This window comes from Eschscholzia californica, unplaced genomic scaffold (genome assembly GCF_041429995.1).
Source record: "Eschscholzia californica isolate CP2 unplaced genomic scaffold, dmEscCali1.0.p SCAF_1, whole genome shotgun sequence".
Classification (NCBI taxonomy): domain Eukaryota; kingdom Viridiplantae; phylum Streptophyta; class Magnoliopsida; order Ranunculales; family Papaveraceae; genus Eschscholzia; species Eschscholzia californica.
This window is the reverse complement of record NW_028238198.1, coordinates 23361832-23433920: the sequence shown is the minus strand read 5'-3', so window position 1 is coordinate 23433920 and position 72089 is coordinate 23361832. Positions and strand designations below refer to the sequence as shown.

Here is a 72089-nt window from a genome sequence, read left to right as displayed (position 1 = left end):
GATACATGAAATTAAGAAATTGATTGGGGACCCTCCTCATCCAAGATAAAACACCACCGGGTGGCTTGGTCCAAACTAAGTCTGACCAAGAAACTTGGAGGTTTAGGGGTTAAGAATATGGAGCTTATGAACAAAGCATTGATAGGAAAATGGATTTGGAGGTACGGTCAAGAACCTAACAACTTTTGGAGAAGAGTAACAGATGAAAAATGCAGAGGCTACCCTTCGTTATAGTTCCCCACAGATCAAACAACATCAAAGCACTCATGCCCCTGGAAATCAATCACCAAAATGATGCCAAGTATCCAAAACCATACCAAGTTAGAGATTAACAGAGGTAAGCACCTAAGCTTCAAACTCAACAAAAAGAAAACAACTAAGCTTCCGGCTAGACGATTGGAACAAGAAGGGGTCTTTCAAAAGTCGATTCCCAACTCTTTAGAAGGCTACCAAGAAGAAATATGCAACTATTGAAGAACACTTGGATGGTGACTTCAGTGATCACTCTTGGAACCTCCATCTCTCAAGACCCATTCGAAGTAACGAAATTGAAAATCACTCAACTCTTCTTAGTGAGACAACTCAAGCTTCAAGTTCGTTATACTCCAATATAGATAATCGAGTATGGATGCCCTCTCAACATGGTTTCTCTGTCAACTCTTTCTATAGAGAGCTCCAACAACATTCCATGGCTCACTAAAGGTTAATTCCAAAATGGATTTGGAATAAATTCAGCCCATCAAAAGTATCATTTCTTCTCTGGGTTATTGTGTTAGATTTTGTCCGAACCATGGTAAGGATGATAAATAGAGGATTCACTATGCCAAACAGATGTTCTCTTTGTAAGTTAAACTGTGAAACTTCTTCTCATCTTTTTCTCCTCTGCCCATTCACATCTAATGTTTGGGAATCAATATATCCTAATCACCCATTCTGCATTAATATCCTTACTATTTCTCAAGTTCTTAATAATTGAAAAGTTAAAGAGATTACAGATAGAAAGTCTTTTATTTAGTTGTGTATCCCTCCAGCCATCATATTGACAATTTGGTTAGCGAGAAATCATCGAGTTATGGAGGAACAAGAAGATACTAATCAATCAGTAGAGAATATGTCGTAAAGGTGCAGAGCTTAATTTACTATTAGGCCTCGAATCAGAATTGGACTAGCAATACTCACTTCAGTCAATTTGTTAGTAATTGGGATGTCATGATTAGGCTCTAAGCCATTTCGATTGTGATATTTTGTTTTCTTTGTTGTTTCAGGGATGGCTAGCCTCCTTAGCTACCACCTTGCTTTTCTTTGATTAATGAAATTATTTTATTAATGAAACTATTTGCCTTGTCTGAAATATATATATATATATATATATATATATATATATATATATATATCTGTGCGTGTGTGTGTTTAGTCCGGACATTCTAGACAATGTGAAAAGTGGACAACACCAAAGCACTCTATTGTAAGAAATATAGCTTTAGACACAAGATAACGAACTTAAATGTGTTTTTGGTCTTTAGCCTAGACGGGTACTTATGTATTATGTATATAAAAGAGAACCCTCTGAACCCTAATCTACTTCTCTCAATCTATGAAGCCCAACAATTAAATAGATTTAGTAGTAAACCAACAACGATTAAATAAATTAAGATTAAAAATATGATATTGCCCTCTTAAAAATATTTATGACATTGACATCGAGCAAAGTTCATTGTAATAACTTTACTCACAATATACAAAATGCATTTCTAGTACCCGAAATAATAACATCAAGACTACCTTCCTATAAAAAAAGCACCCTCTTGAGTCTTGAGTCTTAACCCTAAAATCATTTGTACATCTCTTATTGATCTCACATTTACGTCGCCTTTCTATCTAGAGAATCAAGTCAATTAGGGTTCTTTGAAAACATCTAAATCACTAGATTACCTGTCTAACGACAATCGTCTTTAATATTTGATCCATCCTCAATTTCTCTCTGAGAAATTCATGGTTCATTGTAATAAAACGGCACACACTATGGCTACCCTCGCTTTTTATCTGTGAATAAGGAAGGCCAATGGCCAATGAAAAATATCTAATCAAGACTGGTAGAATGTATCAATTCAGATTTAACAAGGGTAAAAGTGGTACTCAGGTCAACAATTCCTACCCAAGATATAAATCAGGGAAATATTCTCATATATATCTCCAAGATATAGATACACTAGAATTAGGATTATTTCTATGTTTACATTATTTATTTCCAACCATTGTAATTCTCTTCCATTATAAATAAACATGGAGGTATATGGTTTTCCTCATCCAAAACCTAAATCTTTCATGGTTTCAGAGCTACAAAACTCTAAAGAGTACAATTTAGATCCTATTTTGCTTCCGCTTATACGGCGCCGGTAGCCTCTTCCATGACTACCGTCCGCCGGAATCATAATTTTTTTTTTCTCTTTTATTTTCTTTTCTAGTTTTTTAATTAGTTTAGTTTATACTTCACAATAAATTTAGTGAAGGTTTACAATTGAATTTTTCTTTTTTTATGTTTTTTTTCAATAAGGTTTCAATGGTGGAGATTCTAGTTATCAAAAGTATCGGTTATGGGTTTGGGAGGTTTTTGTTATCAATGATGGACGAATTATTTATAAAGGAAAGGGGATCTTCAATCTTAATGAGTTTTGTGGATGAACTTAAATTGGTGTTCAAGAAAGTGTAGGGTTAATTCATTATTGGTGCAAGACGGTAAGAAAAACAAAGTGGTGGTTTTCTTTTTTTGCCGATCGATAATATCGGCCGTCGTGATTTGGAGTGCAAAGTTGCTGCCTCCTCGTCGATGTTTTGTCAGTTTGTCTTCACAAGGCAGACATCTCATGTTGTTGCCATGAGCCTCTGAACCTAGAATGGTTATGCTCACTAAGTGCAACCTTTCTCGTTGTTACTATGTCATGTTTGTTCGTTGTTACTATGTCATGTTTGTTCGTTGTTACTGCCGTAATATTTCTATCGATCTTCACCAAGATATAAATCAGGGAAATATTCTCATATATATCTCGAAGATATAGATACACTAGAATTAGGATTATTTCTATGTTTACATTATTTATTTCCAACTATTGTAATTCTCTTCCATTATAAATAAACATGGAGGTATATGGTTTTCCTCATCCAAAACCTAAATCTTTCAAGATTGTTAATAAGATACGTTTTGTTGTCAACAAAAACAAAATTGCAACTATTAATGTCAATATATTAGATACTTACATTTTGATAAACTTTTTATGTGAAGTATTAGAGTCCATTCATTTACCTTCATTAGACCTTAAATATAACAATCTCCCTTGAGTGAAAAATCCAATAGGTTTGCCTCATTTTGGCGGCATTCCATTGACCATTAAATATCTCATGGGGATCATTAAATATCTAATGACTTGGATAATTGCCGTTGAGCTCTTATAATACGGTCTAGTTACACGGAGTGTCAAAATATTTATGATTTCAATATTAAGTTTCCTAATGATAACATGTTTGGAATCAAAACATCTTCCCCCTGGCCGCTGCAGTACTTTATCTTGTTGTTTTATTTATTAGTTGTCCTTTTCATCTTATAACGTTTCAAAACAGCCTACATACCTTTTCTCTACCGAAAAAGTTCTATAATTAAAATAGTCAGAACTCAATTTGACTGTTAGTCTCATATTCTCATGTAATCATTTATGTTAGTTGTCAATAAAAGAATATATTAATGTCTTAAGAAATTGTAGTGATAATTGTGGATACATGGTACATTGATACAACTCATTGTAGAATTAACATCATTTCAGCTCACTATTAACCATGTGACAAGGGAAGAATTTGAAACAAGATCTTCTTACCAAATCGCGCACTTTTTCTCTTACAATGACATGCAGGTACTTACGCGGTTTTTCTCTTACAATGACATGCAGGTACTTACGCGGTTTTTCTCTTACAATGACATGCAGGTACTTACGCGGAGGGTGACCGATATTGTCGTATTCTTATAATAATTTTCTAACAAGTTTGGACCTTCTCTCGTTACTCTTAATCTTTGTCCTTTTTACTCATCAAGCATTTTTTAATTGAGAAAATTAGAACATAGGTATATTTGTAAGTTTTTAAACGAAAAGAGTAAGATTTGTTTTCATAAAGTCTATGAGCGAACCTAAAGAGCACCTCCTTAACCCTAAAATCATTTCGACTATCTTATTCTCACATTTCTGTTACATTTATGTGCCTATCAGTAGCTATAAGTGTAAACATAGTGTATGAGGGGGTGTAAGTTGAGTGTTAATTTAATGGGTTAAGTACAGATGTGTTGTAATATATTTGGTGTGGCCTGTCACACTTGATTATAAGTCCCTAACAACCCAACTAACTCCTAACCAACTCTAACAAGATCTCTAACTGATCTCTAACAAATACCTCTATATAAATGTAACTTCTGATCATTAATAAACAAGTTCTCATTTTTCTCACTATGGTATCAGAGCATTTTTCGCTCTTTATCTTCATCGTCTTCCTCTCTCTTCTTCTTTAATTTTCAAGTTTCAAATCTTCAAAGTCTTCATCTATTACTTTCTCTCACTACCTTTTTCACAGAAATTCAAAATCAAAGGCAAATGGATCATCCAAAAGTAACATCAATTTTGATAAATTCAATGAAAAATGCCATTCCTATCAAACTTCAATTACATCACCTGGAAATCTCTTTTTCTACCTGTTTTCAGAAAATGTAAAGTTCTTGATCAAGAAGTTGGAACCATAAATCAATAATATATTGATTGGCAAGAAGAGGATCAATCACTTCTCATATGGCCTAGTGGAAATTAGTAATCCATTCACTAGGTGATTGGAGGGACAAGTATGACATATATCTAGGTGCTGTTAGGGTCTTGGCCTAGTGGAAATTAAATGTCCTCAATGAGGAGAGAAACAGTCTGACAGTTTAGGATTGACCGCATTTTTCTTTCCATCATCAACCCCATAACAAAAATAATCCAATTGTTTATAACATTAGTTTTATATTTTCACGTAAACATTTATGTTCATTGCCATAGAGTAAATATTCTAGAATTTTGTGAGACAACGAGAAAATAGGACTCAATACTAAAATAAACCCACTCAAACTAATAATAATATCAGAGGCTCAATTTCAAAAATTAGTAGGAAACATGTCCAATTGCAGATCTCTATGCTCGAAATCCCATCTCGAGGCTTACCCTTTATATTTTAATTCCGTTTATGCCCTTCCATACAAACCCTTCTATTAAATCAACAACCTCCACTCATTCAGTTCAACAAAAAAAAAAACAACCTCTACTCGTTTCTCACTTGTTTGAGAAACACAAATATATTCTCTTTCCTCACCAAAGTTGTTGTTGGGTTTGGAGAAATATTAGCCGGAGCTGCTCTTCGGATTGGGTAAGATTTTGGTCGTCTTCAAGCTTCATCTTCTTCAACATAGTCATCATCGTGGTCAACAACCTTGTTATCATCTTCATCACATTTTGATCATCTTTACTTCCTTAATCTTCAACTCATTTGCAACAACCAAGGAAGAATCATCTTCATCTTTAATTTTTTGTTGTCGCAATTGTATTATTCATCATCTGCCTTATTTATTTATCTCTTTTCAAGCTTCATTCTTCAAACTTTGATATAATCATTTTAGTTTTGTTTTTGGCATATGATTTGTTCTTCAAACTTTGATATGTTTTTAAATATGTTCTTCCATCAAAAGTACAATTTTAGATCTGTTTTTAGTTTCTCTCTCTAGAAATTACCTTTTTGCATATTTTGATTTTTAATAAACAAATTGACAGGTGTATTAAGCATTTAAAAATATGTTGTTAGTACGATTGTAATACAACGAGCAAACTTTAAAATATTTTATTTATTTTTATAAATGCTACAGCCAAATCCCAGATTTTGTGACTTACAAAAATTGATTGGTGTTTTAAGCATTTTAAATTTGTTGTAGAAACGATGTTGATGCAACGAGTAAACTCGAAATTGTTTTATTTATTTCGTCATTTATATTGACATTTCTTGTTATGTTCAAACATAACATCAATTTTTTGGTAAGAAAAGAGAACAGAAACCATTGTTTACATAATGTAACTTTAACAACCATATTAATCTTTTTATTAATGTTTATATAACGTCTAATGCTTCGAGCATACCTTCTTTGTTCACTAAATAAATGTTTACTTCCACAGCAAACAGTTTTTGTGTTTGCATAAATCATTACAGATATGGCATATTCGTAAATGTTTATAGTAGTACTATAGACTCCTCCCTGCACGTACTTGTTTTGAATACACACTTAAATATATATCTTCACTGTATTCTTAGTTCTCTGTGCATAGAATAAATTGTGATCGAAGTTAATATAGTTTTTTTTCTGATTTTTTTAAGAAATGCAGATGGAGGTTGATAGAACAACTGTTGACTCACAAAAAATGGACCGCCAACTAGTATCGGAGTTTTGAGGCCCCGTACTTACTCACGTAGGTCAAATATTTTCAGGAAGAGGTGAAATGTTTCCGAGAGGCTCTTGGGGCGATATACAATAGCTGCAAAGAAAACACTATCGAAGTTAATACTTGAATTATTTTTTGTTCTCGCCAATTTTTTTTTTTTGGATAACTAGTACAAAGTTTTTGAAGTTAATACTTGAGTTTCTGTTGTTTACTCAACTCATCCATGTTTTCAACACTATCGAAGTTGTATGAAACATCAAATGAGATGATACGGGAAAACACTGAAGTTGTACAAAACACTGAAGTTAGACTATAATATTTCTTAAACTGTTCACAATAAAACAAACATTACTGAAACCAATGCTGAATATGCAACCGAATATGTCTCAATGTTGTGAAAAGTTATCAACATTGAGGTCATATTTGGCGCGGAATGAAATGTGATTCCTGCGGATCGCATTCCTATAATGCGATTCCTAGAATCAGATTATTTTAGTTTAATGTTTGGTTCGACCAGGAATAGGAATTTCATTCTGATAGATTCCTAACTTGTTGTTTGGTTTGTATAGAAATAAAAGTGTAAATTTTTACAAAAGTCATGTTATATCCTTTAACTTAAACTACGTTATAAGTCAACTTTGTTATATATATATTTTAATTAGTATTAACTATTCAAATTTGTTGTGATGCTAGTACCGCGATACACTAATTTAAGCTATATTTAAAGATTTATTTAAAATAAATAAAGGTCTCGATTAAAAAATAGTAAATTTTTTTTATGAAACCGATTTTGAATGAACAGATAATGAGAGAGAAGGAAAAAAACTAAAGATACAGAGAGGAGTATGTATGTGTCTGTAGCTATGACAGTGGTTGAAACCTAGGTTTTTAATTTTTTTAGTTAAAATATTATGAGACTGACGATTTTAATATTAGTCATTCTAATATTTTATGAAGGAGTATTTTGTCCAGAAATATTAAATCAAATCATTCCCGGAACCCCCCTAGGTTTGCTACTGCCCCGTTTTGGGGGAATCTCATTCCTCTAGGAATAGGATCCCCCCTGCATTCCCGCGAGCCAAACAGTAGTCGGGAGTGTGATTCTTGGATATCACATTCCATTCCCATGCGATTTCCGCGTGCCAAACATTGCCTAAGAGTCATCATGAATTTAAAAGGTGGCTTTCGGTCGTTCCACAAGTCATTAACAATTTTAACAGTTTTCTTGTGATCGAGGTAACTTATTCAGTAAGTAATTCACCGACAATATTGCCTCCCCCTACAAATTCTGAGGTGATACGGGACAAAGTAATAAAGCATTCACCATTTCTCAGAGTTCGATTATTTTGGTCTACTACACCGTTATGTTGAGGTGTATAAGGAGCAGTAGTCTGATGAATGATGTCACTTTCAGCTCACATTTTCAACGAAAAAAATTCATACTCTCCGCCTCTATCGCTTCTCAAAATATTATTTTTTTATTAAGTTCATTTTCAACTTCACTTTTATACATTTTGAATTTCTCTACTGCATCATTTTTACTTCGCGCAAGTAGACATAACAATACCTTGTACTATCGTATCTGAAGTTGATAAGATACTCTTCCCCACTCTAGTTTGAATTATGTTTAAACTTTCCTTTGAGTTAACACTAATGATTATGTATCTTCTCTTTCAACATAATTTATAATTAAAAGAAGCCTATGTCAATTTAGACTTTATGCACGTTTTACATATTTTCATAGAATCAAATTATTTATATATATATACTAGAGCATAGCCCGTGCCTCCGATACGGAAACCCATGGAACACTTAATGCGTTTGAACCTGTATATTTGATGAATATACAAAAATGAAGTGTGGATTTATTTAAGGACTAAAATATGATACATTTAAAAATGAAGATAATCTTTCAATATAACAAAAAAAAAAGTCAGTTGTTGTGTTTTCAGTTTCTTTCCCATAGTATAACACTATATAAATTAAAATTATCATACCAAAAGTTAAATTACATTAGACGGAACCAGAAAGCATCTAAAAAGTTCTTAGAACATTAAGAAACTTAAACATCAAAATTTTGAAAAATCAAATGTAATTAAGGAGGGAAGTGTTGGGTCTAATATAAAGCTATGACCTATTTAATAAGATAGAGAGGGGAATAATGATCTTTGTGTTTTGTAATTAAGAAATTAGACTCGACTTCATAATCAAGAGTAGTTGATGTAGACGCAGCTGAAATATAAAAACGATAAATAAAGTAAAGGAAGAAGGGTAAAATAACTGAATAAACTTAATAAACTATAAACTTTGATTTGGTTTTCTCTTCAATCTCCATAATAAAATAGATTAGACCTCCTTTTATAGGATAACAAACTTTCCTAGATAGACTCAAACTAGGATTCCTAAAATAATAAAATACTCAAAACATAGAAACTTCAAAATAAAGAAATATCAAATTAAAGTAACTTCCTAATCCTATACTAACTAGGACTACTATTATGGTCGAATAGGATGTGGGCACGCGTGGACGTGGGCCCACATGTTATGCGCCTGCATCAGCACCCTATTCGCCAGAAGGTTCGTCCCGAACCTTTTCAATGAAGAAAACCTTTTGATGCACCCGCATATGATGAACTTCGCCATACCTGTCCTTAATTCCCACTTTCACGAAAGTTGCTGAAAATCCGTAGAAGACAAATCTGGACCAAAGTACCAACTATAATCTGAATCATAGGATACAAAGATTCACTCCAAAGCAAGAATAGTGAATAACCATCCAATAAATTTCGACATCTCCCATCATCTTTTAAGTGGCTGACGAAGATTGCAAATACTAACTTCCTCGTTCGCGGAAAATCAATGAAGAATATTATCGTCCAATCCAATATGTATTCAACCTTGTTTCTGTTAAGAACAACATGAAATACCAAATCGAAGTTTCGACCGAATTGTAGATAATGAATAAAAACAAACGAATCACCAGGTTCCCAAGTAAAAGTATGAAAATTTTCAGAACTTGCCATAATCCGAGTATTGTTAGGAGTATCCGCTTGTAATATTGTAGAGTACTCAACCAAGCCTTTCATCTTGTTCTGAGTAGCTGCTTTATGTTGAATTTGGTGTAGGTAAGAAAAGTATGCATGTCCTTGAGAATCATCACAAAGAGAAATTGGACTAACATAACCACGATCAAACGCACCAATAACAAAAGCAGAATCAATTCCAGGAGAAAACTCAACAGAAACACTTTCATCGACGATGAATAACTTTTGTACTTCGGATGGTAAGTTATCATCATGATTGAAAGCAACTGGACTAGGGAGTAAAGAGGAGTTCTGGGGTTCACCAACATCATCAATGTGTGTCAAAGAATTCATATCATTTTCAAACGTGTTGCCAAATACCGTAGCAGTGTCATTCAACAGAAGAGACGGGGTAGTTAGCTTTGATGGTTGGGGAATCGCGGTTTGGCTTGTGGGCGGGTGATAGTTCAGTTTTTGTGGAAGGATTCGGTGAAAGAGAATTTCGGATTCGTGGATTCGGTGAGAGGGGTGGTTGTCAATGGGTCGGTAGTAGGTGGGTTGGGTACGGATTCGTTGAACCAGGGAAGTTATTGTGGGAGCTGGATACAGTTGAGTGGGTTGTTGGGTTTCAATCTCTAAGGTTGGGATGGGATCAAGAAACGGTTGGTTAAGTTGTTGTGGAATTTGTTGATTGGGTAGGAAGACTGTGGTGTTAGGTATGATTGTGAGGTGATAGCTGTTGGGAGGAATTGGAATTTGGGTGGTGCTTGTAGTTGGGATTGAAAAATTAGTAGTGGAGAAACTAGGAGTGCTTGTAAAATTCAGGTTGTAGTCTAAATAACTATGGTTTAGCAAAGAGTTGGATTGAGAGCCCTTGAAGTTGGTGGTGGAGAAAGGTGGGGGTGGTTCAGGGAGATTGGATGTACTTTGGTATCCATTATAGGTGTTGGTGGAAGTGGGGGAATTATGATAGTTGGATTGGTAGCCATGAAAGTTGGCGGTAGAAGTGGGGGAAGTATAAGAGTTTGATTGGTAGCCATTATATGTGTTGGTGCTGGAAGAAGGGGATGAATACGGTGGTGGAGGTTCGGTGGTTGTAGGGTGTAGAAAACCTATGATAAGGTTTAATGAGTCGGTGAAGGTGATGTGGGTTGGTGGTGAATACGTTGTTGAATATGGTGGTGTTGTATAACAAGAGTACGGAGGTGGTGGTGGTGGATATGGTGGAGGAGAATATGGTGGTGTTGTGGGGCTTATGTAAGTGAGTGGGAAAACCGGTGATAGTGGTGATGTAGGGTTGATGTGAATCGGGATTGGGGTCGTGTTAGGTTGTCCAAGTATGGAATTTGAAGTTGGTGTTGTGGTTGGAAGTGATAATGATGCTTGAATGGAAGTAGTAGAAGAAGGAGTAGTGGTAAAAGAGGGAGACTTACATATGCCTTCGAGTTGTTTAGATAGCTTCATGTTCGAATCATTGACTTGATCGAATTTTTCCATAGTTTCCTTCTTGTGATTTTCGAAATTTTCCATAGTTTCCTTCTTGTAATTTTCGAAAGCTTCTTCCAATTTTGTAACCGAGGATAACTTCTTGTTGATGTTGTCCCATTCGGAGGCAAAAGTTGGTGTCTTCTCTTTGATTGTTGGAGTAGGAACGGTAGGATTAACCATTGTGATTGGTTAAAAAAATTTGGCTCTGAATACCACTTGATGTAGACGCAGCGGAAATATAAAAACGATAAATAAAGTAAAGGAAGAACGGTAAAATAACTGAATAAACTTAATAAACTATAAACTTTGATTTGGTTTTCTCTTCAATCTCCATAATAAAATAGACTAGACCTCCTTTTATAGGATAACAAACTTTCCTAGATAGACTCAAACTAGGATTCCTAAAATAATAAAATACTCAAAACATAGAAACTTCAAAATAAAGAAATATCAAATTAAAGTAACTTCCTAATCCTATACTAACTAGGACTACTATTATGGCCGAATAGGATGTGGGCACGCGTGGACGTGGGCCCACATGTTATGCGCCTGCATCAGTAGTGTTAGAAGACACTAGAAGACAAAACTTACTCCAGACTTATATGAAATCAATGGTCTTTATTTTCGAGTCAATTTTCTTTTTCTCTTTCGATGAACATTTTCACTTCGAATGGACGTTTGATTCTTATTTAGATCTGAGATAGGTCTACTTTTATAGTCTCTTCTATCATCTTTCTTAAAACAATAGTAATATTTGTGATGTGGTTTGGAAAGTCATGTAGTTGAAAAAGTCTCACATAAATTAGAGGGGAAGCGTGGTGTCTTCTTTCTATATTACAAGTGAGATAGAAGATGAAAAGACGTTTATCGCTGTCATCAAATCACATGCTAAGAGAGTAACTGATGGTTGATAGGAGATCACTTATATGTCTCTTTTATTTTTATATTTTTGTTGAAAACACTTATACGAGTCAGTAGGAAGTCTATTGTGCTAATTAATTTAATTTTGATAACTATACGCCTACATTTTTTCTAATATCGTATTAGTGGATTTAATAACATAAGGCACTTTTTAAACGTATCACTTGTACTATGCTTAACGACATTGTTTATAACAAAAAGGCCCCAAGCGTGGATTTCTCCAAATGTTTCATGGTGTGATGATACACCTTTGTATCATATCAGTCTCTGTTACGGTGTTAAATATATAGGTAATAAGTATAACTTAAACCCAACGTCACGACATTTTCCAGTAACCATAATCTTATATGATCTCTCTGGATTCAATAGCTCCCTATTTTCTTCTTTTGTTTTCTTTCCAGTGAAACAACAAACTAAAGAACAACATATATATATAGTGGCGGATTCAAAATTTCTTCTTTGTGGAAGCACATTTAATTATATTAAATAGTAAAAAACGAATACCATCACAAATGACGAATATTCGAGCTTCATTACGAAATTCTACCAAAACGAGTTAGAAGTGTGAATTGTAAACAAAATAAATTACGGGTCATTCAAGCCAATGATCTCTCTATGTCATGCCAACACTCATCGAATTCGATTACGACTAACCTTGAGTTGTTTTGATTACAATCTAATTACAAATAAATAGTATGCACAATTAATTTATATAAAAACCAATAAGTACAAATTATATGTTAAAAGAATAAGATGACATTTTGTCTTGAAAAGAATTCTCATAATCTATATTTCGTAAAGAAATTAAAGAAAGGGAGGAAGAGAGATGAGAGTAATTTTAAAATAATATTGTTAAAAAATATACATAAAAATGAATGGTGAAGAGGACATGAAGGTAATATGAAGATGTAAATAACTCTACCGGAAATTGGATTAATTTTAGCGCAAGAAAAAATCGATCTCGAATTTGCAAAAAAAATAAAAGATTAAAAGTACAAAAAATCTGATCGGAAAGAAGAGTTAAAAAGAGTATTCAACGTGCCAGAAACTAACTTCAAAGAAAGTTGGGACAAAAACAAATTACCCAAAAAATATAATAGTGATTGTTGTAGTATTCAAAGTGCCAAAAGCTAATTCAAAGAGGATCTCTAGAGAATATCCTTTATTGAAAAAAGGATGTTTGCCCCATCATCGTTTTCCCTTCTTTTTTATTATATATATATATATATATATATATATATATATATATATATATAATGGTCATTAAATCTGGAGTTGTGCCTATAGTGCCGCCATGCTAGACTTTTTTTTAATGATATGACCCAAATTACCCGATTGTAAGAATTATAAGTTTAGTTACAAGATACTAAATCAAATGCATTTTTAGTCCTGGACTTGAGATAATATCATCAAGACAACTCTAGATTATATCTCTCGACAAATAGTCATCATCTTAAAATATTTTTTTGAAGCAAAATAATATTATTCATTTAGGAAAATCAAAGCAAGTGTGGAAGCGAAGATAGCTAACCAGCCCCTGCAGACAACAAACCAAGAACAATTATAATCTACAAAAGGCTCAAAGCCTACATATAGCATCCCAATCTTTAATTATTTCTAGATCCATCCATGATCCATCCATGATCCATCCCAAGTTTCTCTCTACAGGGTTCATTGTAATAACTAATAAAAGGGCACACACAATGGCTACCCTAATTTTATCTTTGAATAGACTAGGGAAGGCGTTTGGCAAACAAAAAATATCCTACCAGAACTGATAGAATGTATTTAATCAGATTGTTAATCATATATGTTTCATTCTCAAAAAAAAAAATTTGCAACGATCAATGTCCATGAGTTGCTTCATTTACCATTTAATATTTCATGGAGATCATTCCATATTTCCATATATTAGCCTTTACAACTACTGATATCGAGTAGAACTTTGGCTAATCATTTCAGGAAGATGTTACTTATTAGGTGTCGTTGATCTCTTTGAAGATTTCACTAGTATATAGGAACATTAATTGTGTTTGACTAGTGTTAAAAGATAAAGTTTCCAAGGCAGCTTAGATAATATATTTCCCTTATCCAGACCAAATTTGATTGTTCTACCATTGAAAACACTAAAACTAGACACTACACGTACGTGGGAGTTTCGAAAAAGAACATGCAGAACGAATAAAAGAAACACGTAAAAATATACTTGGAATATTATATATCGTTCACTCTTCAGGCATTTTGAATTAAGGGAAATGCTAAAATCTTAAAACTTATGATAATGAAGAAAGTTAAAAACCTTAAGCCAAAGATTTGAAAACTAAATTTATAAATTCTATCACTTAACTACCGAAAGAAAAAAATCAACATAACCCAACAATCAATAGGTGGTACGAGAAAACAGTGGTTTCATTTTCTTACGATCGCAGGTATGTCACCACGTATAAAATTCTGCTTTTTTCTATTATTTCTTGGTATTTGTCTTGAATAATCGAGCCCAAAGGTCTCTGCCATTAACTTGGAATTGCACTCGTTCTTTGCCATTTAAATTTAGAGAGATGCTAGAATCACAAAAGATTTTGACAAAAAAAAGTTCCCAGCTGATGTGGCGGTTGTGATTTTCATCTCTCAACGGCCTAGATTTGGTCAAAGTTTGAAACCACACCCGCCACATCAGCTGTGAACCTTTTTTTGTCAAAATCTTTTGTAACTATATCATTTCTCTTAAAATTAACGGTATTGTAGAGGAATTGTTGAACACGATACGCCCAAATGTCGGCTCACTACCTCTCTCTAGAGTCACTTCCTCCATAACTTGACCCCAGTTCCTGCCATCACAAGACAAAAATCAAGTCTATCAAAATTACACCATCTCAGTAATATTTATGGAGTAGTAATCAAATTTTCACCACATTGCATAATATTTTTTTGAATTGTTCAGGGTGCCTCGAACCCTTGAACTCACCACATTGCATAATAACATTATGGAAGATTAACATATTTTATTTTTTTTCAAAAATGTAAATGAAGATTGTAACACATACTCTGCGAAGAAGACCATTATTTCATCTCGGCGTAAAGGTGCGCCTCTAGAAAAAGTAAGGAACAACGACCTTTGATCTTTAGATATTCGCTCCAACATAAATGGAGTAGCATTCGGGTTCAAATTTGAATTTTGTGGGTTGGACACGATTAGATTCTTCGATACAATCCAAACAAGAAACTGACTCGTAATAGACTGGTTCAACTATCTCCTTCTCCGAAAAATTATTTCGGAGCAGACCGCTCGCCCCGCATCGCTCGAGTACGATCCATAATGCTATCACCCTACGAACAATATCAACTGGTTTTTCATAGTTAGGACCAGGAAACTAAACAATTGTATAGTCTGTGTGTGCATCTTGTGTAATGGAAGAAAGACAAGTAAACTTGTATGAACCTTGTTGAAATATGATAAAAGAAAGACTACTGACGATTGGTTTCAATAACCTAAGTTTGTATATGAAAAAGTGAGAAGTTCTTTTCGTGTTTTATAGTGTTTTTTCTGATTTCTTTTGGATTTTGTGCATTCAAATCATAAATGTTATATTTGTTCGAATCGACTTTCCAGCAGGACCGTTTTTTGCCCTTTTGACAAGGTTTGCTTTGTCGAAATAACTCAAATAACGTACTGTTGCGTTCTTCTCGTCGAGGGCTTGAATTTCAAGCTTTGTTTTGCTCAAAACCGATTCCGTATGAATAAGATATTAATTTTCGAAGTTTGGGTTTAAATATGGAAATATGTGAAATATTTAAGGAAAGTCCCATATCGGGTAAGTTAAAGGAATATGTAGGGTTTATAATAAGCTGCTCTCCCATACTATAGTATGAATGAAATAAAGGTACAACGATTTGCGTGGTTTGCACCACGCAAACCACGCACGCGCACGCGCGTGGGCGTTTAGGGGCGCACGCACTTTGCACTTCGCTAGGAGCATAGAAGCCTTTGTTTTATTTTAAATACCAAAGACAATCCGACGGACAAGATTAAATCTACATCCGACGGACAAGATTAAATCTACATCCGACGGACAAGATTAAATCTACATCCGACGGACCAGATTAAACCTGTGGATCAGTACCTCCTTTCTTCAAGAGGGTTGTGACTTTTTCCTCCAAATGTGACTGTTAACAAACAGTCACCTCTCACCTTTAAATAAGCCATGAAACCAGACTTCAAAATTCACTTCGAATTAAGAGAGTTTAAGGCATTCAAGAGTTTTCAATACTTACTGACGTTCGAAAGAGTTTTCAGATCTAAGTACCTCCGATCCGAAAAGGTAATCCGTTGTATCCTGGGAGACAAATCGCCTATACTGTTGGTACAATAAACAGGGCGAGTTATTGTCTTAAGGAAAGAGATCACTCGCTTCGGTTCTAACTAATATAATTTCTGTTCTTTATCCTCTTTCTTATTTTATTAGTTAAAGATACAATTTGTATCTGAAATTTAAAAACTGAGTACTAACCTTCTGTTTTTCATTTAAGGAATTTTAGTTAAAAGACTGACTGTTTATCTCTGAAAAATTTCAGAAGGATATTATCATTGTTTAAAAGAAACAAGACGATAATATAGCATACAGATTAAACAACAATATTTCCTTTAAAGTATCCATGACTCCAAACAAAATCAACCTAATCATTTCAGAGAACACATTTGTTTGAATCCTACACAACGACATCGTTAATGTTGTTCCATGATATAAATTAACGAAATCTGTAGCAAAAGTAAAGAAATACTAAGATACTATTGTGACTAGCGTGGAATTATGTTGTCTCGTCATTACTTATTATTACTTCCCGAATTTGAGAGATAGTATATCCAAAAAATTTAAATAATTTTGTCTTACGAGGACTTCGTGGATTTGTTGTTCAATTGTACGGAAAAAGATCGATCTTTCTGGATTTGTTGTTCATATATTTTAAATTATATGGATCCTGACCTAACCGAAATTACTAATCCATTCACAAGCCGGTTGGAGGAGAAGTCTGACTTTCCCTATATCAATTGTAATACAAAAATATCCAATGGCCCAACTTCTTGGCCGACTACAGACCAAAAGGTTACCTGACCAGCCCTAATTGCTTATGCCGTGAGAAGAGAGAAATAGTCTGACCATTTACGATTTGTGACATCTTGTTTCAGCACATGGTCAGCCACATAATCTAATCCTTTAACACTACTCACTGTAATAATGTATTATCTGCAGATATAAATTATAAGTGTATTTTAAATTTTTCCGATATTTTAAAAGATCTTATGTATAAAATAAGCAGTAATGAATCTTAATTAATAATTAATGGTTTTTATTCTATCTACGGATGGTAGAGTAAGTGTTAGTAATCTTAAGCTCATTGCGTCGATTTAATGTGAAGTTATTACATGTAAACAAGTTGTGCATAAAAGTCCTAGTTACATCCTGTGTCAAAATATTTTTATATAGTATTAGGTTTTCTTAATTTAAAAAAGTTTGGAATCAAAGCATTTTTCTGTGAATCGCCAAATTTTATGATTACCCTAAGCTAGATTCTGGTCTCGCATACAACTTTTTATAGTTATATTTGTTGGGTGTTTTTTTTATTTTATATGGTTTTTGAATCAGGTCACATACTTTTTCTCAAAGGAGAATGTGGTATAGTTCTACAAGCAATATATTTTTCACACAATCATTTATGTTAACTATCATTGAAATTAATCTTATCATTAAAATTAATCTATTAGTGTCCTAAGTAACCATGATTGTTGTTACGTGGTGATTAATAAACTCTAAAGATACTCAATTTGGTAGAGCGTGAGATTATTCCATATCAATATTAACTAACACATACTTCTCCTCATTTTTATAGATAGAACAACGCTTATATGACAAATATTCGTCGATGAGGTGCCCTTAAATTCGAGGTCCATTCGCTTTTGTAAGGATAAAATCCGCGAAGCCCAATAGTGGGTTGAGTATCCATCGAGTGGGCAAGACCCATAACTAGCTCGACAGGGGTCCAAATTATTATCCACATACCCAACCTCTAACTGTTAAATTCGTATCTACATAGACGTAACGCGTACACAGCATGTGTCATGCGATTACTACCTACGCCACGAGGCCATCACACGGCTAGGAAGTTAGTGCACAATCTGCGATCATCAAAACGCCACATGTTTTGTATAAACACCATGAATATGTGGGTTACTAGCCATTAGGCTATCGTTCACACGCGGTAACATCCTAGCCATTCCTAGGAACACGTTAGCGCATATAAGATCAAATCTCTTATCCTTATCTCTTGATCACCTCCCACGAACAATCTTTACGGAATAAATACCTCCATTACCAGCTAGTCGCCATCAAGTCGACCCCCTCTCTAACAGTATAAATAGAGGAGGCCACACACAAACTAGATTATCCAACACTCGTCAGTAGTACTCTAGCTGCTCATCTTCTTACTTCTCACTTGTTCTCTGATAATCATCTCACAAGAGCTTCCCACTCTCCCAAAGTCTCTGAACTATCGTCTTAGAAGTTGGAAGACAAGAGCTTTACACTCTGATATCTAGCAATAAAAAGCTAGACGCACCAACACCATCTATTTACGGTCACCATCTTATCACATCACAACTCTACACCCAGATCGTTACTGCGAGGTTTATTTACAGTTAGACCCTTATCGCGAGATCTTCCTATATAAGGAGCACCCTCTTAACCCTCAAACCATTTCTACCTCTCTTATTCTCACATTTATGTCGCGGTTCTATCCATACAGAACAGGTCAGTTAGGGTTCATAGAAGATCATCTTAATCACCGGCTTATCTCTCTCGAAATAAAATTATCGTTACTTGATCCATCTCTAGTTTCTCTCTACAGGGTTCATTGTAATAAAACGGCTAACACTATGGCTACTCTAGTTGTATCTTCGAATAGGCCAGCAAATGAAAATATCCTATCAAAACATTATAATGTATTGACTCAGCCACTCAGGGTTCATTAATTATAATAGAACGGCCCACACTACGGTTGCCCTAGTTTTATCTTCGATTAGGGAAGGCGGAAGGCCAATGGAAAATATCCTATCCGAACTGATAGAATGTATTAAATGTCAATATATTGGACACTTATACTTTGATAGACAGATAGAGGTTACGATTTGTATCCATTAATTGAACTTCATTAGACCTCATTCGAGGCTAAATATAACCAACTCCGTCCATCTTCTTCGATATCTACTTCTTTCAGTGAAAAATCCAATAGGTTTGCTTCATTTTTGTGGCATTAATTCCATTTACCATTAAATATTTCATGGAGATCATTTCATACATAAGCATTTAACACTATTAATATCAAGTAAATTTTTGGCTAATCTCTTGATGTTTGTTTTAACTTTTCAGCAAGATCATACTAATTAGGCGTCTAACAGTATCATCACCTAATTACCAAGAGACTTCTCACAATTCAAAAAAGAAAGACAAGAGTCCATAAAATCTGGACTTGTACTTTTCAGCAAGATCGTACGTACGTGATATTTTCGAAAAAGAACATCCATAACAAATGATAAATGAAGAAAACTACAAAGCTTAAGCCAGAGACCTCAAAACTAAATTTATAAATTCATCAATTATTCAATAGTATTATCACCTAATTACCAAAAGAACATAAACAAACAATCAATAAAAGGATATTGGAAATCAAAGCCTACAAATAGGTGGTTTTATTTTCATAAGAAGGTAGGTCACCAAGTATAAAATTCTACATTTTTCCAGTATTCTTAACTAATTTAGCCCAAAGGTTCCTGCCGTTAACTTGGAACCGCACTTTTTCTTCGCCGTTTAATATTAATGGTATTGTAGAGGAATCATTGAATACGATACGCGCGTACTTTGGTACACGGTGTATGTCCAGTATCACTTTCTCCACAACTTGCCCCCAGTTCCTGCCATCACAAAACAAAAATCAAGTTCTTAAAACTACATCATTTCCAATTTTCCATAATAGTTTTTGGAGTGGTAATTAAATTTTCACCACCTGAATGCGTAATAATATTATTGAAGATTAACATATTTTATTTTTTGAAAAAAATGCAAATGAAGATTGTAACACTTACTCGACGAAGAAACCCATTATTTCCTCCTGGCTGAAATATGCTCCTATAGAAAAAACAAGGAACAAAGTCCTTTCATTTTCAGATATTGGCTCCATGATAAAGGGAGCAGCATTCGGGTTCAACTGTGTATGCATCTTCTGAATGGAAGAAGGCAAGTAAACTTGTAGCAACCTTGTTGAAATATGATAAAAGAAAGACAAGAGTCTATTGGTTTTCAATGACCAAACTTTGTATATGAAATTGTGAGAAGTCTCTTGGTGTTTTATAGTGTTTTTTGGGATTTCTTTTGAGATTCTGTGCTTTCAAATCATAAATGTTATATATCCTTCAAATCATAAATGTTATTTATCCTTCAAAGTATTCATGATCCAAACGAAATCAACATAATCAATTATTATTACTTCAGAGAATATATCTGTATGACTCCTACACAACGATATCATTAATGTTGTTCCATGATTTAAATTAATGAAATCTATAGTGAAAGTAAAGAAATAAGAAGATACTATTTTGACTAGCGCGAAATTATGTTGTCTCATCATTAATCATTATTTACTTCTCGAATTTAGGAGATAATACACCCAGAAATTTTAAATAATATGTACGAGAACTTTCTGGATTTGTTGTTCATCTTATGGAAACATCTAGGTATTATATTGTGTAATTATGATTTCTCATTTTGGCAAAGAGAATCAATCCTATGAAGAAACATCTAGGTATTATTACATGGATCCTCGCCTAATGACCTAATCCAAATTACTAATTCATTTACAAGTCTGACTTTTGCTATGTCAATTGTAATACAAAAATGTTCAATGGCCCGACTTCTTGGTTGATCACGGACAAAAAGGTGACTTGACCGGCTCCAATTGGTTATGTCGTGAAAAGAGAGGAATGCTTTGACCACTTAGGATCTGTCGCATCATCTTTCGGCACATGGCGACCACAAAAATCTAATCGTTTAACTCTACTACTTACTGTAATAATGTATCATCTGGATATATAACTTACGACTTGTATTTTAAATTTTACCTATATTTTAAGAGATCTTACGTATAAAATAAGCTAGTTTGACGTTTCCATACGGAGCCTGAGGCACTATAGGTGAAACTCATAAAAGTGAATTCTTAAAATTACAAACTTTTGGACGTGTGCATCAAAGTCACCCATGACTTTTACTTGGAAAAGTATGTTAGAAATGAGACATGTTATGAAAGAAGGCATGTGTTTCTCGGTTGGTGACGGGACAAGTATTCGAATTTGGGAGGATCCATGGGGTTCAAACCTGGTCCAAAACATGAAGAATAGGAGGCTTCGGATTTGAAGATGGTGAATGAGCTTATTGATGAGGATTGTAGGTGGAAGAAGTACTTGATTCAAACTATATTTGATGAACTTTCAGTTCGGACCATTATGCAGATTCCATTGAATGGATTAGATACTAAAGATAAATTGTTGTGGATACATACGAAAAATGGGTCTTTCTCATCAAAATCACTTTACAAGTTTATTGAGAAGGGTTGGCCCTCATCATCGCAGACTTCCGTATTACCTAATGGTCTAACTTGGCATAGATTTTGGAAGAAGTGAAATTGAAAGTGGCTCCACGTGTAAAATTATTCCTTTGGCGATTGTTACATAACGCTCTGCCCACAAAATTAAGGGCCCTTTGATTTAATGATGAAGCCTCAAAGGTATGCTCTACTTGTAATGAAGAAGTAGAAGATATTGAGTACCTCTTTAGGAATTGCAAGTCGGCTAAGGAGGTCTGGAGTTGCCCTCAATTATGAGTTAACATGGAAGGACCCATGGATCTTATTGACATAGTTAGTGGGTGGTTCATAGGAGAGGACACCGACTACTCGATTAAGACAAGGATGTATACTTTGTGGTCTTTGTGGAAAGCCATGAATAAGATGGTATTTGAAGGGATCAATCCATGTAAATCACTGGTTTTCCGCGAAACTATTAACATGATGAATGACTTCTCCATGAATGAGACTGAACATAATGACGAGGTGGACAGAGAAACTAATGAGAGAGATGAAGTATGGACTCCCCCCATGGTTGAAGTGACGAATTTCAACTTTGATGCTGCTTTTAAAGATGGTAAAGCAGCAATGGTGGCGATGAATGCCATTAGAGGCGGAAGCAATGGCGGCAAAGTTAGCATTACATCTAGCTAATCAAAGGTGTTGCAGGAAATGAATTATTGAAAGTGACGCAAAGTTTTTGGTTAATGCTTGGTCGAATAAAAGTGAAACCCCTCCTTGGAGGATAAGAAACACTGTGGGAGATATCAAATTGCAAGTACCTCCTTTAACACTTTACAGATTGCATTGAAAGTCAGTTTGCGACGGACAAATTCGACATTATGTTGAATTCTAATTCTTAATAAATATTATGCAAATGCCTACATTCATAAAAGAAAAAACGTATCAAATAAACTGTAATGAACCTCTATCTTAGGATGGTAGAGTAAGTGTTAGTAATCTTAAGCAAATAACGTCGATTTAATGTGAAGTTATTACATGTAAACAAGTTGTGCGTAAAAGTCCTAGTTACATCAGACTGTCAAAATATTTTTATTTAGCAGTAAATTTTCTTAATTGTAACAAGTTTGGAATTAAAACATCAAGTCCAAATACGGATCTCGAAGAACTTTTTTCCAAATGCGTTTTTCAGTTAGTACCCTCTCTACCCTTATATATATAAACCTACCTATTAATTCATTTTCTCATTCTCTCTCTAACTCAAAACACTCTTTTCTTTCTCAGACTAAATTTTCTCTCTCTAACTTTATTGACCGGACTTGCATCTCGCCGGAAAACTTTGTCGGAGTTGTTTTTCCTTTAAGATAGGTCTTCATCTTCTCTCTTTTGTTTTTTCAATGTATCTTCTATCTTTTTGCTTCCATCATCATCTTATATCTTCTTTAATGAGGTTGAAATTAGCTTTATATCTAGTTAATGAGGTTATTCTCGGTGTTTCTTCTTCATCTTATAAAGTTCAATCTTCTTATGAAGTTTCTTGATTTTACTTCTACAAACTATATAATTTCTTAATAAAGTTTCAAAGGTTACAAAGTATTGTTTTTTGCTCAAAGATAACAAAAAGTACATTTTTTTTAAAATTTTTGAGTCTATAGACCAAAAATAGGGTCCTAATAGGAGATTTAATCCTCTATAATCCTAAAAAGGAATTAAAAACCAAATTAATCATCATAAAAGAGATCTAGTCCATTTGTATTCATCTCGAGAGAAATATCAAATCTCTATAATATTTAATCCTTATTAATACCTATTATAACCTTTCCATATATTTTGTAACCGTTTTTGCCAAAATAATCATGTATATATCATTTCCTTAATTGTCTCCATCTTTCTCTCTCCAATCAGAATTATAATGAAAGAAATATTAACAAATCTAATATGTAATCGTAATATAGTATATCTCATTTTCAAGAACATTAACCTAGTTGTTTAACCACTATTAACATCAGAACTCTACATTCATCTCCATTAAACTTATCGAAGATCAATTCTTGAAGGTAATTATTTTTGCTAAAATCATAATGAGAACATTCATTTGTAAGATTTCGTTTTTGTTTTCATGTATTTGATATTACTGTTTTGTATTTAGATTCATTTTTAAGATCTAATAATTAATTTTTTAAACTGTATCAAATTGTTATGTATTATTTCTGAAAAAACGATTCAATTGTAGATCTTTCTCATAATATATATTTCCATCTTTGATAGATCTGAAATGGAAGTCTAAACTTCTCTCTCTCTCTCTCTAAAATTTTAATATCAATAATGAAATCTTTGATCTTTATATCATATTTAATGTTTTAATCTAGGTATGTTCTATATCTTTCAATTTTCGTGGTATGTATCTTAAGATTTTCGTTTAATCATTACTGAAGTTTTTTTCAGATCAGATTCATCTTCACTGACGGACTCAGATTTGCGGTATATTCAGATTCATTGTTTTCTCTGGATATAAAGTACATGTACTTTACGCGTACTTTTTTCACAAAACAGTTGCCGTTTATAGTACAATAAATGTTCCAAAAATTATATGTAATTTATTACACATTATACATATTTTTTCACATAACAGTGACCTTGTGATTCGAACTAACGTTATGTTTGTCTTCTAGCACATTATGAAGTTTAACAAACAGTATGCATAATTTATTCCATTATACATGTCGTTTCTAGTAAATTGTTTGTTTTGTTAACAAATGTATATGTTTTCTTTTTGCAGTTTTGTTGTTACTTATGGAATTTGCTACTGAAGTTGGTCATTTGTTTCCTGGTGGTGCAAAATCATTTGGATATGCTCTTCGACAATATAGTGTAAATGTTGTTTGTCCTGCTCAAGACTACATATGCTCTTCGACAATATAGTGTAAACGATTTTTTGGTAACAGAATGTAAACGATGTGTAATGTAAAAGAAATTATGTGTTATGTAATAGAAAGTATGTGTAATTTACTGAACAAGACCCAAATACATTTGATAAATTACGTTGTATACTTGACTAATGATGGTTTATTCGTCATAAATAATACATAATTTACGTATTTGTTTCATAATTTGAATTCGATTTGTATTTATGTATGAGTAAAAACGAAAACAAATGCTGCTTTAATGTTCCCAGAAAAATATACTATTTCCAAAACTGAAAGTTAAGTGAGAGAAAGTGATATATATATTTTGTATATTAACCCCCAAATCACGCTAAATTGATCCTAGATTGATTCAGATAATAGGAAAGAGAAAATTTGATTTCCAAATCTGTTTAGAGGAGAGAGAAATTATGATTTGTTTCTATCTTTTTTTTTTCTAATAAATCTCCATATTTTTGGCTAATAAATCTCGATATTAAATCTGTAAAGAAGAGAGAGAAAATTGATTTGGGAAAGTTTAGATTTTGTTTCTAAACAGATTATAGAAGAGAGAGAAATTTTCGTGAGAATCTAACCGTTTTTTCCTAAATTTATCCTAAAATCAAGGTACATTAAACCGATTGAAATCCCAAATGAAGTAGGTTTAGAGAGAGAAAGTGTCTTTATGAAGATTGGTATCCAATCTGTTTCGGCTGAATAAAGATCCCCCACAAATCACGCCCACGGGTTTTGGGAAAGTTTCCTAAAACCCTCGTAAATTCAAAAAACCCGGGGTTTTTTTATTTGGGATACATTTGGTATTACCCAATAAATTAGCCATACTTTATACCCTTCTTGTAAAAGGACCAAAAATCCATAATCTAAGAAGAATGGTCTATAGACCTATTATCAAATTAATTTTGGTCTATATACCCATGGACTCTTTTTTTTATCTTATTTTCGTGTTTCTCTCTCCTCATTTTCAATTTACAACGTTTTTGTTAAAAAAAATAAGCAAAAACTACTGGTGTGTGAGCATTTTATTACATGTTGTCAGCACAAGGTGTTAGTTAATCACATAAATATATATGGTTAGAGCAAATACGTACGTGTTGTCAGCACAAGCTAAAACCTCTTCCGTACAAGTTTGATCTTTAACATTTTCTTTTCTGTACGAGTTTAATATTATTTTTGCTCTTTCTTTGTCGTTCCTCTTTTTTTTCTAGCTAAGAATAAGTTTTGTTTCACAACACTGTGATAGAGGTTTTATATGAAGGATTAGTATTCATTAAGGTTTTTTGAGCTTATCCCCTCGTCACTAATTGGTAATTGAGTTTACCTCCCTCAATGATGGGTAATTGAGCTTACCCCCTTAGACTTACTATTATTGAGAAAAACACTAAGGTTGTGTTCGGCGTACGTGAAATAATTGGGAATACTAAGAGCAAGTATTCTTCGATATGATTCCTAGTAGAGATTCCACCTTACTTTATTGTTTGATTTGGTCAGAAATATGATTAGTAAAGATTGATTTTATTTATATATTATTTAATTTATGATTTTAATATCACATACCAAACATGTCCTTAGTAGTTTTCACAAAAATTCAAGATTCTAGGGAGTAAGCTCAATTACCGATTACTGAAGGGGGTAAACTCAATTACCAATTAGTTTTGAGAGGGTAAGCTCCAAAAACCCATCCACTAATTGACTTTCATTACACCTCATTCGAAGCTAAACATAACCAACTTCCGTCCATCGTTTTCGACATATACTTATTTCAGTGAAAAGTCCAATAGGTTTGTTTCATGTCCGTGCCATTAATTCCATTTACCATTAAATATTTGATGGAGATCATTCATACATAAGCATTTAACACTATTAATATCAAGTAAATTTTTGGCCAATCACTTGATGTAGTTTTAACTTTTCAACGACATCATACTTAGAGCATCTCCATTGGGCACTCTAACAAACACTCTAAAAGTCCTAGTTGTCAAGGGCCAATAGAGATTCTCTTTCCTAAATGTCAATATAGAGACTTTAATTTTTGTTGGTCTCCAATGGAGATCTCTAAAGTGTCTATACTTAATACACAATATCCTTCTTCAATTCAATAGATAAAAAGTAGTTGAAAAGCAAGATTTTTTATTGGTTGAAATTTAAAAGTAACACTTAGAGAGTCTCAAGTAGACACTCTCATTTTAGAGTTTCTCTCTCTAGACACTCTATAATAAATGTGTCCACCTCATGTTAGAGTTTCTAATAAAGTGTTCCATTGGAGATGATTTTTTAACAAAAACTCTAAAAAGTCTATGTGGCACTCTAAGTGTTAGAGATTGAGTGTCCCATTGGAGATGCTCTTATTAGGTGTCTAATGACTTGGATAATTGTCGCTAATATATGTCTTTGAAGATGAATTATATAGGAACTTTGTGTTTGACTAGTGTTAATATATAAAGTTTTCAAGGCGGCTTAGACGAAAGGAAAATCATAATAATTTAATGTGTTCGACTAGTGTTCTACTTTTGAAAAACACTACTCCATAATAGACACCTAAAAAGATACTTGAAATACTATATTTTGTTAAGGCATTTCCAGGGCCGGTCCTGACATTTTGGAGGCCCGAAGCGAGTTATCAGAATGTGGCCCCTTTACGTTTTTCATGATTTTTACATGAACGTATATTTACAAAAAATTTTCGGCTGCAATGAAGATTATCTATTGTTGATTTCATGTGACGATACTCTGATTACCATTTCGGAGTCCTAATAAATCTTATAATGTATTTAACGGTTAACTAATTGCATTTTTGTACTTGTGTCAAACTGAGTAGATTAAGTCGATCATACGTTGATCATTCCCAATATTTATAAACTGTTGAAATGGCTAATTTGAAACCAATCTAAAATGATCTCGACTTGACTGTTCGATAATTTCGTCTTCCATTTCAAGAAACCTATTGATCAGAAACTTCTAAAAACCACCAAATACACAAAAATACAAATTCAACATGGTTGTTGTAATAGAGTACACAATCCAATCGTCTCTACCTTTTAATTTACATGCAAAATTGTTTCAAAGAGATAGTGATTCAAATTAGGTTGCACAAATTAAATTGCTCAATGGACAAAGTGGTTTGAGTGAGAGGAGTTTAAGAGTTTTTTAATGTAACAACAATCAGCCCCAATGAAGCAAGTAGGCTGCACATCTAAAACTCTTATACTACAAAAATTTTGGAGAGACAAAAGGGTTTTTACCTCTACCACCATTAGATAACCATCAAACCATTTTATACTACAGAAATTTTAGAGAGAGAAAAAGAAATAAATTAGGAATTGGATTTTTTTTTTTGATGAAGAGAATTAGGAATTGGGTTAGGGTTTCTACTTCTTCCACTTTGAAAAACTACCAAACTATCATTTGTAAAATAGAAATTTTCGAGAGAGGAAGAGGGTATAACTGAAATCTAAATGAAAATTTTAAATCTTTTCATACTCATATGAAGATCATCAATCATTTAAGCGAAAGAAATAAAGAGGAAATTTAAAATTTTCGATGCTGACTTTGAGAATTTCTGTGTGATTCTTTTTTTGCAGAAGATCTAGGCAAGTGATGGCTTTGGTTATTTCTTTTGCTTTGAAGATTTGGGAAAAAAAAGATTTCCTAACAACAGGACTTGTGTGTTTAGTCTCGACATGCTAGATAATGTGAAAAGCGGACAACACCATAACACCATATTGTAAGAAAAATAGCTTTAGTCTCAAGATACAAACTTAAATGTGTTTTTAGTCTTCAGGCCTAGAATAGTAATATCAAGACTACCTATGAGATAAGTCTGACTGTCCATTTTATTTTAGAGATTTTCTTGTGAACACATCCGACAGATGATATAAAATCTTTTCATGTAAATATATTAAAAAAAGAAGGGTCTCTATGTAAATCAGCCAAAATTGGTTAGAATAACTACTAGCCGCATATTTCTCTCCCTATTTTTTTTTTCTCTCACGGATTACATCTTAGAAACTACCAATTTTCTCAATTTTACAGTAGAAAATCATGGGAGAGATGGAAATAACTAACCCATTCTCCCATATCTTCCTAATTTCTCTCTCAGCCGCCTTACTATTTGATTTAAAATTGTAATTCTCTCATTTCCTCTCCAAATTCTTTTTCTACACCATGCTTTCTCTCTCTCTCTCTCACAACAACAAAGAAATTTTATTCAAAAATACAACAAAAGAAATCTCCCTAAACAAATGGATCTCCCAATTTTTGTTAGTGATTTTTTGTACGTTCTTCCTTCACCTAAAATATGAACCCTAACATCATTTCTACCTCTCTCAATCTATAAAACGAAACAATTAAATAGATTTAGTAATAAACCAACAACGATTAAACAAATTAAGATTAAAAATGTGATAACTCGCAATTAAAAATATTTATCATTGATAGGACATCGAGCAAAGTGCATTGTAAGGAACATAACTTTACTCACAAGATACAAGAGGCATTTTTAGTACCCAAAATAATAACTTCAAGGCTACCTTTCTATAAAAAGAGCACCCTATTGAGTCTCGAGTCTTAACCCTAAAATCATCATTTTTACGTCTCTTATTCTCACATCTATGTCGCCTTTCTATCTAGACGAAGAAGTCAATTAGGGTTCTTTGAAGAACATCTAAATCACCAGCTAATCTCTCTAACAAAATCTCTTTATTATTTGATTCATCCTCAGTTTATCTCTAGGAAACTCATGGTTCATTGTAATAAAACGTCACACACTAATTAAAATATCTAATTAGAACCGGTAGAATGTATTAATTCAGATTGTTAATGAGATATGTTTTGTTGTCAACAAAATCAAGAATCGCAACTATTAATTCAGATTGTTAGTGAGATATGTTTTGTTGTCAACAAAATCAAAAATTGCAACTATTAATGTCAATATATTAGATACTTATATTTTGATAGACTTTTTATGCCAAGTATTAGTGTCCATTCATTTACCTTCATTTCATCTCATGGGGATCATTAAATATCTAATGACTTGGATAATTGTCGTCGAGCTCTTAGAATGCGGTCTAGTTACATGGAGTGTCGAAATGTTTATGATTTCAATAATAAGTTTCCTAATGATAACATTTTTGGAATCCAAACATCCTCCTCCCACCGACCGCAGTACTTTACATTGTCCTGAGCCGTATTTTGGTCACATATATTATTTTGTGTTGTTTTATTTATGAGTTGTCCTTTTCATTTACGCAGAGGTATAGCAACTGTAGAATTTGAAACAAGATATTCTTATCAGATAGCACACTTTTTCTGGTGCAATGACATGCAGATAGTTACATCGACTGTGACGGATATATTCGTAATTCTTATAACACATTTTCTAACAAGTTGGACCTTCTCTCATTTACACTTAATCTTTGTCCTTTTTAGTCATCAGGCGTTTCTTAAGCTTTATTATTTTGACTCATCTCTCTACAGAACTCAACGATGAAGACAAAGAAGAACTCACCATCACAATTCCATCGAGTAGGGACATAATTATTTATTCAGGAAATTGGGCCGGAGGCCCAATTTCTAGTATTTTTTTGTTAAAAAGAACTCATCTTTTTAACTAGCTAGGCCCCAAGTAAGTTATAAAAATAGGCTTAAAGGACATTTTTAAAGGCACCAACTTTTTAAGAGTCAAAAATACCCTTCATTCAATTAGAAATACCTAGTAATAATCTAACTAATAAATCAAAAATTTGAGTTTTTCTCATGACCGAACCGAGTTGGATTGTCGACGCCGATTAGAATTTCTGGGGTTTGAATCGATTTTGGCTATAAGATAGGTTGATGTTTTTAGGTTTTGGTGATTTAATCTATTTGCTTGTTGTTTGAAGAGGCTTTTAAGGGGTTTGATTTAGTTTTTGGTTCTAAATTCTAGAGAGAGAAAGTTTTATATACTTTCAATGGAAGGAGAAATTGATAGTGTTTCAAGGTATAATTCAACTTCTTCATTGCTTTATTTTCATTGAGTTATGAATGATGGATGACAATTTGTTAGTTTTGTTGTTTATGTTCAAACTTATTTGTTGGATTTATATGGAAGTTGTGAAAGTATAGTTGATGCAAGCAATGTGTTTGATAAAATGCTTGAAAGAGATGTTGTTGCTTGGAATGCAAGGTTAGTTGGTTATACAAGACTTAGATTGGTTGAAATAGCTATAAAGTTGTTAGATGAAATGCCTATCAAAAATATTTTTTCTTGGACAATCATAATTGGTATTTATGTTCAAATTGAGAATTTCGTGAAAGCTTTGGAAGTTTTTCGAAGAAATGTAAAATAATGGAGCTAGAGCTTATAAAATGACTATTATGAATTTTTAGGGGTTTTAGCTAGTTTTTCGATACAACATTCTATTAGACAAAATATAATAATCTGTAACAAATTTCATGTTAAATCAATTCAAAAACTAATTTGCAAACCATTTGCATGACACTGCAAGGTGTTTGCAAGGCTCTGCAAGGTGTTTGCAAGGCTCTGCAAGGTATTTGCAAAGCTTTGCAAGGCTCTGCAAGGTGTTTGCAAGGCTTTGCAAAGTATTTGCAAAGATTTGCAAGGCTCTGCAAGGTATTTGCAAAGCTTTGCAAGGCTCTGCAAGGTGTTCGCAAGGTTGTGCAAGGTATTTGCAAAATTCACGCAAGGCGTTCGCAAGGCTCTGCAAAGTTTTTGCAAGGCTCTGCAAGGTGTTCGCAAGGCTTTGCAATTTGTTTGCAAGGCTATCCAAGGTGTTTGCAAAAACCATGTAAGGTGTTTGCAAGGCTCTGCAAGGTGTTTGCAAGGCTTTGCAAGGCAGTGCAAGGTGTTTGCAAGGCAGTGCAAAGTGTTTGCAAGGTATTTTCTTAGACTAGGGTTAGGTTGGTCATTTTACTGAAATTGAAAATTACATAATTGCCATCAGGGAGGTGAAGCCTAAAATACTTTGATGAATCCTTTTTAACCAAAGTCATAATTTCTTAGGGAGTTTTAGCCAAATTCCCCTTATTTATTTATTTTATTTAAAAGTATCATTCTCTTAATTGTATTTTATTCCATGTAAGATTGGACATTTAAATTCATATGCTTTATTTGATTCAATTTCTCTGTAGAAAACAATAAAGTTTGCCATAATCACTGTCTTTTTACCCTAGATAATACATTTCCCATATAATACATTTTATCTTGAAGGCGGCTCCGAAACAAGGAAAATAATAATTTTATCTTGCCTTAGGTAATACATTTCCCATATCTAGTCCAAATTTTAATGTTCCACCTAAAATGTGGAACATTGCAGGTGAATTGTGATAGCTTCGAAAAAACGTGCAAAGCATGTAAGAAGTCACCTAAAATGGACCTAGAATTCTATCATTCGTTAAGGCATGCATTTTAAAACAAGATGAGATCATGAAGAAAACTAAAAAGTTTAAGCCAAGAGAAGAGACATCAATACTAAATTATCATTCATCAACTGTGTCTTTCTTATCAATAGTACCTACTTACGGGAAAAAAAAAACATAAACGAACAATCAATATAAGGATATCCGAAAATAAAACCTACATATAGGTACTAGTATCAGAAAACACTTAGGTTTAACACTGTGGTATGTCTCCAACTACAAAATTCAATTTTTTATATTCTTCTTTATTTTTTTCTCGAATTTTAAAGCCCAAAGGTCCCTGCCGTTCACTTTGAATTTGACTTTTTCTTCGCCATTTAATATCACCGGTATTATAGATGAATTGTTGAACACAATATGCCCAAACGAAGATTATTTGCCTCTCTGTATTGTCACTTCCTCCACCACTCGACCCCAATTCCTGCAATCATATAACAATACATTAAGTATATGAAAACTATACCATTTCCATAATAGTTTATGGGGTGGGAATCTATTTTTTCAGCATATTACACCACAATATTGTTAGAGGTTAACGTATTATTTTTTTTTGTATAATGCAAATTAAGATTTGAACACTTACGAAGCGAAAAACACCATTATTTCATCTCTGCATAAAGGTGCACCTCTGGAAAAAGTTAGGAACAAAGACCTCTGATCTTTAGATACTGGTTCCAAAATAAATGGAGTAGCATTCGGGTTCAAATTTGATTTCGACTGAGTAAGTGCTCCTTCACCACTACTCCCTTCCCCCTGATGATTGAAACCTAAATCACTAATAGTTATGAGTACTTCTTCCACGGCATTACGTATGTATTCTTGATTGTCGTATAAAAACATTCGATTGATCGGTGGATCACCCATGACTAAACTCAAATATGGTGTGTCGTTGAATTCCGTGGGCCGGACACGGTTAGATTTTTCAATATTTTCCAGACACGAAATTGACTCATTATATATTGCTTCAATTATCTCTTTCTCCGAAAAATATTTTGGAGGAGACCGCTCGCCCCAGATCGTTGAAGTACGATCCAGAGTGCTACCACTCTCCGAACAATGTCAACGGGTTTTTTCATTGTTAGGACCAGGAAACTAAATAATTGTATTTGCATATGAATTTGTGAGAAGTTCTCTGGGTGTTTTATAGTGTTTTTTCGGATTTATTTTGGATTTTGTGCGTTCAAATCATAAATGTTATATTTCCTTCAAAGTATCTATGACTCCAAACGAAATCAAGGTAATCATTTATAATATTTTTAAGAGAATACATCTGTATGAACTATGAATCCTACACAACGATATTGTTAATGTTGTTGCGTGATATAAATTAACAAAATCTGTAGTAAAAGTAAAATAATACTAAGATACTATTTTGACTAGGGTGAAATTGAGTTGTGTCATCATTAGTATTATTATTTACTTCCCATCCTTTCTGGATTTGTTATTTATCGTATGAAAAACAATTGAACCTCTCTTAATTTGTTGTTCATCTTAAGGAAATATATTGTGTTTTTTAATGTCATACATTGTGTAATTATCAATTATGATTTCTCATTTTTGGCAAAGAATCAATCATTTGAAGACATATATCTAGGTACCGTGACAGGGTCCTGGCCTAGTGAAAACTAGTAATCTATTCAGAAGGTGATTGGAGGGACAACTATGACATAGATCTAGGTGCTGTTACAGGGTCCTGGCCACATTTTTCTTTCCATCATCAACCCCAAACTAAAAATCAAATTTTTTAACAATAGTCTTATTATTTTACGTAAACATTTACGTTCATTGCCATAGAATAAATATTCTAGACTTTTGTGAGAAAACGGGAAAATGGGCCTAAATACTAAAATAAACCCACTCAAATTAATAATAGTATCAGAAGCCCAATTTCAAAAATTAATAGGAAACAAGCCCAATGGCAGATCTCTATGCTCGAAATCCCATCTCTGAGGCTTACCCTTTATATTTTAATACCGTTTATGCGCTTCCGTATAAACCCTTCTATTAAATCAACAACCTCCACTCATTTCTCACTTTTTCAAGAAACACAAATATGTTCCCTCTCCTCACCGAAGTTGTTGTGCGGTTTGGCAAAATATTAGCCGGAGATGCTCTTTAGTTTGGGTAAGATTCTGGTCATCTTCAAGCTTCGTCTTCTTCAACATAGTCATCATCGTGTTCAACAACCTTGTTATCATCTTCATCACATTCTGATCCTCATCTACTTCCTTAATCTTCAACTAATCTGCAACAACAACCAAGGTAGGATCATCTTCATCTGCAAAAGAATTAATATTGTAATTGTCAATGTCAATACATTGGATACTAATATTTTGATAAAGACTGAGGCAGTTAGAGGAGAGAGAAAGAGTGGAGCTAGATATTTCGTTTTGGGTGGTGCTACCTATTATTTAGGATAAAATAACCTCCTTTCAGCTGTTGCCGGCGTGATCTTCAAACTTTACTAGCGTAGGGAGGGATCCCTTTGCCGGCATTTCCTCTTTATTTGTATATATCTTTTAGATTTAATATTTTCTATGATGGAGTAGAACAGAGAGACAGGGACAAGGATGGTGGTTTGGGTAACAGTTTCTTCATCATCAATCTCCCTAACACTAATAGGGTTCTTCTCCGATTAAAGATGATGGATTCGTCATTACAATTTCTTGATCACCAACTTCTTGATGCAACTGTCATGCGTCTCTACTAGGTTCAATCTTCTTCATTAGTATAATAATGTTTATGACTTTTAGGGTCTCTTTCGCGATAATTAGGATCTTTAATTTGTGACCTTTAGGGTCTTATTATTTTATTTTTGCAATCTTGTACTTTTTTTCCTTCATGTTCTCTTTACTCTTGTGATTTTCATGTTGTTATTTATTTAGTAAATTCATGTTGTACTCAAAGGAGTCAAAACAATCAAAATCATGTAATTTGTTGGATCGTATTCCTTCTATGAATGAAATTCTAGTTTATCTCAAAAAAAAAATATATTTTGATAAAGATTTTATATGAAGGATTAGTATCCATTAATTGACCTTCATTAGACCTCATTCGAGGCTAAATATAACCAACTTGCGTCCATCTTCTTCGATATCTACATCTTTCGGTGAAAAATCCAATAAGTTTGCTTCATTTTCCTCCCATTAATTCCATTTACCATTCTATATTTCATGGAGATCATTTCATACATAAGTTTGGCACTATTAATATCAAGTAACATTTTGGCTAATCACTTAATGTTAGTTTAACTTTTCAGGAAGATCATACTTATTAGGCATCTAAGAGCATCTCCAATGCAAAACTCAAAAAAACTCAAGTAGTCTTATATGTCAAGGCTCAATTGAGTTTCTCTTTCCTAGATGTCAATGTTGAGATTCTCAATTCAAAAGACATCTCCAATGCAACACTATAAAAACCTAAAAATAACTTAGGTGTCATTTCCTAGATGGTTAGATTTGCTTTTAATGTTGAGTGGGTATTGAGATCCTCAAAAGAAATCTCAAATATTGAGTTTCTTTTTGAGATATCTCAATATTAAATGATGCCACATCATTTTGATATCCAAATTGAATGTTGCATTGGAGAGAGTTTTTTACAAAAAACTCAAAATATCTTAGGTTGCACTCTAAGTTTTTCCATTTGAGTATTGCATTTGAGATGCTCTAATATATCTCTTTGAAGTTAGAGCATCTCCAATGCAAGACTCAATCTTTAAATCTTAAGTGTCACTTGAGAGTTTTTTTATAGAAAAAAACTTCTCAAATGAAAAACTCAATTGAGATCTTAAGATGATGTTGAAGCATTTAGTTTTGAGATGTCTCAATTGCAAACTCTATTTTTGAGATCTCTTTTGAAAGTCTTAAATGTCTTAGTCGTCAAATTTAATTTTTGAACCAAAAGAAAGACTTTCATTCTCAACAACTTTTTCCTATTAAATGTATCATCACATAATTACGACACCAAAAGAACACAAACAAACAATCAATAAAAGGATATTGGAAATCAAAGCCTACAAATAGGTGTTTTTATTTTCATACTAAGTATTTCACCAAGTATAAAATTCTACATTTTTCCATTATTTCTTAGTAATTTTCTTGAATCGTTTAGCCCAAAGGTCCTTGCCGTTAACTTGGAACTGAACTTTTTCTTCGCCGTTTAATACTAACGGTACAATAGAGGAATTATTGAACACGATACGTCCATACATTGGTTCACTGCCTCTCTCTAGTGTCACTTCCTTCACAACTGGCCCCCAGTTCCTGCCATCACAAAACAAAAATCAAGTCTATTAAAACTACACAATTTCCAATTTTCCATAATAGTTTATGGAGTGGTAATTAAATTTTCACCACCTTGAATGCCTAATATTATTATTGTTGAAGATAAACATATTTATTTTGGAAAAAATGCAAATGACGATTGTAACACTTACGCTACAAAGAAAACCATTATTTCCTCTCGACGTAAAGGTGCTCCTCTTGAAAAAGTAAGGAACAACGACCTTTCATTTTCAGATATTGGCTCCAACACAAAGGGAGTAGCATTCGGGTTCAACTGTGTATGCATCTTGTGAATGGAAGAAGGCAAGTAAACTTGTATCAATCTTGTTGAAATATGATACAAGAAAGACTACTGACTATTGGTTTCAATGACCTAACTTTGTATATGAAATTGTGAGAATTCTCTTGGTGTTTTATAGTGTTTTTTGGGGTTTCTTTTGGATTTTGTGTAATCAAATCATAAATGTTATATCTCCTTCAAAGTATCAATGACTCCAAACGTAATCAATTATGATTTATTCAGAGAATATATCTGTAAGAATCCTACACAATGATATCATTAATGTTGTTCCATGATATAAATGATTGAAATCTATAGTAAGAATTCTAGGAAAATTTCCACCACAATCTAATTCAGTAGTTGATAGGTTTTCAATTTAGTACCCCTACATGGCTTACCTTTTTTCCTATAAGATATTATTAGGGAGGATTAATCAATTGGTTGATATTGAGTACTTTTTCAAAGTTGGAAGCCCAATATTTTCAAATTCAGATGTAACAGTTTCTATTCTGATACAGTACGCTTTTCGCACATGAATAGTTGTTGGGATCACAAGTTAAAACACCACAGACATCGTTCCAGACCTGTTACGAGTATTGGACAAGTCAGCCATGTAGTTTTGCTAACTGAAATATCAGGTCAGATAAGATCCAAGGTGAAGTATGCATGAACTCTTAATAAGTTCTTTAGAATCTCAAGCAAGGATCGAAATGTTGGTAAGATAATCAGTAGATAAAATAATTAATTACATCAATCTGAGAATGTTGCTTGCCTTTTTCCATTTTGGGTGTTCATGTTTATAATCTTTGAACAAGATTTCCAACCCTATAATCAAGTGTCGAAAACGTCCCACATTTTAATGCATGCGGAATAGTTAGCTTTGTGATGGCGTGAGAATAAGCTGGAAGGTACTGTCGAGTAACATACTTGGTGAGCTTTGGCCGATCACGAACCAAAAGGTGGCGTGACCGACGCCAATTGGTTATGCCGTGAGAAGAGAGAAATGGTTGTCCATTTAGGATCTGCGACATCATCTTTTGGCACATGATCCGCCCCAAAAATCTAGTCGTTTAAGTTTTAACACTGCTCATTGTAGTAATGTATTATCTGCATATATAAATTACTACGTGTATTTTAAATTTTACCTATATTTTTCGAAGACAGCCTACGTATAAAATAAGTAGTATTGAACCTTAAATAATAATTAATGGTTTTTTATTCTATCTTAGGATGGTAGAGTAAAAGTGTTAGTAACCTTAAGCTCATAACGTCGATTTAATGTGAAGTTATACATGTAAACAAATCGTGCGTAAAAGTCCTAGTTGCATTAGTGTCAAAATATTTTTAGTTAGTATTAAATTTTCTTAATTATAAAAGGTATGGAATCAATGCATCTTTCTCTGAACGGCCAAATTTTGTGATTACCCTAAGCTGCATTCTGGTCCCACAGGTCACATAGTTTTTCTCCGCGAAAAAAGTAATTTGACCGTTAGTGTTATAGTCCCACAGGTTCGGAATATCAAACACTAAAGATACTCTATTTGGTAGAATCTGAGATATTCCATATCACTATTATTTTTTCGGGAAAGGGACTACTGAACTCATTAGAATGACATTTGATACATGAAAGATGTGATAAGCACGATAATTACTGACTTAAACCTTGAAACTTCTCCAGAAGAGAACGTCTAAAAGTGTTAAAAGTAATACCAGGCAATCCTAAACCTCTCTCTCTCTCTCTTAGTTTCTTAGGAAAAAACGTTTCGGATCTAGTCGCCTCCCTCCAGCGAAGGGTCCTCCCTTCGCCGGAACCCTTTAATGATTTCTTGTATAGCCTCTCTCTCCTCTCTCTCTCTCTCTTTTTTTCCCAGTTAATCCGTTCGTGGTGGTGCGCTTTGATCTTGACAAGATCTGGTCGTGATGGGGTATATGGTAGTAACATCAAGGCTACTATCATATATAAAGACCATCTTCTTAACCTACAGATCATTTCTAAATCTATTTTAAGTTGTAGCGATAAATATCTTTCTAGGAGATCTTCCGTATAAAATAAGTAGTAGTAATGTTAATTAATTGTTAATGATTTTTATTCTCTATCTTAGGTTGATAGAATAAAAGCATAACATCGACTTAATCTGAAACTATTACACATAAACCAATTATGGGTGAAAGATTAGTAACGACGAGTGTCAAAATATTTTTTGATGTAGAGGAATTGGACGAAGATACATGAAATTAAGAAATTGATTGGGGACCCTCCTCATCCAAGATAAAACACCACCGGGTGGCTTGGTCCAAACTAAGTCTGACCAAGAAACTTGGAAGTTTAGGCGTTAAGAATATGGAGCTTATGAACAAAGCATTGATAGGAAAATGGATTTGGAGGTACGGTCAAGAACCTAACAACTTTTGGAGAAGAGTAACAGATGAAAAATGCAGAGGCTACTCTTCGTTATGGTTCCCCACAGATCAAACAACATCAAAGCACTCATGCCCCTGGAAATCAATCACCAAAATGATGCCAAGTACCCAAAAACATACCAAGTTAGTGATTAACAGAGGTAAGCACCTACGCTTCAAACTTAACAAAAAGAAAACAACTAAGCTTCTGGCTAGACGATTTGAACAAGAAGGGGTCTTTTAAAAGTCGATTCCCAACTCTTTAGAAGGCTACCAAGAAGAAATATGCAACTTTTGGAGAACACTTGGAAGGTGACTTCAGTGATGACTCTTGGAACCTCCATCTCTCAAGACCCATTCGAAGTAACGAAATTGAAAATCACTGAACTCTTCTTAGTGAGACAACTCAAGCTTCAAGTTCTTTATACTCCAATATAGATAATCGAGTATGGATGCCCTCTCAACATGGTTTCTCTGTCAACTCTTTCTATTGAGAGCTCCAACGACATTCCATGGCTCACTAAAGGTTAATTCCAAAACGGGTTTGGAATAAATTCATCCCATCAAAAGTATCATTTCTTCTCTGGGTTATTGTGTTAGATTTTGTCCCAACCATGGATAAGATGATAAATAGAGGATTCACTATGCCAAACAGATGTTCTCTTTGTAAGTTAAACTGTGAAACTTCTTCTCATCTTTTTTCTCCTCTGCCCATTCACATCTAATGTTTGGGAATCAATATATCCTAATCACCCATTCTGCATTAATATCCTTACTATTTCTCAAGTTCTTAGTAGTTGAAAAGTTAAAGAGATTACAGATAGAAAGTCTTTTATTCAGTTGTGTATCCCTCCAGCCATCATATTGACAATTTGGTTAGCGAGAAATCACCGAGTTATGGAGGAACAAGAAGATACTAATCAATCAGTAGAGAATAAGTCGTAAAGGTGCAGAGCTTAATTTACTATTAGGCCTCGAATAAGAATTGGACTAGCAATATTCACTTCAGTCAATTTGTTAGTAATTGGGATGTCATGATTAGGCTCTAAGCCATTTCGATTGTGATATTTTGTTTTCTTTGTTGTTTCAGGGATGGCTAGCCTCCTTAGCTACCACCTTGCTTTTCTTTGATTAATGAAACTATTGCCTTGTCTGAAATATATATATATATATGTGTGTGTGTGTGTGTGTGTGTGTTTAGTCCGGACATTCTAGACAATGTGAAAAGTGGACAACACCAAAGCACTCTATTGTAAGAAATATAGCTTTAGACACAAGATAACAAACTTAAATGTGTTTCTGGTCTTTAGCCTAGACTGGTACTTATGTATTATGTATATAAAAGAGAACCCTCTGAACCCTAATCTACTTCTCTCAATCTATGAAACACAACAATTAAATAGATTTTAGTAGTAAACCAACAACGATTAAATAAATTAAGATTAAAAATATGATATTGCGCTCTTAAAAATATTTATGACATTGACATCGAGCAAAGTTCATTGTAATAACTTTACTCACAATATACAAAATGCATTTCTAGTACCCGAAATAATAACATCAAGACTACCTTCCTATAAAAAAAGCACCCTCTTGAGTCTTGAGTCTTAACCCTAAAATCATTTGTACATCTCTTATTGATCTCACATTTACGTCGCCTTTCTATCTAGAGGAACAAGTCAATTAGGGTTCTTTGAAAACATCTAAATCACCAGATTACCTCTCTAACGACAATCGTCTTTAATATTTGATCCATCCTCAATTTCTCTCTAAGAAATTCATGGTTCATTGTAATAAAACGGCACACACTATGGCAACCGTAGCTTTTTATCTGTGAATAAGGAAGGCCAATGGCCAATGAAAAATATCTAATCAGGACTGATAGAATGTATTAATTCAGATTGTTAATAAGATACGTTTTGTTGTCAACAAAAACAAAATTGCAACTATTAATGTCAATATATTAGATACTTACATTTTGATAAACTTTTTATGTGAAGTATTAGAGTCCATTCATTTACCTTCATTAGACCTTAAATATAACAATCTCCCTTGAGTGAAAAATCCAATAGGTTTGCCTCATTTTGGCGGCATCCCATTGACCATTAAATATCTCATGGGGATCATTAAATATCTAATGACTTGGATAATTGTCGTTGAGCTCTTATAATACGGTCTAGTTACACGGAGTGTCAAAATATTTATGATTTCAATATTAAGTTTCCTAATGATAACATGTTTGGAATCAAAACATCTTCCTCCCGGCCGCTGCAGTACTTTATCTTGTTGTTTTATTTATTAGTTGTCCTTTTCATCTTATAACGTTTCAAAACAACCTACATACCTTTTCTCTACCGAAAAAGTTCTATAATTAAAATAGTCAGAACTCAATTTTACTTTTAGTCTTATATTCTCATGTAATCATTTATGTTAGTTGTCAATAAAAGAATATATTAATGTCCTAAGAAATTGTAGTGATAATTGTGGATACATGGTACATTAATACAACTCATTGTAGAATTAACATCATTTCATCTCATTATTAACCATGTGACAAGGGAAGAATTTGAAACAAGATCTTCTTACCAAATCGCGCACTTTTTCTCCTACAATGACATGCAGGTACTTACGCGGAGGGTGACCGATATTGTCGTATTCTTATAACAATTTTCTAACAAGTTTGGACCTTCTCTCATTACCCTCAATCTTTGTCCTTTTTACTCATCAAGCGATTTTTAATTGAGAAAACTAGAACATAGGTATATTTGTAAGTTTTTAGATGAAAAGAGTAAGATTTGTTTTTATAAAGTCTATGAACAAACCTAAGGAGCACCTCCTTAACCCTAAAATCATTTCGACTATCTTATTCTCACATATCTGTTACATTTATGTGCCTATCAGTAGCTATAAGTGTAAACATAGTGTATGAGGGGGTGTAAGTTGAGCGTTAATTTAATGGGTTAAGTATAGATGTGTTGTAATATATTTGGTGTGGCCAGTCACACTTGATTATAAGTCCCTAACAACCCAACTAACTCCTAACCAACTCTAACAAGATCTCTAACTGATCTCTAACAAACTCCTCTATATAAATGTAACTTCTGATCATTAATAAACAAGTTCTCATTTTTCTCACTATGGTATCAGAGCATTTTTCGCTCTTTATCTTCATCGTCTTCCTCTCTCTTCTTATTTAATCTTCAAGTTTCAAATCTTCAAAGTCTTCATCTATTACTTTCTCTCACTACCTTTTTCACAGAAATTCAAAATCAAAAGCAAATGGATCATCCAAAAGTAACATCAATTTTGATAAATCCAATGACCAATGCCATTCCTATCAAACTTCAAGGAGATAATTACATCACCTGGAAATCTCTTTTTCTACCTGTTTTCAGAAAATGTAAAGTTCTTGACATCATCGAAGGCACACGACCTTGTCCTCCAAAATTCTTAGATAGTGATGATCAAGAAGTTGGAATCATAAATCAATAATATATTGATTGACAAGAAGAGCATCAATCACTTCTCATATGGCTAAATTCCACACTTTTAGAAACTGTGATTCCTTGTAATTGGAGTAACTTCTGCTCGTGATTTGTAGTTAAGTCTTGAAGAAAACTTCTCAGCTTCTTCAACAGCTCATGTTCTTCAATTACAAAACAAAATTCGTGAAGTTTCAAAAGGTAATCTATCAATTACTGATTATCTAGGTTTAATCAAGAAGATAACTGATAATCTTGCTGCTGCTAGTTCACCTGCCTCCAAAAATGGAGTCTACTGGTGGTTACGTCATGTTTCTCGGCTCTAATCCTATTACTTGGTCTCCTAAGAACAATCAAGTGTCTCTCGATCCTCAACTGAGGCAGAGTATAGAAGCTTAGCTCAATGTGCTTCTGAATCAGGTTGGGTTTGTAATTTGTTTAAAGATCTTCATGTGTTTCTAGCTTCTCCTCCACTCTTATGGTGTGATAATGTTTCAGCTCTCTCTAGCTTCTAATCCAGTTTTTCATTCGAAAATGAAACACCTTGCTATTGATTTCCACTTTATCAGAGTTTCCTCTGGGAGAATCAAAGTGTCTTACATTAAATCTTCTGCTCAACCAGCAGACATTTTCACCAAGGCTCTTGCATCTCCTAAGTTTCAAGAATTGAAGGACAAGTTGAAAGTTCTTATCAGCCCTTTTCATCTTGAGGGGTGGTAGTAGCTATAAGTGTAAAGATAGTGTATGAGGGGTGTAAGTTGAGTGTCAGCGTAATGGGTTAAGTATAGATGTGTTGTAATATATTTGGTGTGGCCTGTCACACTTGATTATATGTCCCTAAGAACCCAACTAACTCCTAACAACCTCTAACAAGATCTCTAACTGATCTCTAACAAACTCCTCTATATAAATGTAACTTCTGATCATTAATAAACAAGTTCTCATTTTCCTCACTACCTATGTGGCCTATATTGGCGAGACGAACAAGTCAAGTAGGGTTCGTTGAAGAGCATCTCCACCATCGGCTTATCTCCCTCTAAAAAAGATTCATCATCTTTATTATTTTGACAAAGAAGAACTTATCATCTTTATTAGGGACATAATTATTTATATACTTTATTTAAAAGTATCATTCTGTTAATTGTATTTCATTCCATGTAAGATTAGATAATACATTTCCCATATCTAGTCCAACTATTAATGTTCCACCATTGTATGTGACAACCTGTAAAAAAAAAAAAAAAAAAAAAAAAAAAAAAAAAAAAAAAAAAAACTTTCAACCAAAAAAAAAAAAAAAACCTGTAAAAAAAAAAGTTCAAAGCATCTAAGAAGACACGTAAAATGTACATGGAATTCTATCATTCGTTAAGATAGAATTATAGATGAATTGTTGAGATCAATACTAAAATGTTTAAGCCAAGAGAGACATCAATACTAAATTATCATTCATCAACTATGTCTTTCTTATCAATAGTACCTACTTAATTACGAAAAATAACATAAACCAACAATCAATATATATAAGGATATCCGAAAGTAAAACCTACATATAGGTACTAGTATCAGAAAACAATTAGGTTTAACACTGTGGTATGTCTCCAACTACAAAATTCAATTTTTTTATATTCTTCTTTATTTTTTTTGTCGAATTTTCGAGCCCAAAGGTCCCTGCCGTTCACTTTGAATTCGACTTTTTCTTCGCCATTTAATATCACCGGTATTATAGATGAATTGTTGAACACAATACGCCCAAACGACGATTCTTTACCTCTCTGTATTGTCACTTCCTCCACCACTCGACCCCAGTTCCTGCAATCATATAACAATACATTAAGCATATAATAACTATACTATTTCCATAATAGTTTATGGGGTGGTAATCTATTTTTTCAGCATGTTACACCACAATATAATATTGTTAGAGGTTAACGTATTATTTTTTTTGTATAATGCAAATTAAGATTTGAACACTTACGAAGCGAAAAACACCATTATTTCATCTCTGCGTAAAGGTGCACCTCTGGAAAAAGTTAGGAACAAAGACCTCTGTTTAGATACTGGCTCCAAAATAAATGGAGTAGCATTCGGGTTCAAATTTGATTTCGACTGAGTAAGTGCTCCTTCACCACTACTCCCTTCCCCCTGATGATTGAAAACTAAATCACTAATAGTTACGAGTACTTCTTCCATGGCATTACGTATGTATTCTTGATTGTTGTATAAAAACATTTGATTGATCGGTGGATCACCCATGACTAAACTCAAATATGGTGTATCGTTGAATTCTGTGGGACGGACACGATTAGATTTTTCAATATTTTCTAGACACGAAATTGACTCATTATATATTTCTTCAATTATCTCTTTCTCCGAAAAAATATTTTGGTGGAGACTGCTCGCCCCAGATCGTTGAAGTACGATCCAGAGTGCTACCACTCTCCGAACAATGTCAGCTAGTTTTTTCATGGTTAGGACCAGGAACCTAAATAATTGTATTTGCATAATGGAAGAAGGGCAAGTAAACTTGTAGTTGAAATGTGATAAAACAAAGACTTCTGACTATTGGTTTTCAATGACCTAAATTTTCATATGAATTTGTGACAAGTTTTTTGGGTGTTTTATATTGTTTTTTCGGATTTCTTTTGGATTTTGTGCATTCAATTCAGAAATGTTATATTTCCTTCGAAGTATCCATGACTCCAAACGAAATCAAGGTAGTCATTTATAATATTTTTAAGAGAATACATCTGTATGAACTATGAATCCTACACAACGATATCGTTAATGTTGTTCCGTGATATAAATTAACAAAACCTGTAGTAAAAGTAAAGAATCAATCATATGGAAAAAATTGAACCTCTCTTAATTTGTTGTTCATCTTATGGAAATATATTGTGTTTTTTAATTATCAATTATGATTTTTCATTTTTGGCGAAGAATCAATCATATGAAGACATATATCTAGATGCCGTTACAGGTCCTGGCCTAGTGGAAATTAGTAATCCATTCACTAGGTGATTGGAGGGACAAGTATGACATATATCTAGGTGCTGTTACAGGGTCTTGGCCTAGTCTGACAGTTTAGGATCGACCGCATTTTTTTTTCCATCATCAACCCCATAACAAAAATAATCCAATTGTTTATAACATTAGTTTTATATTTTCACGTAAACATTTATGTTCATTGCCATAGAGTAAATATTCTAGAATTTTGTGAGACAACGAGAAAATAGGTCTCAATACTAAAATAAACTCACTCAAACTAATAATAATATTATCAGAGGCTCAATTTCAAAAATTATTAGGAAACAAGTTCAATTGCAGATCTCTATGCTCGAAATCCCATCTCGAGGCTTACCCTTTATATTTTAATTCCGTTTATGCCCTTCCATACAAACCCTTCTATTAAATCAACAACCTCCACTCTTTCAGTTCAACAAAAAAAAAAAAAACAACCTCCACTCATTTCTCACTTTTTTGAGAAACACATATATATTCTCTTTCCTCACCAAAGTTGTTGTTGGGTTTGGAGAAATATTAGCCGGAGCGGCTCTTCGGTTTGGGTAAGATTTTGGTCGTCTTCAAGCTTCATCTTCTTCAACATAGTCATTGTTGAAATTCGTGGTTCTCTTTTAAGGGAATAGTTCTTAATCTTTCTGTTTCACAAAACAGAGTACACTTACTTTTGTTTATCTTTCTATCTGATAAATCAGAGAGAGAGTTATCTTCTAATAATTAAGATAACAACAGTGATAATAAAATGGAAAAAAAAAATCAAATGTAAAATATCCGAGTCAAGGATACCTCTGTCCTTAAGACAATTTACACCCTGTATATCAGTACCAACAGTAATGGTGTATGTCTCCCAGGATAAAACGGATTACCTATCAAAGTAAAGATGGTACCTCTTAGTTATGATAGTCTGACGAACTTTGTAAGTAATATGAACTTCTGAACAATGATCTCTTAAACTCTAATGCTTGAAGATGAATGCCCAGGAAATGCTAAAAAAATTGATATGTTGTTTGCTGAATTCTCATGGTATTTATAGGGGTATTGGCACCACTTCGTATGGGTGCCTATAGACGAATGGATATTTCCTTTGACTGTTGGGTTACAGATTTAATTTCGACCGTCAGATCTCAACGGATCTATTTAGATCCAGCGCCATAAACGCCTACCGTTAGATCCCCACGGATCTATCAGATTTATTGATTAAATCTCAACCGTCGGATTAAATCTCTGGTCTTAAAATCGAATGGCTCCAATCGCTCCTAGCGACGATGCGCACGTGCAAAGTGCAACGTGCAACGTGCGTGCGGGCGCGCGATGCGTGGTTTGCGTGGTGCAAACCACGCCAAGCATCCCATCATCCCAACCAATCTATTGTTAGTAACATAACAAAAGTCTATATAAGTAAGTAAAACTTTCCTTATTTTTCCAATACGGTACTAATACTAAAACTACACGTTTAGTTATCCGTATATTTTTCCCCAAGTAAATCAATGATAACTTATTCATATGAAATCGGATTGTGACAAACTTTATGTCTAAATTCAAGAGCTCGACGAGGCCAGTGGTTCATCCTGATCTTGATTTGGACAACGTTTGGTTGTCCAAATTGACCAAAAACAGATCCGGTTTCTACAGTCATCATCGTGCTCAACAACCTTGTTATCATCTTCATCACATTTTGATAATCTTTACTTCCTTAATCTTCAACTCATTTGCAACAACAACCAAGGAAGAATCATCTTCATCTTTAATTTTTTGTTGTCGCAATTGTATTATTCATCATCTGCCTTATTTATTTATCTCTTTTCAAGCTTCATTCTTCAAACTTTGATATAATCATTTTAGTTTTGTTTTTGGCATATGATTTGTTCTTCAAACTTTGATATGTTTTTAAATATGTTCTTCCATCAAAAGTACAATTTTAGATCTGTTTTTAGTTTCTCTCTCTAGAAATTACCTTTTTGCATATTTTGATTTTTAATAAACAAATTGACAGGTGTATTAAGCATTTTAAAATATGTTGTTAGTACGATTGTAATACAACGAGCAAACTTTAAAATATTTTATTTATTTTTATAAATGCTACAGCCAAATCCCAGATTTTGTGACTTACAAAAATTGATTGGTGTTTTAAACATTTTAAATTTGTTGTAGAAACGATGTTGATGCAACGAGTAAACTCGAAATTGTTTTATTTATTTCGTCATTTATATTGACATTTCTTGTTATGTTCAAACATAACATCAATTTTTTGGTAAGAAAAGAGAACAGAAACCATTGTTTACATAATGTAACTTTAACAACCATATTAATCTTTTTATTAATGTTTTATATAACGTCTAATGCTTCGAGCATACCTTCTTTGTTCACTAAATAAATGTTTACTTCCACAGCAAACAGTTTTTGTGTTTGCATAAATCATTACAGATATGGCATATTCGTAAATGTTTATAGTAGTACTATAGACTCCTTCCCTGCACGTATTTGTTTTGAATACACACTTAAATATCTTCACTGTATTCTTAGTTCTCTGTGCATAGAATAAATTGTGATCGAAGTTACTATAGTTTTTTTTTTCTGATTTTTTTAAGAAATGCAGATGGAGGTTGATAGAACAACTATTGACTCACAAAAAATGGACCGCCAACTAGTATCGGAGTTTTGAGGCCCCGTACTTACTCACGTAGGTCAAATATTTTCAGGAAGAGGTGAAATGTTTCCGAGAGGCTCTTGGGGCGATATACAATAGCTGCAAAGAAAACACTATCGAAGTTAATACTTGAATTATTTTTTGTTCTCGGCAATTTTTTTTGTTTGGATAACTGGTACAAAGTTTTTGAAGTTAATACTTGAGTTTCTGTTGTTTACTCAACTCATCCATGTTTTCAACACTATCGAAGTTGTATGAAACATTAAATGAGATGATTCGGGAAAACACTGAAGTTGTACCAAACACTGAAGTTAGACTATAATATTTCTTAAAATGTTCACAATAAAACAAACATTACTGAAACCAATGTTTAATATGCAACCGAATATGTCTCAACGTTGTGAAAGGTTATCAACATTGAGATCAATTTGGCGCGGAATGAAATGTGATTCCTGCGGATCGCATTCCTATAATGCGATTCCTAGAATCAGATTATTTTAGTTTAATATTTGGTTCGACCAGGAATAGGAATTTCATTCTGATAGATTCCTAACTTGTTGTTTGGTTTGTATAGAAATAAAAGTGTAAATTTTTACAAAAGTCATGTTATATCCTTTAACTTAAACTACGTTATAAGTCAACTTTGTTATATATATTTTAATTAGTATTAACTATTCAAATTTGTAGTGATGCTAGTACCGCGATACACTAATTTAAGCTATATTTAAAGATTTATTTAAAATAAATAAAGGTCTCGATTAAAAGAATTTAAATTTTTTTTATGAAACCGATTTTGAATGAACAGATAATGAGAGAGAAGGAAAAAAAACTAAAGATACAGAGAGGAGTATGTATGTGTCTGTAGCTATGATAGTGGTTGAAACCTAGGTTTTTAATTTTTTTAGTTAAAATATTATGAGACCGACGATTTTAATATTAGTCATTCTAATATTTTATGAAGGAGTATTTTGTCCAGAAATATTAAATCAAATCATTCCCGGAACCCCCCTAGGTTTGCTATTGCCCCGTTTTGGGGGAATCTCATTCCTCTAGGAATAGGATCCCCCCTGCATTCCCGCGAGCCAAACAGTAGTCGGGAGTGTGATTCTTGGATATCACATTCCATTCCCATGCGATTCCCGCGTGCCAAACATTGCCTAAGAGTCATCATGAATTTAAAAGGTGGCTTTCGGTCGTTCCACAAGTCATTAACAATTTTAACAGTTTTCTTGTGATCGAGGTAACTTATTCAGTAAGTAATTCACCGACAATATTGCCTCCCCCTACAAATTCTGAGGTGATACGGGACAAAGTAATAAAGCATTCACCATTTCTCAGAGTTCGATTATTTTGGTCTACTACACCGTTATGTTGAGGTGTATAAGGAGCAGTAGTCTGATGAATGATGTCACTTTCAGCACACATTTTCAACGAAAAAAGATTCATACTCTCCGCCTCTATCGCTTCTCAAAATAATTTTTTTTTATTAAGTTCATTTTCAACTTCACTTTTATACATTTTGAATTTCTCTACTGCATCATTTTTACTTCGTCGCAAGTAGACATAACAATACCGTGTACTATCGTATTTGAAGTTGATAAGATACTCTTCCCCACTCTAGTTTGAATTATGTTTAAACTATCCTTTGAGTTAACACTAATGATTATGTATCTTCTCTTTCAACATAATTAATAATTAAAAGAAGTCTTTGTCAATTTAGACTTTATGCACGTTTTACATATTTTCATAGAATCAATTTATGGGATTAAGTCTATGTTCATGAACTTCCTCAAAGAATTATAATGAACATTGACTTAGTCTCTCATGTCAAATATTACAAGATTCAATTAGATATAACAAAAGTTATTATCAAAGCCTTTTTTTACATGGACAGGGAAGAAGATGAATTAGAGGGGAAGCGTGGTGTCTTCTTTCTATATTACAAGTGAGATAGAAGATGAAAAGACGTTTATCGCAGTCATCAAATCACATGCTAAGAGAGTAACTGATGGTTGATAGGAGATCACTTATATGTCTCTTTTATTTTTTTGTATTTTTGTTGAAAACACTTATACGAGTCAGTAGGAAGTCTATTGTGCTAATTAATTTAATTTTGATAACTATACGCCTACATTTTTTCTAATATCGTATTAGTGGATTTAATAACATAAGGCACTTTTTAAACGTATCACTTGTACTATGCTTAACGACATTGTTTATAACAAAAAGGCCCCAAGCGTGGATTTCTCCAAATGTTTCATGGTGTGATGATACACCTTTGTGACATATCAGTCTCTATTACGGTGTTAAATATATGGGAAATGATAAAGTTACAAAAGATTTTGACAAAAAAAGGTTCCCAGCTGATGTGGCGGGTGTGGTTTCAAACTTTGACCAAATCTAGGCCGTTGAGAGATGAAAATCACAACCGCCACATCAGCTGGGAACTTTTTTTTGTCAAAATCTTTTGTGATTCTAGCATCTCTCTAAATATATAGGTAATAAGTATAACTTAAACCCAACGTCACGTCATTTTCCAGTAACCATGATCTTATATGATCTCTCTGGATTCAATAGCTCCATATTTTCTTCTTTTGTTTTCTTTCCAGTGAAACAACAAACTAAAGAACATCATATATATAGTGGCGGATTCAGAATTTCTTCTTTGTGGGAGCGCATTTAATTATATTAAATAGTAAAAAATGAATACCATCACAAATGACGAATATTCGAGCTTCATTACGAAATTCTACCAAAACGAGTTTGAAGTGTGAATTGTAAACAAAATAAATTATGGGTCATTCAAGCCAATGATCTCTCTATGTCATGCCAACACTCATCGAATTCGATTACGACTAACCCTGAGTTGTTTTGATTACAATCTAATTACAAATAAATAGTATGCACAATTAATTTATATAAAAACCAATAAGTACAAATTATATGTTAAAAGAATAAGATGACATTTTGTCTTGAAAAGAATTCTCATAATCTATATTTCGTAAAGAAATTAAAGAAAGGGAGGAAGAGAGATGAGAGTAATTTTAAAATAATATTGTTAAAAAATATACATAAAAATGAATGGTGAAGAGGACATGAAGGTAATATGAAGATGTAAATAACTCTACCAGAAATTGGATTAATTTTAGCGCAAGAAAAAATCGATCTCGAATTTGCAAAAGAATAAAAGATTAAAAGTACAAAAACTCTGATCGGAAAGAAGAGTTAAAAAGAGTATTCAACGTGCCAGAAACTAACTTCAAAGAAAGTTGGGACAAAAACAAATTACCCAAAAAATATAATAGTGATTGTTGTAGTATTCAAAGTGCCAAAAGCTAATTCAAAGAGGATCTCTAGAGAATATCCTTTATTGAAAAAAGGATGTTTGCCCCCATCATTGTTTTCCTTTCTGTTTTATTATATATATATATATATATATATATATATATATAATGGTCATTAAATCTGGAGTTGTGCCTATAGTGCCGCCATGCTAGACTTTTTTTTTTAATGATATGACCCAAATTACCCGATTGTAAGAATTATAAGTTTAGTTACAAGATACTAACTCAAATGCATTTGTAGTCCTGGACCTGAGATAATATCATCAAGACAACTCTAGATTATATCTCTCGACAAATAGTCATCATCTTAAATTTTTTTTTTGAAGCAAAATAATATCATTCATTTAGGAAAATCAAAGCAAGTGTGGAAGCCAAGATAGCTAACCAGCCCCTGCAGACAACAAACCAAGAACAATTATAATCTACAAAAGGCTCAAAGCCTACATATGGCATCCCAATCTTTAATTATTTCTAGATCCATCCATGATCCATCCATGATCCATCCCAAGTTTCTCTCTACAGGGTTCATTGTAATAACTAATAAATTAAAGGACACACACTATGGCTACCCTAATTTTATCTTTGAATAGACTAGGGAAGGCGTTTGGCAAACAAAAAATATCCTACCAGAACTGATAAAATGTATTTAATCAGATTGTTAATCATATATGTTTCATTCTCAAAAATAAAAAATTTGCAACGATCAATGTCCATGAGTTGCTTCATTTTCCACGCATTCCATTTACCATTTAATATTTCATGGAGATCATTCCATATATAAGCCTTTACAACTATTGATATCGAGTAGAACTTTGGCTAATCATTTCAGGAAGATGTTACTTATTCGGTGTCGTTGATCTCTTTGAAGATTTCACTAGTATATAGGAACATTAATTATGTTTGACTAGTGTTATAAGATAAAGTTTCCAAGGCAGCTTAGATAATATATTTCCCTTATCCAGACCAAATTTGATTGTTCTACCATTGAAAACACTAAAACTAGACACTACACGTACGTGGGAGTTTCGAAAAAGAACATGCAGAACGAATAAAAGAAACACGTAAAAATATACTTGGAATATTATATATCGTTCAGGCATTTTGAATTAAGGGAAATGATAGAGTGACTTAGAAATTGGTACTTAGAGGGTGACATATTTCCTTATTTAGAAATAAAAGCGGTCCCCACCGTAGTCAAACTTTGAAAAAACCTTGTCTTTTAGTGATTCCACATCAGCTGGGCACTAAAATGCCCAAAAAATTTGGGCTCTCTAGCATCTCCCATGCTAAAATCTTAAAACTTATGATAATGAAGAATATTAAAATGCTTAAGCCAAAGATTTGAAAACTAAATTTATAAATACTATCACTTAACTACCGAAAGAAAAAATCAACATAACCCAACAATCAATAGGTGGTACGAGAAAACAGTGGTTTCATTTTCTTACGATCGCAGGTATGTCACCACGTATAAAATTCTGCTTTTTTCTATTATTTCTTGGTATTTGTCTTGAATAACCGAGCCCAAAGGTCTCTGCCATTAACTTGGAATTGCACTCGTTCTTTGCCATTTAAATTTAGAGAGATGCTAGAATCACAAAAGATTTTGACAAAAAAAAATTCCCAGCTGATGTGGCGGTTGTGATTTTCATCTCTCAACGGCCTAGATTTGGTCAGAGTTTGAAACCACACCCGCCACATTGTAGGGTTTTGTGTATCCTATACACTAACTAGTGTTGTAAGCGGAATCTCAAACATCTCATGTTTAACACTAGATTGCCCAGGATCGTTATGCATAAACTAATCAATGAACTGGAGAGGGATAAATACCTTAACGCATTTTTCCCTCGAACCATTCCAATCGCATGCATAGATCGAGAGCTCCAATTGTAGCTCCTCTACTTGAGACACCGAGTGAATAGACTTGATCTCCCTTCCTTTCAGACTGCTAGGACTTACTAGAAGGTTGAGAAGAACTCTTCTTCTTGACTAGATTGATAGAACGGGAGCTTTTTCTCTATATTCCTCTCTCTCCAATAGCTGTATATTCAGAGAGAGAGAGAGAGCTGTATATTTTTCCTTAGAGAAAAATCCACACCTTTTCTGTTCTCAACTGACCCAATATATAGACAAACCCTAATTAGAATCTCATTCAGATTAGATTTTCTATTTTCTGGGTCACAGAAAAGATAATTACCAAAATACCCTTTTTGGGGTATTTTGATAATCCCCTTAAGTGTGGCCGGCCAGGGCAGCCCACCATGGGCCTTATGTGGCCGGCCCACTTACTCTGGTCGGCCATCTCATGGCCGGCCCAAAGAGCCTTCCTTCTATCTTGTCCCGAATCTCCATTCAGACCCTTTCGGCCTTTCCAGTTGAATCCCATCCAACTTTAGCCAGTTCCCGTCTAGTCAATTCTCTCCGATCAAGCTACCACTCTTATATGTAACCCGTTGTAGGATCCGGTCTATGTTAGCCGCGAATCAACTCCTTGATCCGACGATCGTAGTTGGCTTCTAGCAAAGCATTACGACCCCTAATTGGACCGGACTGGATGATCTTTACGTGTGGTCATCGTTATCCTAACTGACAAATTGATCGCATTGCCACCTTGGTCGAAGGACACTCCTTCGGAAGGACATCTCCTTCAGACCGAACGGATAAATCCTTCAGTCTCCCACTTGTACTTAGAACAAGTGCAATGCTCGATTCCCATGTCGCTTAGTATCTCATCTGATACGTCACACCGTTCAGACTTTCTTGATCTGGAGAACAACTGTCAATTCAAATGATTAACTCTTAATCCATTTGAGTGTGGCCACACATTTTCCAGTTGCTTCTCCTCAAGTGGCCCGGAGATACTTATTCCTAACTTAATAGGAGGACATCATCCAGTCTTGTACTCCCACTTAACTTCATGTCTATCCTGTCTCCCCCAGTACGCTGCCTTTATAACCTCTTTTTACGGCGCGGCGTTTGACAGTACCAAAGTTCGACATTCCTTACATAAGATGAGTGGAGCACTCATGTTTACGGAATCTCTCCAATCTTGCCTATGAGAGTTTGTGACGCTTTTTCAACTCCTTGAAAAACTCTTCATCTTTGGGTTATCCAATGTAGATTCCCCAATCTACACCCATGTAATTGACTTAAATACCATATTCCTATAGCCCATGGAACTGCGCTATCAGTCAATTCCCATGCTAGTCTTCTTAAGTCATTGTTGTCCATGCAATGACCTGGACTAGGGACTCAATAATGAATCTATTCCATGTGCACTTAGTAGGGTTTTATTTACCAGATCACGTATCTGATAAACCTACCTGGAATTCCTCATTATTTTTGGACTGTAATTAAACACTAAACCATGATTTAACGACGAAATAATTAACTTATTTCTGATAATAAGAGTTTGTAAATCTTGAGTCTTCCTGTGTAACTCCTTACACCCCCAAGTTTACCAGTCTAAGCTTTTCAGGAAAGCTTAATGCCTATGACCTAAGTATTACCACCATACTTAGTCAAGGTGACAGTTTAGTTAATAGATCAAATCTATATGGATTTTGTTTGTTATCATCTGATGATAATTTCCAGTATCGCCATACTGAATTAAAACTTCCCAAGTTTTAACTATTTTCTTTTATTTGTAAAGTTTGCAACAGTCTTTGCCTGGAACCCTTACAGCTCACTGTTCTTCCAAGTCAAGATTGTCATCTTATTCTGGAAGTTTGCAACATATGACTTTTCAACCTTTTATTTTCATACCGAGATCTCACAAGTTCTTCTCAAATACATTGTGTGATCCAGATCAGCTCATCTGGATTTGATTGGTGACGACCATAAATACTCCAAGTATTTTGCGACGTCGAGGCGAATGCTAATCATGTCCCACATGACCGATCTTATGCCTCTTGCATAACCATCTTTCTCATGCGTGCTTGCTCATCAGAATCCTTCAGATTCTAAATCTTGCTAAGCTGTGTGCCATGAGACTTGGGTAGAAATACTTCGTTCGAGTGTTTCACATTGGACTTTTCAAGACCTTTTCTTGAACAAGTCTTATCACCTTCTCGATCCATCTCCATAGATCTTTGGTGCCAAAAAGCATTTCACCTTTATGTGGTCCTTTTATTGAGTCAGTTCTAAACTGTTTTCAACATCAGAATGTCGTTCTCAATCTCTAGTATGTCTTCTACATACCGGACCAAAGAAAACTGGGTCACTCCCACTAACCTTCTTGAACTTTTTAAATTCAAGATTTCTCTTCATTCCCAAAGAAAACAACTCTTGTGTTCTTTGCTGAATCGAAGATTTCAACTCCTAGATCTTTCTCATGCTCTGGGAAACACCAATGTTTCCATCCTTGTCTGTTTTTCACTTTGAAAAACCTATTTGGACTTAACAGGAACCCTTCCTTTAAGCAAAATAGACCAAGTTCCAAACTTGATTTCAGACATGGATTCCATTCTGATCATATGGCTCCAAGCCATGTTTCGGAGTGATTCCGTCACAGCTTCTGTGTAGCTAGCTCATTTTCTTCTTCAGGCGGATCTCCATCCTCTGAGACAGATTTATGAGCTTTCAAGGTCTATAAGGGGTTTGAACAACTTCGAGACACTCTCAACTCCTTGAGGGTTCTCCTGCGAATCACATTCGCCCTGCACGGGAGGATCTCCGAGATCTACCATCTCTTCCTCTCTTTCCTTTTCTATCGGCTCAGAATAGTTAGGAATCGTGACTTCTGACATCGGTACAATGGTGTCAGTTTGTTGCTCAGATCGAATTTCTTCGATATCTCATATTTCTCCCACTTGTCTTCTTGAAATAACTCTTAATTCAAGGAAGACACCATCACGAGCAACAACCTCCTTGTTCTCTGATTTCTTGTGGAAGAATCCCCAATATTTATTTATCCCATAAATAAATATTCTTTCTTGATATGCAAACTTGGTTCTCGGAAACCATTTACGTTTCATATCTATAGACCTTCAGAAAAGACCACTTTTGGAACCCTTCCAAACCCATACTCTTATGGTGTCTTTTCAGCTTTTGACGGAATATGGTTAGCTAGGAAGAACGACCGTGTTTGAGAATATATCCTAGAAAGTGTTCGGAAGATTGGCCTTAACCCATCACTTATCGACTCATGTCTCACATGTTCGATTACTCCCACTAAACTCATCATCCATATGATGTGTTTGTGGAGCAAGGTGAGAAACTATTTCTCAACTTCTTTGGATGGTCATCAAATTTCTGATTCAAATATTTATCATCTCGATCCAATCGAATGACTTATATTTTCGTCAAGTGGATTCAGGTTGACTCTAGTTAGTATATTAATAGTTTCACGTACATCTGTATGTACAAAGACTATTAATTTACTAGTCATTTCTTCCTTTTTAAAAGGTGACTTTGTCAAATGGCCACGTTGAACAAAATTCACATGTGTCGTATGATTCAAAATCATTAGACTTAGAAATCCATACCATTGGATCTTCTTCATGTGTTTTATGTCAATTTGACCAATGACAAAACATGAGTTGACCTCTCCGAATCCTTTGATTATAGCCTATCGTAGCATTGTTAATGCTCTTGGTTCTCTAAGAACCTTTCGTTAATTTAGCACTATTTTAAAACATCTGATGTTTCTAGAAGAACATAATAACTCTTATTAAGTTCTACCTAGATTAGTGTCTAAAAGAAGACTTTGATCCCTTTCAGCATCCTTAGCAACTCTTGCTTCTGCTCCCTCTTGGATCCTCGCTTCTTTTAGTCAAGTATGTAATTCCCTTGAGCTCCCACTGAGCCTCACATCCGGTCTTAAATACCTGATGAAGGGAGTCTACAATACTTGCTATATTAACTTAGTTAACAAGGATATAAGAATCGGAATTCATAATTCCTTTTCTTTTCTCTTCCAGGTACTCAGGGTAGTTTCCTTGAATGGCTTAGCCAAACTTTTACGTCGACCCTTTAACCTTTTGAATCATAAGAACTCTGCTTATATTCTTTCGGTAACTGAATCTTAAGAACGTTTCATAGATTCACTTTTCCTCAATGTTCTTTTCAAGACGACTTTCTTAGAGGCACCATCCTCTCCATTCACGACTTCTAGTGGAACTCTTCCTTTAGTTGTCGAATGGTTGTGTACGCATCCATATCATTAATCCCTACGTGAGAGAAGAATTTTATGGATGTTCACAAAAGACTTTGGATAATCATATCCTCAGTCGTCTGAAGAACCAATGAACATTAGGAATAAGATATTCTCGGACGTTTTCTTTATTTCGAATTCGAGAACGCTTATCGGATTCCTTTCCAATCATGAAAATAATTTTCGTTAAATTCCTTCTGAAGGAATGAACGAAGGTTGGAAAACCATTTTCTAATAGTCATATATCTCTACTTTTAAAAGAAAATAAAACAAAATCCTAAAACTTATTATCATTGCAAAAACAGTTTTTGCCATATTATTCAATGAAAACCGTCCCCCTTTGAATAATACGATTCCAAGATCCCATTCCTGTGAAGTTAAACGTACTTTGGCACTGCCCTTAACTTCACCCTCCTGGGTGAGTAACTCCTTACTGATCATATCTCATATGACTCTTGGTTGATGAATAACACTTATGTGTTCAATTCATCCTTTTGCCTCGAAATCCAAAACTCTTTTGCTGACTCGTTGAGAATAACCATTTAGACATGTAGACCTCTTCATAGGTCTACCCGTATTGTCCCGAGGTAAAAGATGGCACCCTGCTTTGGCATGACCCACCAACGATGAACAAGGGCGCAACAGGTGTCTTAATCTGGGTAGGCATTACTCAAAATTCTTTTTGGGGACTCTTACGTTTTTGTTTGCATGCATTACTGTGAACTCTAACATAATCATACACCACACAAAACGTAAATAAGTAAATGCGCGTGAGAAAATAAATCAAGCAGACATGATCCTAGTATGGCCCCTAACCTAAAAGACCTAATCTTCTTAGGTTCTTTGCTTGTTTTGCCTCCGTTCGCCTGGATCTTCATCCTCGAACATCCATTGAATTCTCCCACTCGAACCATGATCTCATCCTTTGGCTCTTCAATGGACTCTATTGTACCCTTAACTCTAATTACAAGACTCAACGATTCGCAGATCGTATAAAACTTGAAATTAAATTAATTACATCGGGCACCCATCCGTGGTTAAAAACAAGATAGAACAATTCTATGGCCATACTAGAACCCGCATTCACATCCATACATAAATAATAATATGACATTCATAAAACACCCAAGTATGTATGAGATTCGCTTCCTTAGGTCGAATCTAGGTTTGCTATGTTCTAGATAGCTTTTCGGGAGATACTACCGACATCTCTATGTCTAACGTGCCTTAAGTCTAACTAATGGCTCGTTTGCTTTTATCCTAAAAGATTTTGAAATCGTTTTGGAAAAACTCCGATTCAGGCTTTGGTTGGCCCGGGTCGCTTTCGGAAACAACATGGTCAAAGTCGGAAGAAGAAAATAGAAACCTCCCACTTAAGCCAAGGCCCAAAAGACCCGAGTCTAACTCCAAAGACTTAAGTCAAACTTGGTCAAGGAACCCTTTGACTAGACCCAGTCAAGTCTCGGTCAAGGTCCGAACCAAGGTCGGACCCGGATTGACACGTTCCAGGCCGTGCCAAGTCCCTCGGGTGGACGCGTCCTGGCCCTAGGCCAGACGCTTCCCAGCCCCGCAGACGCGTCCTAGACGCTCTGCCCAAGCCTATGCTTCTCGGACTCCCAGTCCGAGACAGCTTCTGGTCTCACCAGACGCATCCCAGACGCGTTCTGGAAGGTATAGTCCCGGTCGCGTCCGGATTCTCAATCCGAGACGCGTCCGGACTTCTCAATCCGAGACGCGTCCGGACTTCTCTGTAGTCGCGTCTGGAAGACGCGGCCTCAGGTGCCAGACGCTGATACTTCGGGTTCCCTGTCCGAGACGCTCTCGGAAGCGTCTTCCTGTCCGAGAAAAGCTCGGGCGCGTCCTTATCCGAGACGCTCTCGGATTCCCAGTCCGGGAAGGACTGGGACGCGTCCTGAGCGTCCGCGACTGGCCAGACGCTCCCAGGACAACACCATCTTTTCTTCCAATTTTCAAAATTTTCCAACTTTTTGCTGCTGTTTTGATGAATCTTCATCCAAAACTCAGCAATTTGAAAACTCTTTTCAAAAAACGATCCACTTTAAAATTTTCTTTTGAAAACTCTTTTCAAGAACACCAAATTTTAAAGTCCTCCTATTGAAACTCTTTCAATTTTCTATCCGATTAAGTCTAAATCTAATTTAAACTAATCAATTTCATGTCTAAATCCCTATTTAAACATAAAATCATCTAATCAATCAAGCTCGAATCTAATTCGACTAGTCAGAGATAGTTTCATGCAACCGGCTCTGATACCACTGTAGGGTTTTGTGTATCCTATACACTAACTAGTGTTGTAAGCGGAATCTCAAACATCTCATGTTTAACACTAGATTGCCCAGGATCGTTATGCATAAACTAATCAATGAACTAGAGAGGGATAAATACCTTAACGCGTTTTTCCCTCGAACCATTCCAATCGCATGCAAAGATCGAGAGCTCCAATTGTAGCTCCTCTACTTGAGACACCGAGTGAATAGACTTGATCTCCCTTCCTTTCAGACTGCTAGGACTTACTAGAAGGTTGAGAAGAACTCTTCTTCTTGACTAGATTGATAGAACGGGAGTTTTTTCTCTATATTCTTCTCTCTCCAATAGCTGTATATTCAGAGAGAGAGAGAGAGAGCTGTATATTTTTCCTTAGAGAAAAATCCACACCTTTTCTGTTCTCAACTGACCCAATATATAGACAAACCCTAATTAGAATCTCATTCAGATTAGGTTTTCTATTTTCTGGGTCACAGAAAAGATAATTACCAAAATACCCTTTTGGGGGTATTTTGATAATCCCCTTAAGTGTGGCCGGCCAGGGCAGCCCACCATGGGCCTTATGTGGCCGGCCCACTTACTCTGGTCGGCCATCTCATGGCCGCCCAAAGAGCCTTCCTTCTATCTTGTCCCGAATCTCCATTCGGACCCTTTCGGCCTTTCCAGTTGAATCCCATCCAACTTTAGCCAGTTCCCGTCTAGTCAATTCTCTCCGATCAAGCTACCACTCTTATGTGTAACCTGTTGTAGGATCCGGTCTATGTTAGCCGCGAATCAACTCCTTGATCCGATGATCGTAGTTGGCTTCTAGCAAAGCATTACGACCCCTAATTGGACCGGACTGGATGATCTTTACGTGTGGTCATCGTTATCCTAACTGACAAATTGATCGCATTGCCACCTTGGTCGAAGGACACTCCTTCGGAAGGACATCTCCTTCAGACCGAACGGATAAATCCTTCACACATCAGCTGTAAATCTTTTTTTGTCAAAATCTTTTGTAACTATATCATTTCCCTTAAAATTAACGGTATTGTAGAGGAATTGTTGAACACGATACGCCCAAATGTTGGCTCACTACCTCTCTCTAGAGTCACTTCCTCCACAACTTGACCCCAGTTCCTGCCATCACAAGACAAAAATCAAGTCTATCAAAATTACACCATCTCAGTAATATTTATGGAGTAGTAATCAAATTTTCACCACATTGCATAATATTTTTTTGAATTGTTCAGGGTGCCTCGAACCCTTGAGCTCACCACATTGCATAATAACATTATTGAAGATTAACATATTTTATTTTTTTCAAAAATGCAAATGAAGATTGTAACACTTACTCTGCGAAGAAGACCATTATTTCATCTCGGCGTAAAGGTGCGCCTCTAGAAAAAGTAAGGAACAACGACCTTTGGTCTTTAGATATTGGCTCCAACAGAAATGGAGTAGCATTCGGGTTGAAATTTGAATTTTGTGGGTTGGACACGATTAGATTCTTCAATACAATCCAAACAAGAAACTGACTCGTTATAGACTGGTTCAACCATCTCCTTCTCCGAAAAAATATTTTGGAGCAGACCGCTCGCCCCGCATCGCTCGAGTACGATCCTTAATGCTATCACCCTACGAATAATATCAACTGGTTTTTTCATAGTTAGGACCAGGAAACTAAACAACTGTATAGTCTGTGTGTGCATCTTGTGTAATGGAAGAAAGACAAGTAAACTTGTATGAACCTTGTTGAAATATGATAAAAGAAAGACTACTGACGATTGGTTTCAATGACCTAACTTTGTATATGAAAAAGTGAGAAGTTCTCTTCTTGTTTTATAGTGTTTTTTCTGATTTCTTTTGGATTTTGTCCATTCAAATCATAAATGTTATATTTCCTTCAAAGTATCCATGACTCCAAACAAAATCAACCTAATCATTTCAGAGAACACATTTGTTTGAATCCTACACAACGACATCGTTAATGTTGTTCCATGATATAAATTAACGAAATCTGTAGCAAAAGTAAAGAAATACTGAGATACTATTGTGACTAGCGTGGAATTATGTTGTCTCGTCATTACTTATTATTACTTCCCGAATTTAAGAGATAGTATAACCAAAAAATTTAAATAATTTTGTCTTACGAGGACTTCGTGGATTTGTTGTTCAATCGTACGGAAAAAGATCGATCTTTCTGGATTTGTTGTTCATATATTTTAAATTATATGGATCCTGACCTAACCGAAATTACTAATCCGTTCACAAGCCGGTTGGAGGAGAAGTCTGACTTCCCTATATCAATTGTAATACAAAAATATCCAATGGCCCAACTTCTTGGCCGACTACAGACCAAAAGGTTACCTGACCAGCCCTAATTGCTTATGCCGTGAGAAGAGAGAAATAGTCTGACCATTTACGATTTGTGACATCTTGTTTCAGCACATGGTCAGCCACAAAATCTAATCCTTTAACACTACTCACTGTAATAATGTATTATCTGCAGATATAAATTATAAGTGTATTTTAAATTTTTCCGATATTTTAAGAGATCTTCTGTATAAAATAAGCAGTAATGAATCTTAATTAATAATTAATAGTTTTTATTCTATCTAAGGATGGTAGAGTAAGTGTTAGTAATCTTAAGCTCATTGCGTGGATTTAATGTGAAGTTATTACATGTAAACAAGTTGTGCATAAAAGTCCTAGTTACATCCTGTGTCAAAATATTTTTATATAGTATTAGGTTTTCTTAATTTAAAAAAGTTTGGAATCGAAGCATTTTTCTGTGAATGGCCAAATTTTATGATTACCCTAAGCTAGATTCTGGTCTCGCATACAACTTTTTATAGTTATATTTGTTAGGTGTTTTTTTTTTTTTATTTTATATGGTTTTTGAATCAGGTCACATACTTTTTCTCAAAGGAGAATGTGGTATAGTTCTACAAGCAATATATTTTTCACATAATCATTTATGTTAACTGATGTAGACGCAGCGGAAATATAAAAACGATAAATAAAGTAAACGAAGAACGGTAAAATAACTGAATAAACTCAACAAACTATAAACTTTGATTTAGTTTTCTCTTCAATATGTCATAAACAAAGACTGGACTCCCTTTTATAGATTACTAGACTTTCCTAGATAGACACAAACTGGACTTTCCTAAATAATAGAAACACTAAAAATAATGAAACTTCCTAAACCTAGATTCATTATGAATCATACTTAAATTAGGACTCTTATTAAACTGCTAATATTTGACCGACTAGGACATGTTCGTGTGGGCTTGTGGGGCCATTTGGGATGCGCCTGCATCAGCTCCCCTTTCCCCAGAAGGTTCGTCCCGAACCTTTTCGATGAAGAAAATAATTTGATGCACCCGCAAACGATGAGTTTTGCCATACCGATCCGTAATGCCTACTTTTCACGAAATTTCTGGGAAATACGTAGAAGACAATGATGGACTAGTGAACCCACTAGAACCCGGACTCTTTGACGCACCAAGATTCGCAAAATCAACAATAGTGAAGAAATATCCAACAAATTGCGACATCGACCATCATCTTTGAGTTTCAGGAAAGAAATCACAAATACGACATTCTTTATTGGGAAAACAACAATGAATGTCGTCTTCAATTCCAATATGAAAACCACCTTGTTTCGTTTCATAACCACCTGAAATAACTGAACAAGGTGTCGACTATCTTCAAACCCGTAGAAGAAACTCGTAGAAGCATAACCAAGTGCGATTAAGATATCGATCTGGAAACATGTAGCGTTGATATGATACTCAAAAACTACCTTCCCACGTTCATCTTCGTGAACTTTATAAACCCGAACTCGATAATCACGTGGAAATTTAGTTACATTCCGAGCCCACATAGTTCCAAAATTTATATGTTTGACATAAGCTCTGCTAGAAGGTATTGTAGCAAAATTACCTATCGCATGAATATTTCTAAGAAATTCCTTATCGAACACATTAGAGACGTGAATGATCAGTCCCATCAATTTGAACACTTCAATAGAATTTGGTTTATCAATACCATGAATCTTCCCCAATACCATAGTCATTGGCTTTCTTGTATCTATAAGATATAATTGACACATACTAGCAACACAAAAACTAAACCCATCATAATTAAGCCCAAAAGTTTTTATCTTCTCACCAGGAACAATGTGTGGTTGTAGATCTCGTATCATAACAAAAGATGGTTGCTGAAGATAACCTCTATTTGATGGATTACCCATTAACGTAACCCATCTATTTGATCGTTGAAAGATATTTCCAAAAGGAGAAATGCAAGAAGCCGAAGTTCGAGTTTGTGAAACTGTGAAGGCTCCTGGATCCCAAACAAGGTAAAGAATTTCTTCGTCGAGAGAAAAATCATAGTCTTCACTGAGCAAAGGAATGCCTTCTTTAGATGATGATCCAGAATAGAAACTGTACGATTGATTCAAGGGTGTTGTGACCGAGCTTCTGTTATGAATATAGTGAGTACGTTTTTCTTCATGGTAGTTATAAATTAGCCTCAAATTTCCTTTCCCATCTTCTATGGTGTCATATTCTGTAACACCCCAAATCCAGATTTCCACGTCGGCCGCCATGCAAACCTAAACTTAAAGCATTTCTTCGCAGAACAGTAAACATATACGATATACTCATCAAGGAGACAAATAGTATCGAACATGAAGCTCAAAAAGTAACAATAAATCAACTACTGAAACTTTACCAAGTTTCTCAAAACTCATAGGATGTCTCTAAATCATCGACACAAATGTCGGACAAGATAAAACATAAATAACACCAAGTGTTTAGAAGATACAACTCCAAATAACTACCTAAAGAAAGACCGAAAACCACTAAAGAAACTCCTCCAAGGCTAACTATGACTCAAGCAGGTGGCACTTCCCGATTTCCTTGTCCTGAAAAATAAAAGGTTGGGTCAGACCCCAACAAGTAGATTTCGAAACCTCTAAAGCCTCAATAGACAGTTTCAAGAGCTACCAAAACAAATAGACAACCACTTATCATGAGAAGATGTCAAAGTATAGTATCCGATTTGTGACCATTAGAAATAAAATGTACCACATATGTAACAAACAACAAAAAGCGACATGACGAGTTGGTGTCCACCTTATGTAAGAGTGTGGCCCACAAGGTCATCCATTGTGTTAGCGCCGACCCCATACGCTCCATACCTATATCACATCCGGTAGAGAGGGTCGAACCAACCACACTACTCTTACAACCCTTCACCAACTCCATCACGTCACACATACATAATATCACACCATTTGTAATAAACAACCAAAAGCAATATGACAAGTTGGTATCCACGTAGTATGAGAGTGTGGCCCACAAGGTCATCCATTGTGTTAGCGCCGACCCCATACGCGCCATACCAATATCACATCCGGTAGAGAGGGTCGAACCAACCACAAAACTCTCACAACTCTCCACCAACTCCATCACATCACACACATATAATAGCATCACACCACAACATACATAAATCAAAATCATATTCGATAGCATATTACGACATAGGAGTTCCATATTTGTAATTTTGCAAGTAATGAATCAATGATGATAATAGCCTAAAATTCTCATATCATGTTGATTTCTAGGGCATGTTCATGTATCTATATAAAGAGTGTTGTCCAATAATGAGAGACATATAATTATAAGAGCTATATACTAAAATCATGGCAAATAGAGAGGTTTAGCCCTAAATATCATTGTAATACATGAATCTAGCATGGAAATGTAAATGAAGGTTGTATGGTTCATCAAGTATGCCATTATAGCAAATATCCTCAAAATCTAACACATAGATGAGATTCAAAGTGACCAAGAAATGAGTTTGCACAAATATAGATCTACTACTTCTAGTATATATATTCATGTCAAGAACCCTAATCTATGTTCAAGTAATACTAAAATCTAGGGTTTGTGGTGTTATCTAGTTTGTCTAGGTTTTCTATAAAAATGGCTATTCAAGCCCTAGAGGAGTAGAAATCTACCTTAGATCCAAAGCAATGTAAGCCACACACCAAGAACAACAAAGAAGATAATCACCGAGCTCCAAGCCCTTCTTCCTCTTCTTCTTCTTCTAGCTCTTTCTCTCTCTAGAACCCCTTTCCACTTTCTCACTCTAGAAAAACCCAATACCCCCTTCTCACTCCCAAACCCACGGTTGAAAAAATGAAAAAGAAAGAAATCAAAAGTGCCTGAGCAGTAGTGTTTTGTGGGGGTATTAAATGGGTTACAAGGGCTGCTACTAAAGGCAACCCAAAAATTAATAGGGGCACTACAACCTCCCCTCCTAAAAGAAAATTTCGTCCTCGAAATTGGACGTACCTGACAATAGGAAAAGATGGGGATAACGAAGTTGCATATCATCCTCGCGCTCCCAAGTAACCTCTTTATCATTGTGATGATTCCACTGAACTTTGACCATGGGAATAGTCTTTCGCCGAAGCACATGCTCTCTTCGATCAACGATGCGAACTGGTTCCTCCTCATATGATGCATTTGGTTGGAGCTCTAAATCATGGTAGTTAACCACCAAATGTTGATCCTCGTCTCTCACATGCTTCCGAAGCATCGATACATGAAATACGTTGTGCACTCCTACCAAACTTGCAGGCAAGTCAAGGCGATAAGCCACTTTGCCCACCTTTGCCACTATCCTGAAAGGTCCAATGTATCTTGGAGCCAACTTTCCTTTCTTACCAAACCGTAAAACGCCCTTCATAGGTGACACCTTCAATAACACCTCCTCTCCAACGATAAACTCCAAATCTCTACGTCGTTTGTCAGCATAACTCTTCTGACGACTTTGAGCTGCTTTGAGCCTACTCCGAATTAATGCAATCTTTTCAGAAGTATCCCGAATCACCTCTGGTCCTTCTAGTTTAGCATCTCCTGCCTCTGTCCAACATAATGGTGATCGACAAGGCCTCCCGTATAATGCCTCGAAAGGAGCCATACCAATGCTAGATTGGTAACTATTATTATATGCGAACTCTACCAAGGGCAAGTGATCTTGCTAACTACCACCAAGATCTAGTATCGAGCACCGTAACATATCCTCGAGTACTTTGTTGACTCTCTCTCTGTCTGCCCATCGGTCTGAGGGTGAAAAGCTGTACTAAAATGTAATGATGTTCCCATAGATGCCTGAAAACTCTTCCAAAACCGAGAAGTAAAGGATGAATCTCTATCTGACACAATAGACACTGGAACTCCATGCAACCTGACAATCTCCTTAATGTAAAATTGTGTCAGTCAATCTCCACTATCTGTTGTCTTCACTGGTAAGAAGTGAGCCGACTTAGTCAGCCTATCACCTATCACCCAAATGGCATCAAAGCCTCGACTCGAACGCGGTAAACCTGTGATGAAGTCCATCGATATGTTCTCCCATTTCCACTCTGGAATAGGCAACGGTTCTAAAAGTCCCAATGGATGTCGATTTTCTGCTTTCACCATCTGACACACCTCACACTTCCTCACATGTTCAGCAACATCTTTCTTCATTCTGGACCACCAATATTGCCTCTTCAAGTCTTTGTACATCTTGTTACCACCAGGATGAACAGTGTACTTACTCCGATGTGCCTCGTCTAATATATCCCGTCTCAAGATTGGATCTGCCGGTACAATTAACCTCCCTTGGAATCTCAATCCTCCGTCCTGTCCTGTACTGAACTCAGTTTCAGTTTCTTGCATTAACAAAACCTGTTTCTGGCACCACTCATCGTTAACTTGTGCATCCACAATACGGTTCAGTAAGGATGGTCTAACAACCATACTACCCAGAAATAACGAGTCAACTCCTGACCCAACCATATCAATGTCATATGTTGCCACATCCTCCAACATCTTCCACTGATTCATCATCAATGCGGCTATGATACCCCTTGGTTGTCGACTTAATGCATCAGCTACTACATTAGCCTTACCCGGGTGGTATTGTAGCGAGAAGTCATAGTCTTTCATCAACTCTAACCATCGGCGTTGGCGCATGTTCAACTCCTTTTGCGAGAATAGATACTTGAGGCTCTTATGGTCGGTAAAGAGATCAAACTTTTCTCCGTACAAATAATGTCTCCAAATCTTCAAAGCAAACACTATAGCTGCCAACTCTAAGTCATGAGTTGGATAATTCCGCTCATGCGGTCTCAACTGCCTCGACCTTAGAAGGGTCGACTGATAATCCGATGCTAGAAATAACATGACCCAAGAACTTTACTTCTTCTTGCCAAAATTCACACTTCTCGAACTTAGCATACAACTGATGTTCCATCAGTCTCTCTAGTACTTGTCGCAAGTGATCCTCATGATCTTCCTTAGTTCTAGAGTAGATAAGAATATCATCAATAAATACGATGACAAACTTATCTAAGAAATCTCGAAATACCCGATTCATCAAATCCATGAAAACTGCTGGAGCATTAGTCAAACCAAAAGGCATAACCAAAAACTCATAAGAACCATAACGTGTCACAAATGCAGTCTTAGGAATGTCTTCTTCTCTAACCCGTAACTGATGATACCCTGATCTCAAGTCAATCTTCGAAAACCACTTGGATCCTCTCAGTTGATCGAATAAGTCATCGATCCTCGGTAAAGGGTACTTATTCCTCACAGTAACCTTATTCAACTCCCTATAATCAATACACAACCTCATCGACCCGTCTTTCTTTTTAACAAAAAGAACAGGCGCACCCCACGGGGAGCTACTCTGGCGTATGAAACCCAAGTCAAGTAACTGTTGAATCTGGTCCTTGAGCTCACGTAGTTCAACTGGAGCCATTCGGTAATGAGTTTTAGCTATCGGTGCAGTACCCGGTTCCAACTCTATGCAGAAGTCAACCTCTCTGCATGGTGGCAACCCTGGTATATCGCTGAACACCCCATGGTACTCACATACCACATCAATCATCTCTAGCGTCTTACCCATCACCGGATGCTCTATCAGTTCCACGTTACCCAAATGCATCTCCCTCATCTGTCTCGTAAGTCCAGACACAACCAACACCTCTTCACTCGGAAGAGAAAATGTGACCGTGATGGGACATGAAAACGTCCCATTTGAATCTCTTAACTAAGGCTAGTTAGTCCAATTCGAGCAGTTACTCTGATGATTTGTTTGATTTTCTTTCTCAGGTTTCATTTACGGAATTCGAGGCAAAAACGTCGTGATAATGACATACTTGAGGGGCATTTTGGTCATTTTAATGACAAGGGTATTCTGGTCAATATTAGTGCTCATGTGAAAGTAGAGCCCAAGACGAGTCCAACGGCGAAAACAGAAGTCAAATAGGAGTCCGAGAGAGCAAATTAGACCAAGTCAAAGTTTGAGTCAAAATTAGTGGACCAAATTAGATTCTGGACACGTGGCGTGCAATCTGATGGCAAGGGCTAAATTTCGGTATTCTGTCGGTCTGTTCGGGAAGGCACTTGGGGTTGATTCTGTGTGACGCACTACAGCATAAAAGGGAGTAAGCCAACATCAGAAACGTCAGCATTAATGAGCTTCCATCTAACGGTCAGTTTCACTGTGACTCACCCTAATACGATAGTCCCTGTTGCAGCAAATATGGTCCAGATTATATATCCAACGTGGGTGATATCCAACAATCAAGTACTAACGCGTGGGCCAGGCTGGAATATGTCCACTTTTTGGGAAGAAAAATTCAAACTTTATTTCTTTCTATTTGTCTTTCTTTCTAAACAGAGATACAATTCTTTTTTTCCTCTTTAAGAAAAACAGAGAGGTGTTAATGAAGGAAAGATAGAGGGAGATTTCTCTTGGATACAAAAAGATTTAGAAAAAGCAAAGATGAAGAAAAGAGTTATAAAAACAGAGAGAAGGAAAGAAATTTGAAAACTAGAGAGAGAGAAGGCGTTAGAAAATTAGAGAGATATTTTGATATCTCTCCAAGAATAGAAAGAGAGACAGAAATCAGGCAAGGTTGCTGGGGATAAAATCAAAGATTTTCAGAAGGGATTCAGAGCTCGGTTGGAAGATTTGGTTAGAACAATTCTAACAGTGAGGCTTAGAGACGGCTAAAAGGAAGTTGTTGATGTGAAGATTGATTTATAGAGAAAGTATTTTGTTTCTTTCTTTCTTTGATGCAGAAAATCCAGAGAGAAAGATTGAAAGGGAAAGAGATGCTCGGATATAAAAGGGAGAAGAAACAGAACCAGAAAACATCTCGGTTTTTGGGGAGTTCATCCTCTCTTGGAGCTCAACTTGAACAGAAAAAACAGAGAGAGAGAGGGAAATATTTGTAGTGAGAGAAAGGAGTAATTTGTAGAGAAAGAGAGATAAATAATCAATTGCTTTTATTTCTTCTTCATTTTTTTGTTTCTCTGGAGGTTTCTTTATTCATGGTTGTATGAGAGAGAGGTACTGGAAGAAGTTTAAAACAATCAGAGAGAGAGAGAGAGAGAAAACAGTGAAGAAGACGAGAAAAGAGACTGGAAAATACTTTTCCCACAGGGAAAATATTTCCGAGAAGATGAGAAATTAATTTTCCCTTAAGGCGCGTTTGGCTGCAACAGGAAACAATTTCCAGCGAGAAAAAGTTTAGTTTTCTTCCATTCTCTCTCTTATTCTTCATATTAATTTAATCTTATTCGCCATGATTAGCTAACCATCCATCTAGGGTTTTAGGATGAAACCCATACTTGAACCTTTAGAGACATATTTTTATTTTGTTAATTCTCTTGATTGTGATTTAAAGTTGAAATTGTTTAAATTTGTAGAATTGATTTTCTTTTCATTGTTTATACTTTTAAATTTGATATATCATGCTTAGATTAGATTCTTTGATGATATATGCTTATTGATTGATAAACAATAGTTTAGAGATTTGTTTTTCGAAATAAACAATTACATTGTTATAGATTATTGGTTTTAAACGAAAACATCTTCCGGAATTAAGATAGTTCATTATCTGAAATTCCGAGTTATAAAAGAAAGAGAATTGATTATTTAACTATTTGTTCTAAAGATGATTTTATGTGGTAGATTCCGAAACCCCTAGACTTCTCCCCCCATTTGAGTTCATCTTTTTATTTGTTTTAATATTTTATTTTATTTTAAAACCAAAACCAATTTCAAACCCGAGTTACTTCCAAGTCTTAGAATAGGTTTCACTTAGTCTCTGAGGAACGAACCGGTCTTACCGGAATTATTACTTGACGCCCGTATACTTGCGGGTGGTGACCTATTTAGGGTAACCTTTTAGGCCCATCAAGTTTTTGGCGCCGCTGCCGGGGACTATGTTTTTAAATTTTTTCTAAACTTGGAAAGTTTTTATTTTTGGTAAGTTTTGATTTTTGGCCACTTTGACTTGCTTCTCTATTTTTGGTTTGTAGGGCATTAAGGAGCGAAAGAGAAGACGCAAACAAGGAGGAGGAGCCGAAAAGAAGAAATTTACAATTTTATTTTTATTTTTTTTATTTTTGGTGAGAGAGAGAGTTTAGACTTTCTAGTTTTTATTTTTGGATTAAAGTTTTGACCCTAAATTAAAGGGCTAAATTGTAACCGAAAAACCAAAAAGAAGCCTCGGGTTCGGACACTTAAGGGAATAGTGGCCCGGGTCGTCTACAAAGGTCATCGCCCGTCTTGAACGGGAGGTAATTTCTCTGACCACCCACGAATCCCCTGTAAGTGGGTACTTGAATGTTTTTGTGTGCCTCATTGATTTGACGAACTGCTTAGTTTAATCGTCTTTAGTAAGGGCACAAACCCCATTACAAGATAGGAGTCGGATTTCATCACCGATCTCTTGCCCATTTAGGAAACAACGTTGCGAATCCTAAACCTCACTTAAATTAAAATCTGGTTTAGACATTGGCCTTAGGGTATCGAGCTCATAGGATCTTTGAAACAATTCAGGGACTTAATTTTTATTTGGGCATTCCTCAAAGGAAAAAGTCAATCAATTCTTTAAAAGGTCACCTCGAGAAGAGGAAACGTTACCGAAGGTTGGACGGCTATCACAACGTTCATCGTTGGTTGTCACCAAGAATTGTTTGACCGTATTACTTTGACGGAGTAACCCTCATAACAATTATAGTTCAGGCTTTGTTACAATATAGGAGCTGTCTAGACTTTTAAGTGAAATTGACCAACCTGTCAGTCGTCTAGATTTTGTTTAGGTTGCTTGGTTGAGTCAGCTTGATTGTGGTTGTTTTCCTTCTAGGATCTTCGTAGTGCTTCCTCGGTTTTCGTGTTAAAAAAAAAAAAAAAAAAAAAAAAAAAAAAAAAAAAAAAATTGATGAGAAATG

At 34.8% G+C, this 72089-nt stretch overlaps 1 protein-coding gene and 1 long non-coding RNA gene across 2 annotated transcripts in view; one reads left to right on the top strand and one right to left on the bottom strand.

Moving 5' to 3' along the window:
* The first annotated feature begins 23499 nt into the window (after positions 1-23499).
* LOC147565258 (uncharacterized) lies at positions 23500-24660 on the top strand. The gene is made up of 2 exons (XR_015237102.1): positions 23500-23610; positions 24333-24660. It is a non-coding gene; the product is annotated as an uncharacterized LOC147565258 (long non-coding RNA).
* Positions 24661-64616: 39956 nt separating this feature from the next.
* The window catches only part of LOC147565257 (uncharacterized), a 14390-nt gene continuing 6917 nt past the window's right edge, over positions 64617-72089 (bottom strand). Inside the window, exon 2 of the mRNA XM_086651741.1 lies at positions 64617-64702. The gene's annotated coding sequence lies outside the window, so the exon portion shown is untranslated. The remainder of the gene's footprint in view (positions 64703-72089) is intronic.